Raw genomic sequence first — 67,867 nt, forward strand, 5'->3', positions numbered from 1 at the left:
TCTGACGAACTCAGTAAGGAATAGACAATTCTCATATATATGTCAATAGAATCCATGAATGCACATATGAAATGATATGGATGGTATGCAGAAATATGTATGCTACTAAGATCTAACTATGCAAGTCTCTATTAGCTGACATGCTTTAAGATATGCACCAGCACTCCTCTGGGTAGGTCTAGTCACTTTGATCCGGCAAGGACTGGTTACCTCTCTAGGGATCCTGGGCAAAGGGGTAAGTCCACACCTAGCTCTCAAACCATGGCTGGGGGTTAAGTCAACACTCTCTCACCACGACCATTGGCAATGAGTACTGGCGCATGTCGAGGTTTCTAATCCAATGCAAGTCATAATGGTAACATACTATATGAAGTCCAGATACTTCCCCTATGGCACCAACCACCTCGGTTCAGTATCCTTCGCAACCTAGGAGTGAGAACCCTCACGGACTGGCTACCGCTGTTGGACTCCACTCCTTAACCCTATGGTCATCCACATATTATTGGGGCGGATGCTCTCAAACTCCTCACGACACCCAGTCCATTCCTTGGACGTCCATGAGCCCAACCCTAACATATGAAACCCTACCATTGCATGACCAATAGTGGACCACTGAGTCTCCGGCACGGACTGGTTACCGCTGTAGAATGAAACAGAGTCACGTCACCATTGTCACCGGTCACTCGGCTTCAATTCCCCTATCGAAAGGGTAATAGCATGTGGGGTACCTAGCCATGCAATTATAGACTCTCCTAGGTATGTCATCCAGTAATCATGATAGTGCTAGAGGCATCAGTGAGCATGTGTCCCATACCACAACCCTCTGATATCTCCGGCCAAGATATCCCAATGGAATACCCCTTCCATCACAACTACACTACATCACTCTTTATCATACTATGAACAGTTGTGCAATATCATAAAAGATGAAGTACATCAAGGAACACCACAAACAATAAGTATACAATAAGATTCACATGCTTTATACAATTACAGCAAGTTACATGATCAAAGAATAGTAAATAGAACAGCTGAATCATCATCTATATGTAATTGCTATAAATAAGAATGCATGCCCTTACCTGTAATTTAGTAGAAGTCCTTTAAATTGCAAGCCAAACACAATTATGAAACTTTAAGTAGGAACAAAGGACACCTAGGCATAGGGTTACAAGAATGTATAAGAGTCAAGAGTCAAAACAAATCCAAAATCAAACCTACACTGTCACTGGAAACCAGCCGGTTGCTTGTGCCGGTCGCTTAGGTTAAGCAACCTCCACAAGCGACCGCTCCTATTTTAGACAGTTTCCAACTCTGAAAATTAGACTTTTGATCATCCAATTTCAATCCATTTTGGGATAATCTTAGTTCGAATTTCAAACTTAATAGGTCTATAACAAAGGGGGGAAACGAAACCAAATTAACAAAGATCAACCACCCAAAATCCTCCCCTTGATTAGATCCATTCATTAACAAATGTAGGGATTCGTTTCTAGACAGGATCTCATCAAGAACATTGGAAAGAGAGATACAACTGATCAAATGGGTAACCACTAACAAAAATGGGAATGGGTTCATATCAATTAAAGGTTAAAAAGAAGAGAATAGCAGATGGAGATTCATTACCTTATCCAGAATCACCAAGAATAGAAGGGAAAAGGTTCCAGATCACTAACAGCACTTCGCCCACCTTCCAGCACGTTTCCACTGCCGCCTAATCGCCTAAAATAGCAATCCCGAACATAATAATGCGTGAATAGGGCGAGGGATGCTATTTATAACGAACAGGGGGCAAAATAGGGCATTTTCCCGCAAGCAGAAACGGGCGGTCGCTTGGTTTAATCAACCACCACTAGCAACTGCCCCCAAGTATATTGCAATACAAGGGTTCTTTGCTCAGGGGGTTGAAACCCAAACACAACCTAGCCCTAATCAACACATGGGGAGGTCTTACCTTCATTCCGGACATCTCCAAACACCACTTGCCTTCTACCAGAGATCCAACTTCCCAGTAAGGCAGATTCTTCAACAAGAGAATCTAGATCCATGGGTTCTAGATATGGATCATGGACTTCTATCTGGACACTCCACAAAATTAATCCAACTAGACCTTCGGCGTCTCGAACCTGCAATACGGATTCCAGATTAGAAATACGGGGGTTGTTACAATAGTAGCCGGTCACATCCCTCCAGCCGGTACCCTATCTGGCATAGCCAGAGGTGTGATCCACAGCCCTGAAGATCAAGTTTAGGGCGATCATATCCCACATAGCACAATAATATAATCAAGAGCAAGAACAAATCATTGTCTTAAAGTGAATTAAGAAACAATCAAGTACTGGATCTCAGAAGGATCACAAAAGAATATCAAAGCGTGGAATAAAAGATACCAATCAAAGAAATAACTGTAGAGTATAGTGAAAAATAACTCTACAGACCAATGTGGAAGGTAGATCAAATCTAAGGTAATACAAGTAAATAAACTACGGAAAGTAAAGAAACAAAGAAGTCTAAGAGTCAAATCAAGTTTTCCATCGGTTCTTCTTCTTTGATCTTCGTCTTCTTCACCTTGGGCTTATGCACTTACAACTTTGGATCTTCATCTAACTCTTGATCCCAACGGTGAGCAAGATGGTGTCTACTACTATCAACAAGAGCCATCAAAGTTGTCCATACCGGTGTACGGGTCGTACCACTAGTCACTACCTTCTCCCACTGTGTCCACAACAGTATTACATAAGGAAGTGTCCTTCGTACTGGTGCACGGGATCTCTTCCAAACCTGCAAAATCATCTAAAAATATGTCCCCTGAAGGGTGAGCTCAGAAGAACTCAGCAAGCAGTTCAAACACAATTAATAATTGTGAACAATCACATTCTTAAGATCAAGAACAAAGCATGAATGCAAATGCTATAAAATAGTATGCAAGTATGCTTCTAACTCTATATATGTTGGTCTTTATTGGCAGACATGCTTTAAGATAGAACACCATACTCCTCTGGGTAGGTCTCAAACCACTTTCCCTCAACCATCTCGGTATCTTGGGTTCTCAGGTGGTAATTGGGTCCTGTATCCCTCTCGAACATTCCATGGTTGGGGTTTAGGTCAACACTCTCGCTCACCACCATTGGTCTGAGTATTGGCGCATGCTAGGTTTAACCTTAACCCAATGCAAGTCTTCTACTTAGTTATATCAACTTAGGGTCTGATACTTCCATTCCTCGCCTTTTGCCATCCTTTTCGATATCCTCCCCCTAGAATCATCGTATCCTATGGCTCCGACCAACTCGGACTACGGATTCATTAACCCTATTGGTCATCCTCAAAAAATAATAAACAAGAAGCTCTCATGTCCTCTCACGAGTTAGTTACCGGTCTTGAGCTCCCATAAGCCCAAGTCTATTAAATGGAACCCTACCAATGAATGGCCCCTCACAATGTGATTCATGTCCTCTCACGAGTTGGTTACCAGTCTTGAGCGCCCACAAATCCCCATTGTTGCCACGGGTCACTCGGTTTCAATTCCCTTCGGAATCGGGTCTGATATAACAGGGTATTCCTAGCCAATCACTTCTAGACATGCTCTAGGTATGTCAACTAGTAATCAGGGAAAGCACCAAGGGGCACCATAGGAATGCGTCCCATACCACCTCCACTGGTGTCCAATGACAAAAATGCCAAAAGGGCATTCCCCATTCCCCAATCACAACCTAGGAAATTGCATCTTGAATCCATACATATATCCAAACAAGATTCATTTACAAATCCAATCATTCTTCATTTAATAAATATGTAAAACACATCATGGATAGCATACTGTAATTACAAAATTAAAACACTATTAAGAAGAATCTAAAACAATAGCTGTCATATGCAAACTGAATCAAACAACATATAGAATGCAATATGTCAATTGTGAGTGAACGTACTCACCTTGAATTTGATCGTTATCCTTGAGAAATATATCAAAGGGCAAGTCCAAAATCACCAAAATAACCCTAAACATGAACATAAATAACAAACCCTAATGATCGGAGACGAAGCGGAAGCAAAATAGAGCAAATTTGTTGTCACTAACTTTGTTGGTCGCTCAGGGGTTGTCTCTCCAAGAGACCAAAGGTGAGCGACCAACACGTTGCAGTATGAATAGAAAACACTAAAATGGCCATAACTTCTTCGTTTGAAGTCCGATTACTCCAAAATTCAAAGCAGAGTTCCAAAAAAACATACTAAGACTATCTATGATAATCTAAGCATCAAACATGGTCAATGGACTAGAAATTCAATCGAATCATAAAATAGGGTTTTTACCGAAATCAGTCCGTGTATCTCACAGAAAGACTAGAGAGAAAGAGGTTTCACTCTAGGAAAGAAAGAACAGTAGTTCAAAATCAATAATTGGCATTGGGAAGGGTCTAAAATCAAATAGTAATCAAGGTCTTCAAATTTATACCCATTCTTGAAGGTTACCCTAGAATTTTCCCTCAAAATCAATCCACAGTAGATTCACAAAGTGATAGAGGGAAAAGGGATTCACCCTAAAATTATGGAGATATAAGGGAAGGTCAAGGTAATGGTATGAGACCTTAGCTAGATAGAAAACAATGAGAGATAAATCTAGAGAGAAACACATCAATTAATAACCTTGTAGAAGAAGATTTGACGGAGAAACTCTTACTGATGCTTGGGGATGTTCCTTGGCTTCGAAGAGGAGGTTCTAAGGTTCTTCCCACATTCTCTAGAGGCTTTAGAACGTTATGGGACGAATTAGAATGAAAAACACTTAAAATAGGGCTTCAAAAACCTTTCCAAGGAATTGACCAAACTGCCCCAGTCACCTTTGGTCGTTTGGAGCGACCAAGGCTGAGCAACCAAGCTTGCCATTAAAGTAAAAAACAAGTCTTTGATTCTTCGAAAGCCACAAACTCCATTGGGACCCACACCAACTTAAGAAATGGTCTTACTTGACTTTATAAGACCTTCCAAAGGTGTTAACACTGTATCTTGGTCCGCCTTTCAAGTCAAACTTCATTCTAATCACATCATCAACTAAATTCACTCGGGGTTTCCATACTTAGACCTTCATCATCAACTTCCAAGGGTTCTAGGTCAGACCTACTGGATTCAAATTTGGATGGCCCACAACTGTCTTCTTCCTTCACTTCAGGTCTTCAGATCTACACTATGGATTTTCAAGTTAGGGTTAGGTGGGATTTCACAGTAGCCTCATCATTTGGGTCTAAGGGATTTGTGGAGATCTCAAACTCCTCCCAAGGCTTAGGAACATGACATAGGTTGTTGGGTTGTCATATTTCTTAATCAACTTTCTTCCCATGGTATATGACATCGGAACTCCGAAGGGGATTTGATGAAACACGAAGGGAAGGCAAAACAAGGGAATGCTTATAGCAAGTGAATAGAGATGAGAGTTCTTTGCGCTTGAAACTTTAAGAGCAGAGAACCAACGTCAACAATACTTCAAGGTGAAAACAACTTTGCTCAATCTAAGCATTGTAGCTTGTTCTTTGTGCCAACATCACTGAAAGACGAGGGTGGTTCTCATGCATCCTATGATCTACACGTGCCAGACAAGGATATAAATGCCCCTAATTACTAAGAATCTAGCAACACTCATCAACTAAACTTATGTACCCAATAGTCTTTCTATTCCGGCATCTACTCCTCCCAATGAGGATTTGCGTTTTCCTTTTTTTGACTTGACCTTTAGAGACGGCTTGCTGACCACAAAGTCGACTCGCTCTCACCTGCTCCTTGTTGTAGGTCCTTGGTCCAACCTCTTGGAGAGGCATTGATTCATGGGTTAACCGGAGGTGGTAGAACAAGGAACAGTAGAAATAAAATTCAAAAGTAAATAAATAAAGGTAAAATGCAAATTAAGAGTAACTATTTTTCTATTGGTTTACATCTGGATCTCAGTTTTTAGTTTTGGAGAGAAAAGAAAGAGTTGGGTTAAACCATTGAGAGGACGAAGAAGAAGAAAGTTTTTTCTTTAATAGATGGAGTAAAAGAAGAAGAATTTTTTCTTCTTCTTTTTAAATAAGAGAAGAAGATGGTTTAGCACTATAGGTTTGAGGTTATTTTTTTCCTAATTATTAGGGGTAGTAGTGTAATTAAATATCAAGTGTAAATAAGTATAGAAACCTGGGTTATCTTTGGGATATGGGGGTTTGAATAAATCAAAGATGGCACATCATCGCTTAACTAAGGGAGCTTAACACCCATGATGGTATCCCAACTTAAAAGTTTTTTTTTTTTTTTTTTTTTGGTAAGACTTAAAAATCTCTTTTTGATAGATACTAGATAGTAGCCCGTCTCTTTTTGCTTAATATGTGCTTCACATGTTGAAGATGTTTCCCATGTTTTATTGCATTGTAAATTTGCTAAAGTATTGTGTTGGTGCACCTCGTCTTTAAGACTTGAGACTTCTAATTTTGTGGGAAACACCTTTCATGATTTACTAACTCTTTTTTTCAGATGCAAAGTTAAGTTCATCAAGTATGCTTGATCATGTATATTCGTTATCTAGTCTTCTATGTTGGATAATTTGGGTTTCTAGAAATAATTTCATCTTTGTTGGTCAGCAAGCTTTTCTGGATCGCTTCAAGCTCCATCATAAGAGCTGACAAGCCAAAACCAAAACAAGACTGCGCCAACACAAATCGACCTATAGGGCTCCATATCACACAGCTGCAAGCTGCATATTTTGAGGAGGGATCCAAGCTGCATTAGAGTTTCTCTGAAGCTAGTGCGAAGAGGAACGAACCCAAGAGTACCAACACTCTGGAAAAGGGAAGATGTCATGGAAGGCTCCAAATGATGAACACCTTCGCAAAAATCAGGTTGTTTTCTTTTCTGATTGCCTCTCTGCTATCAAGGTTTTAAATGGTCTGACCCTCAATCTCGATTGGTCAACTCATGGCTTACTTCACGAATTTTCAGGGTGTCTAGCTCGCGTTTTTATGTATCTTTTTCGTTACGTTAATAGGGGTTGTAATAGTCATGCAGACTTCTTAACTCGAGGTGCAAAGAAGTTTCAGTTTAATCGAGTTTGGAGGACCCTCAATCTCGATTGGTCAACCCCTTTGGCTTGCTTTGTAAATCTGACTTTGTATTCTCTGTTGTTTCTCTTCCTCTCCTAGTATAAGTTTCCATTTGTTCGAAGGAAAAAACAGAGCTTAACAGTTGGTGACTTTAGTACTTACAGCAAACTCTAAGGTTGAATTAGTAATTTCTAAAAGTATCAAGAATAAGGTAGTAATTATGCTATAATACAGAGAGGCAACAATAATTATCCATATATTTTAATATAAAATGACGAAAATATGAAGAAGAAGTGAACTCATTGAGGAACAAAAAGAAGATATAATTTATGATTCCATCTTACTAAGACAATATAAGGTGCACATATGGAATTGAAGTTGTATACAAATCATAGAAGAAGAAAAAAAGATGAAATTTAGGATTCTACCAAAGGCAGTATAACGGTGTCCATCTAGTACCAAAATTATATGCTAGAACCAACATCGACTGTATAAAATTTTACCATACCGAACTATTTCAAAAAATGGTATAATACATAGCTTTAAAAATAGTTTTTGATTTGCTACGGTTCGGCATGGTACTAGTTTTGGGTGCCAAATTGACAGTATATAGTTAAGTGTATCATAAAACGTTATTGTATCGAAACATAACAATTTTGATCGAAGCCGTACTATGACGTATTCGTTTAATTTTGTATTGTATTCATACCATTTACACATTGAAAACCATACGGTATTGTTTAATACCATATTTGTACAATTTTCCCTTTATGTTTACATACCTAAACTGACTTGGTATGCAAATGTGGACATGGAAGTAATACTGTACAATTTTGGTTTTGGGTACCAAGTTTCTATACCATATTGATATTGTAGATATTTGACCAAAAAAATAAAATAAATTGATATTGTAGATATCGTAATATTTTAAACCCTCAAGGCAAGATTATAAAGTCAGACTGAAGGGTAATGCAGGAGTCATGAAATTATGAAATTGAATTTGTTGCAATAGTGTACTAGAGTGTTAATTTAAGAAACATTTTGAAGGAAATCGTTACTAATTTTGCATAATGTTGAGAATTTGTTGCACTAGTATAATATTTTGTAAATTTAAGAGACATTTTATTGGAAAATTTATCTTTGCGGCGTCCCTCAAATTTACCTAGAAATTTGACAGAAAAAAATAACATTGTTTGTAAATTCTCTTCGAAATTCGCGCCAAATGAACGACCCAAGAGTCTCTAGTTTGGGCATTGAGCAAATCGCATTGAGCAAATCGCTTCTCTTGCAGCTGCAATGAAGAAAATGAAGAAAAAAAGAAGAGTTCCCGAAGTCCTGTGGAGGTTGTATCGAAATCGTGCTTGCACTTTAGCAGACACAATCTTATCTTTGCTGCCTCAAACCCCACCTTCAGTAGCCGGTTGCTGGTGTAAGGGCTGTGGCTGCCTTGTTTGCGGCGGCGATGGTCCCATGTCCGTCCTTCTTAGACCTGAAGACCCACCCGACTACCACAAGCTGTTGAACAGATGCTTTGTCGTCATGCCAGACGATCAGCCGCAGCGACGCACAGCCTTCTACCCCGAATGCCGATGGTCCCAACAAACGGTATCCTAGATCCTCATTTCACTCACATTTTGTTAAAATCGATTCATTGTTTTTTTTTATGGGGAGAGAATCGATGAATCGAAAACAATACCTCCTTACTCTTACTGACTCTACATAGTGGCTAGAATTGTTACATGTGGCATGTAATTATCCAATGAGCCATAATTAAAACCCAGTTTATTCGACCAAAAAAATAAATAAATTACAACCTAGTTTAGGAAAACAGTGATCTTCTTACAATTTCTCCCCCATTTTCTCTCCTCATTTCCACCGTTGCTATTTCCACGATCTCTTTTTTCCTCTTTCTTCAATTCATGATATTCTTATACATGTTCTTCGATTTCTTTCATTCTCCTTTTTCAATTCAGCCGTTAATAATGTAAATGACCTTGTGTTAACCTGTAAAATTGGAGTTTGTCATTAATAATGTGAATGATATTGTCGTAACCTGTACAGTTGGAGTCCAGTAAGAACAAAGGTTTCACGATGGATTCTCCTCTCTCAGTGTGTTTACCTGTGAAGAAAAAAAGTAAGGCTGCGTTTGTTTGCTGGAATAAAGGTGTGGGGTGGGAAAAAAGGGGTGGAAAATTCTTGAAAAAAGTGTAGATTTCTTACTTTTTCCTTTAAATCCCAAAATGGTAGATTGTTTGGTTGCTTGGGGTGGGAAAGTGGGAGACAAGTCTCCTTGACTTGTCTGCTGATGTGGCAACCCAACTTTCCCACCCCATGCCATTTTAAAATCCCACATATTTGGTGGTACTTTAGGGGAAAGTTGGGAAAAGTAAAAAGTGGGACCCACCCCTATCACTTTTCCACAAAACCCAACCCTTTCCTTTCCTTTCCTTCTCCCTCATCCCACTACACATGGGACCCACATGTTTTTTTCCCACCCCACCTTTGCAAACAAACACAGCCTAAAAGAATTTTGAATTTGAGGAATTTCTTAGATTTCGTTTTTAATTAGGAGAGAAAATGGGGGAGAAATTGTAAGAGAAGATCAATGTTGTCTTAATATTAGGTTTTAAATATGGTAGTTGGATTCTTTGATGCCACATGTCACAATCCTAGACCCTAATTGCATAGAATTGTAGAGGATGTGAATCTCATTTGTTACTCAGATATTTGGGGACCGCTGAGTGAACTCGGGATTGGGCTACCAGTCCGAAATGACCAATTTCTTCCCGCTTGGTGCCTAAAGGCTTACCCACAAGTAGAGTTTTTTTTTTTTTTTGTTGGGGGGGTGGTAATTTTCCTAAGCAGCGTTAGCCTAGTAATTTTTACTGACAGGTGCTTTGATGCCTTGACCTTAGGTTACAACTGTGGTCCACCTACCATTGGGCCAATGCCACCCCTTCTCCTTTACATATACTGAAGAAAATAAAGGGATTTCTTTGGCGGTGGAGGTGTTTATATTAGTTTTTCATTTCTGGTAGCATGGCTTGTGTTTGTCCTCATGAGTGTAAATTTTAATTCTAAAATTTCTGTTTTGAATTATTTCACAACTCTGCACTGCTTAAAATAATAATTGTACCCTTCCTAGCATGTAAAGGTGCCTACTAAGTGTTAGTGAAAAGTCCATTATAGTGGATGTGCTTCTGGCACAGTGTTGGCAGCCTCCAATTTAGAGTCAGTAAGATCAAGGAAGTCTTGTTTTTGAACATCTGTCCCTCCACACCGTCCCCCTTTCCATCCATTGGTCCTATGGGGCACCAGCCCTTGTGACTGGTTTGTTGATTACCGGAAAAGGGAAGAAAAGAAAAAGAAAAAGAAGAATAGAAAGTCCATTATAGCCTTCATAGGTCAGGCTGGAACTCTATGGAAGCATTCGTCATTCCGGTGTTGACTGCTTGCCCACAAGGCAAGCAAAGATGCTGTGCTCCAAGGCCTGAATTCATGATGATCACTGTATTGATGAAGTCCACAGTGTGTCCTTGACCATCGGTCGATATACCATCATCAAGAACCTGAAGGAGTGTGATGAAAACTGAAGTATGTGCCTTCACCTTATCAAATAGCCTCAGTTAGCTGCCCACTTTCTTCATGACCAACATATCTAATGGCCAGAGATCAAAAAGTGATCAAGAAACATAGGAAAGGATTAGTTAGTTGACTGCAGAGGTGGGAATCACCATGAGACTTCACTGGTTACTAGGCTCTTCCAATTGCCTTCGTTAGAGCAGTGCTTGCGGGACCGTCATCAGGGGCTGGGTGCTGGGAAGAGATTTTCTTCAATGCTTGCTTTAGAACATGCTGGAATGAATTTGCAAACTCTTCACCAATATCTGCATTGCAGATTGCTTGTTGGTGTATTCCACGTGTCTCCAATCAATGCCATGGCCTTGTGAATTTGGGTGATCTGCGGATGGCCATGTGAAGAGCCTCTCAACTTTTGTTTCCTTCACAAGTAAAAATGCCCAAGAGTTGTAAACCCTCAAATTTCTTCCTTTGTAGTGGAGGCGTGAATTTTTATTTATTTATTATTATTATTTTTTTAATGTTGGTTTGCCGTTGAATTAACTTCAGTATTGGTAACCCACTTGTTTGGAAACATTTGAGTCTGTTTCAAAAGATAGGTCCTTTTCCCAAATTGAAAATCTGACTGATGGTGTCGTGCTTCTGATTTAGTGATACCCAATTGGAGTAATTTTGATAGGAAATCTATTTCCTTGTTTTGTTTCAAGGACTATCATTTCCTTTCCAGAGACCATTTAAGTTTTGTACTCTCTACCGTGATCTGGGTGCTCAAATGATAATATTTCCTCTGTTTATCACAATTTATGTATCATAGATCGGTTTCTATGGTGACCTTCCATTGAGGTTACTTAAGTTACAGAACCCATTTATTCTTTCCTTTTCTGTTTTCAGATTTCAGGTTGGTGTTATTCTCTTCAAAGCCCATTGTGGTGTTTACTCTTTTTTTTTTGTAATTGTATTCTGATATAACTTATGTTTCTGTCATTTTGGCCTCAGTTTCTGCAGGATTTTCTTGGGGTTAAATTCTTACTACTTTGATCAAATAATGAATTTTGGGTCATACTCAAGGCTAGTTGGGCATTTACAAAAATGCCCAGATGCTTTGTCAGCAGTTAACAAATGCCTATTAGCGTTAGGGGTTAATAGTAAACCTAATGCAAACTACAAGAATCACTTAGTAAATTTAGAGAGTGCAGGGGTAAGCCTGTAATTCTAATATTTAAGGGAGAAACAGTAATTTCCCCAAAATTTATTGTATATGGTTTTCCAGTTGCTCAACTATTATGTTAGTCATTATTTTATTTTTGGGGGCACAAATGTTAATCCTTCTCATTGTTGTTGTTCTTAGATGGTTAGAAGAACTATTGAGATGATAATGTGTGAGTCGCACGGGTCTTCAAATGTGATATGCAATGGGTATAATAAGGTGAGTACATTCGGATGTAATTCTTATGATGAGAACAAAGCTTCATAGTTCATACTCTATAGGAAAAAGAAGGAAAAAAAGAAAAGACTGGAAAATCATGGCAGGCATGTTGTATATTATTTTTAGTCTCCATTGATTATTATTTTGGTTCATTTTTGTCAATCTGAAACTTATTAGGGACGGTAATGCTTAGAAAATAAATTTGCATTTGCATATTGTGGAGCTTCATTCAGTAGGATTGAATCATAAGATTTTCCTCACCAAAAATTTTGAAAGTGGTAAAAGTATCAGCAGAGAGAAAGGATCTTCCATTATTTTTTTCTGAGAAAATCTACATGCATTATTGAAGGTGTGAAGTAATAGCTCTGCCAAAGCATAAATGAAAATTGATGTGATCTTCTAATGTGTCCCTACTTATTTTATTAGTCTTACATATTCGTTTCATCATAATTTTGACATGAGTATTACCTCTCCCTTAGATAAGCCATATGGATGCTTGATATATGTAGTCTGGTCCCTCACTAGTATTTCTCTTAAAGGGTAACAGAAAGTTCAAAACCCAGAAAAGGTCAATTATTAGGTATATGTTATGAGGATATGTGCTTCTTCAGTGCAACTCTCTTGCCATGTTTTAGGCATGGCTTGATGAGAGTGACTACCATTTTATTGGGGACACTAAAACCATCTCATTTGTTAAGTTTACCCGAAAAAAAGAAAAGTAAAATGGCTAAATTGAGCTCAAAGTTTCAAAAGTTTATCAGATAGCCATTAGTCAGAGAGGGTTCTGGTGGCATTTTTGTTAGTCTCGTTATGGTCTCAGCTTTAAGCCATTTCCTGTACTTGTTTGAGGTGAAAATTCTCAAGGAGATGGGTCTGGGGTCCTCTATCACTTGGAGTCTTCAATTTTACTGCATGGAAAGAACTAATGGAAGCCAGAGTTAGTTGGCCCTTGTGATGTTTAGCATAACATCCCATTTGCTTCCTAGAAAAATTGAAGAAACACAGACAATTGATTGCTCTTTTAATAAACAAGAACATAGAATGCAAAAGTTTGATGGAAAACATGTGCAGTTAATTTCCAGTTTAAACATAAGAAGATAGTGTTGTCCTTTTAAAGTAACTCCACCATCAGAAACTTGGATTTGAGTGGTAAAACTAAAATATGTAAACAATACATGAACTCGTTCAAGGAATTTTATAAAATAGGAAATGAACATATCCAAAGCAGTTTGGTAGATTCTCTCATAGATTATAAGTTAAGGAATTTGCCCAAAAACCGTTAGCTTGCTTTGCAGTATACTTATTGATAGGCCAGTAGTAGGGTCTTTCCTAAGAAGCCGCATGCAACCTATGGTTCATTGTTCAATACCTTGCTGTTTGAGTTAAAATCTCAGTGGACAAACAGCTAATAGTTCACCCGAAGGTAGAGAGAGAGAGTGTGGGAGGTGGTGATCCTAAAAAGGTTTAGACTTTGGGTAAAAGGTTAGAGTATAAGGTTTTGATTGAATTAGGGTTTAGGTTTCTAGAGGAAGAAGATGAACTGCAGAAAATTCTAAACTAGTGTAATGATGGTCTATTAATGAAGATAGAAGTAGGGTTAGGACAGGGGAGGGGTGCGATCCTGTTAGTCGAGGGGAAAGGTGATACGGTAGGGAATTCTAGGGCTTCATGTGGCGAGGGGGCTGCTGCCGCAAGGAAGAAAGAGGTTGTGGGGGGTGTTTTAATGCAAGGGTTAGGAAAGGTGATGGGGTAGGAGAAGGGGCTGAGGTTTCACTTGATGAAGAAGACTTGAATTACAGATCACTTGAAAAATGAATGCTGTCACAGGCTTGAAGGTAGGGGAATGATGAAGAAACTGCAGAAATTTAGCTCAGACTAGTGGTATTCTTCTTAGGAGCACATGACTCCACTTTTCCTTCAAATCTGTATTTTTATTCAGTTAATCATGGCTGCCTTGTTACAGTGTGTGAGGGGGGGGGGGGCTATTTATAGCCTTACGTTTAAGGAAACTAACTAGGACTCAACACAAGAAACCTACTTGGACTGAACTTAGGAACCTTATTTGGATTAGAATTCCCTAGTACAATTAGACTCAACTTCTAAACTAGGAAAAGGACTCTTTGAGTAAAAGTTTCTGAACAATGACAAGTTGCAAGCTAAGAGATTTAACTTTTAAAAGGAACCCAACTTGAAATTGGATTCCAACTAGGACTCTTAAATACAGCATGACTCTAACCACTAACTCAATTGAGAAAAGAAGAATAGATTCTAACTCCTAACTCGGGGAAGGTAACTAATCCACTCTTGCCTCAAGGGGGGTGGAAAATTACCAAAATACCCCTTAGGAAATTTGGCAATCTCTTGGGGCCACATGATTTGTGGGCTGTTTTGGGCCAAATTATGAGTGGCCCTATACTTGCCAATCCCGGTAACATCAAGAGTTTAGCAGCCACCTGTTTGATTGGAGTGCTCAGCAGCCATTTACTTTCAGTAAGATGTATTGATTATACATCCCACTGAAAGGAAGAGTACTAGATACTTTCTTGCCTACATCATAAAGTAGGGGTAGGATTAGTAACAACTTAGCACAAATAATCCACTGTCAGGAACTAGAAGCAAAAGACAGAAGTTAGAAGTTTAGGCCCTAAACTTAGAGGGGTCACCGTCTCCTAGATTTATTGTTGATCAATATCCAGACACCCCACCCGAATCAGTAGATGAGGCACCATATACCCTACTATATGTCCCATATCCATATCCATAGCCAAGCCCATAAACCCCATATGGTGACCCCACATTCTTACCATTCAAGCTTATTGATCCTATTGAGTTTGCCAAGCTAGCCACATCCACGTCTGTTTGCCTTGGTGGGTGGAATTGGCTGTGAGGCCCTCTATAGTAACCCCTTAGTTCTAGAGGCCCTGGTAGTCTGACAAGTATGCCACCATGGTGCTCATCCTGGATTGCATGCGTGAACTTTGACTCCTCAATGAATTTGATGGGGCTTGCTGCTGTCTTCGGTAGTGGAACCACATAATATTTTGGAATTCCACCACCACCACCACCACCACCACCGTCATCATCGTCATAACCACCATTGTCATCATCATCACTAGCATCACGACCATCACCAACATCATCCTTGGATTCAGTCTTACTATAAGGCTGGGTCTCGTCTAGATCCTACACATATGTGGAAGGCACGATCTCATCGTTGCTCGAGTGCATAGATCAATAATCATCTGCAACAGTAGCAGCAGCTGCCTGCTGAGCTTGTACCCGACCATTGCCAGCCATGAACTCATTGACATCAACGCCTACCTGCCGAGCAATATGTCGGTCAGGCCTACCAATAGGCTGGCCAATAATGGCTCACCCCTATCCCTCACCCAATCGATGATGAGGTCATCATCTGATTCCCCCCCTAAACATATCGGCTAGATTGATTATATCTTGTTGCCTATTACCCTCTACTGTGTCTGTATGTACTGGAGCTTCAACCTCATGTTGTAATGGACGAATACAAGGTCATTTAGGTGCTTAGAGCCCAATCTGTTCTGCCTTTTTGATTGGATCCGGAAAAGGTGCTCTAGTTCTTATTACATCTAGAAGCGGAGTAAGCATGTGCAAAGACCTTGATTGCCACCTTCCTGAGGTTCTCTACACTCTTGCTGATGTGAACCCGATTTTAGGGGTAGGGTTTCTTGAGTAGATTCCCTAAAATTAGGGGTTCACTCAGGATAATCTTCTTTTGAACCAGCAAATAATAAATGGGAAAGAATAGGGGATTTAGGGAGGTTCTTGGGAATGATTTATGATAGATGTAATCTAAGGCTCCAAAGGATGCTTGAGATACCTAAAAATTACTAGGAAGCTAGAATTGGGTTCTGGATGGCAAAGAGAAGTATTGGGATATTTGTGGATCTCTAAAGAATTAATTTGGGGGGGGGGGTCTTGGAAAGGGTTAGGGTTTTAATAAAATTATTTGGGAAGTGGTTGTGTGATCAGTCTTTACCTAAAATTAATTGGGAAGGGAAGGGAAGTCTGTGATTGGGTATGAGGAGGTTTGGGTTGGTCATGGATAAGATTTGGTTTTACAAAACTAAATGGGTTGTGGAATTTGGTTAACAGAGAAATGTGGATGGGTTTAGGGTGTTAACAAAGTGGCATGCGATGATTAGGGGAAAGCTAGACTCAAGAAAAAGTGCCTAGGGAGGCACGATTAGATAAGAAAAGGGTTGGAAATGGTTTGGGTTAGTTATGGGATGAATTTTGGAGGAAAGATTGGTCTTGATAAGATGTTGGGCAATATCTTGACAAGATTCTGGGCAATCTTTGAAAGTCTTTCTTTTCTGTTTTTCTTTTCTTGTAATTCTGCTGCAAGAACCAGAAAAATAAAAGAAACAGAAAAACGGGGGAGGGTGCTGCAAGGAGGGGTGGGGGATCTTGGAACCGTTGCAGGGGTGGGAGCTTGTACAATAAGGTTGCTGGGTGGGGGTGGGTTCTTGATGGAGTTGCAGGGTGAGGAAGGGGTTTAGGGCTGCTGTGCTTGTTTGATTGGAAGAAAGTGCTGTGAATGCTTGTAGATGCTGGAGTTTGGAAGAAGAATGCTAATGTTAGGACCCTCATTAGCTTCTCCCCGAACCCTCCAGATGCAATTCCCACCCGAAAATACAGGCTCAGAATATTAAAGCAACAGCAATGACTGTTTTCATTAAATGCTGAACTATAAACAGAATAGAAAACTCCCAACTCCTCTAGTGATTCATTCACTAACAATCACCCGAATAAACATAGCAACATTCACAATGTCAAAACCCTAACCAAGAGAACTCCTCTCTCCTAGAAAGCTCAGCTTGTTCTCCACTTCCTGATTTCATGCATACCCCTCACCTCACTCATCCCCCTCTTACATAACAGAACATTCCTAACCTCTTACCCCTCACCCAATCCCCTCTTGCCAAGTGGACCATCATCTCTGCTTCTCTGCTAACAACAGGGTAGTGGCTGCTGTCCAACAAAAGTTGGCCACCTGTCCTTCTGTCTGTATGTATAATGTCTGGTTAAAATGGATAAAAGACCCAATTATCCATAAAGAGTCCTACTTAAAAGAAATACTCCTTATGACACAAGAACTCCACTACTAACTTAATCTAAGAATCTAAAACATAATTGGACTCAGAAAATAAAAACAAAAATTCTGAAACTAAAATAATCTACTTAGGGCTGGAAAAGGGCCAAAGTGCCCTCCCTGTCAATGGTTTGACCAGCCTTAGGTTCGCCATCATGGTTGGGCCTTGGGGCCCAAACCAGGCTTTTGGCAGGGGGGGGGGGTGACCCTTTTTCACAACAATACTCCCCCTCTTGAAAGCATTCATCTCCTCATGAATGAGCTGATCAAATGATCCTGGTTTGATTCTCTAGAGATGTTCAATGTGAACTCGTCCTCGCATCTTGCAATGGGGAGGAAGTAGTAGGTGTATTGCTGCTAGTACTGCTCCAAGACAGAACTCTGGTATAGTAGGATTGGTGGTGATGAAGTCTTCAATCATAGGGGCTTGCTTGTCAAAAGCCCAAGGAGAAAGATGAAGCCAGTAGGCTTGGACTTGAAGTTAATGGGCCTGCTCCTGGAATCTTTGCTTGTCATCACCTTGGAGGGTGTTTCGTCCTTACTTGTTGGTACTACAACAAGAATTTTGAGACCATGAGGTTCTTTTTTGCATGGAGCAGAGGCTGGTGTGTTCTTGATGTCTGTTGGCAGCAACACTCTACCCTTAATGTCAGGAGAGAGGGAACCTCTGGTGGAGTGTGTACCCCATCCATCACCTCTTCGCTTGGTGTTGCTGATTTGGCCATGTCTTTATGCTTTGTGGGGGCATTTTTGTCAGCTGTTATCTCCTTGTCATCAAGGACTTGAGTCTCCTTCTTGTCTTCTACTGTTGTTCAGCCTTAGGATCACTATCAAGCACTTCTAGCATGGCTGTAGTTGGTAACTTGGTATGAATAGCGGCTTTGTTCCTATTGTCATCTCACTAAGGTCTTGGCATTGGTCCAAATGTGCTACCTAGCCAATGGGATCTTCTAGGGCTGCCTCTAGAGGTGGAAAGGATTTTTTCTTCAAGAACTAGTGGCTGGATTTTAGAGACTGCATCTCCCCTTCTTTGAGGGCACTCACTGGCTAGGTGGTCCTTGTGTAATAGCTAGGGTTGCTGTAGCATGTTCCCTTGTGGTCTGTCATAAGAGGGTATGGAAAAGCTATGGAAGTATTGGTGAATGGTGGATCCCTCCTATGGACGGTAGTCTGATGGTGGTGTAACTCTTGATCATTATCATAAAAGTAGTAAGACCTAATGAGCTCTTCCAAAGTGGATGGGGAGTCATGATGGGACCTTTCAATATCTTCAAACAAGGGGTTCTCTCATACGTGAGTTTTCTGATATGATCATCCTTGTTTCTTTTTCCTCTGCACCAGTCCTCCTGGTTACTTCCATCAGATTTTGTGAACTTTTGGTGGTACCATTTTTGGGGAGAGTAGGTCTGTTGGTGTTGTCTAGCTTGATGTTCCTGGGTGGGAAAAATAGTTTGCTCAAAGCTTTTGACATCTCTTCCCACATGTTGGGTTCATTACCTTAATACCTCATTCGTCTCCTTGTGTGGTCCCTCTACACTAGCCTTATCTTACCAAACTCTAATAAATAGTGCCCGTCAAAATAATTGTCAAGATTATATAGCCACTCATAAAAAATTTGAAGGTCACTGACACCAGCATAAGTCTCTATCTTGTGAATCTCTGGAGGCCTTTGTGGTTGCCTTATCCCTCTACGCATATGATTTAGGTAGTTTCTTGTTGGCCCCTCCATGGGTTTGGCTACTATTGTTTCAAGAGTGTCCTGGTTCTATAGCTCTGATACCAAATGATGTGAAACAGATTTTAGGGTTAGGATTTGTTGAATAGATTTCCTAAAATTAAGGGTTTACCTAGGATAATCTTCTTCTGAACCAGAAAATAATAGATTCAGTGGGAAAGAATAGGGAATTTAGGGAGGTTTCTTGGGAATGATTTATGATAAATGTGTTTTAAGGCTCTAATGGGTGTAACTTGAGATACCTAAAAATTACTAGACGTTAGAATTCAGTTCTCGATGGCTAAGGGAAGGATTGGGATGTTTGTGGATCTCTAAAGAATTAATTTTTGTTGGGGGGGGGGTCTTGGAAAGGGTTAGGGTATTAATAAAATCATTTGCAAAGTGGTTGGGGGATCAGTCTTTACCTAAAATTAATTAGGAAGGGAAGGGAAGTCTGTGGCTGGGTATGGAAGGTTGGTTTGGTCTTGGATAAGATTTGGTTCAATAAAACTAAGTGGGTTGTAGAATTTGTTTAATTGAGAAATGTTGGATGGCTTTAGGGTTTTAACAAAGTGGCATGGTGGGTTGTAGAATTTGGTTAATTGAGAAATGTTGGATGGCTTTACGGTTTTAACAAAGTGGCATGGAATGATTATGGGAAACCTAATGTTGAAAGAATTGTGAAATTCTGACTTTTGTGTTTGAAGAACACAACAAGAGCTTTATTTACACTAATAACCTTAAAAAAAATAATAGAACAAATAAAATCTTCCTAGTGTGGGAATATCACAAGAAAAAATATAAGATTCCAAAAGAATTAACGAAGATCTTAGCAAATCTACCCCCAATCAGGAGGAACCCACTTTTAATATGGAAAATAAATCTACTAACTACTAAATTTGCTTTACAACACTCCCCCTTAAGTTGGAGCATAGATATTTATTATTTAGTATGCCCACAGCCCACTTGCCAATGATATGACTTAACATCCTGACTTTTAAGCTCTTTGTAAGCACATCAGCCCATTGATTATCTGAGATAACAAAAGGTGATATGAATTAGTCCATCTTCAATCTTTTCTTCAATGAAGTGCTTCTCGATCTCCGCATGTTTGGTCTTGTTTGTATTGGTTTATGATCTGATTGCTGATTTTCTGTCCAAGTACGGCTGTTTTATAGGTGTCTTTAAGTCTGTCCCAAGCTCTTGAAGCAGTCCCTTCAACCGCAGTACTTCACAAGTACCTTGAGCTAATGCCCAAAACTCTGCTTCTGCACTGGACCTTGCAACTGTTGCCTGCTTTTTTCTCCTTTAACCCACCAAGTTGCCTCCTACATATGTACAGTAGCCCTTGGAAGACATCCTATCAGTTGGACATCCTGCCTAGTCCGCATCTGTGTATGTCTCAACTCTAAGATGTCCATGAGCTGAAATTTGAATACCTTTCCCTAGAGTAGCCTTCAAATGTCGCAAGATTTGGTATACTACCTTCAGATGTGAGGACTAGGGATCAAGCATATATTGGTTGACAAGACTAACTGCAAATGTGATATTTGGTCTAGTATGTGTCAAATAAATCAACTTGCTGACCAACTTCTGATAGGTTGTCTTATCAGCTGGTTCGCCTTCTTTTGCCTTCAAGTGTAAATTAGGCTTAATAGGTGTCTTAACTGGCTTACATCCTAACGTCCTAGTTTCTTTTAGTAGATTGAAAGTATACTTTCTCTCAGAGAGAGACACACCATTGGAAGTTGATCACAATATCATCCACATACACTAGAAGTACAGTAGTGTGGGAACCGTCTCTTTTAATGAACAAGGTCTGGTTTACATACTTTGCTTGTAGCCATTAGAAATCATGGCTTTATGAAACCTTCCAAAGTCCAAACCATGCTCTCGGAGATTGATTCGGCCCATATAATGCCCTCTTCAACTTGCACACTTTCCCATGAGTCTTAGTAGTAGAATATTTAGGGGGCACATCCATATACACCTACTGTTGGAGTTCTCCATGTGGAAAAGCATTCTTGACATCTAATTGCTGTAGGTTCCACCCCTTATTCAATGCACATGAAAGGACAGCCCGTTGTATGTTCATTTTGGCAATAGAGGCAAATGTCTCTTGGTAGTCAATGCCATAAGTCTGAGTGAAGCCCTTGGCCACCAATCTTGCTTTGTACCTCTCCACGGTCCCATTTGCCTTGTGCTTGATAACAAACACCAATTTGCACCCAACATTCCTCTTTCCTAGAGGCAAAGACACCATCTGTTATTTCCTTCCAGTTTGATTGAGATAATGCTTCTTGCCAAGTTTTAGGAACAGAATTGGAGGACAAAGAGGAAACATAACTTTGAAATTTTGGGGATAGGGGCTAATATGAAACATAATTGGAAATAGGATGTTTGGTGCAGGTTCATGGCTGCTTTCCTTTAGCAGTTGGTAAGTCTAAAGTAGGATCAAAACAAAGGTTAGATATAAGGCTCACTTGGAGGAACTGGTTCTTTAGGACTAGGAGCTGAAGCTTCCAACTGGCTTGGCACTCTACGTGGTTCTTGCTGCTTTCTTTGACGAGTCTTCGGAGGTCTTTCCTCCCCCCTTCACATCATCCACTAGCTGCTCCTATCTAGTCACTCCATCTTCCAAAGAAGGATCATCAACAGAAATCCTAGGAGAAATATTTAAAGGAGGGATCAAGACCAGAGCCTCTTCGCTAAGACTCTCCCTTGAAGAGGTCTAGGGGAAAAAGAAGAGAACTTTTTCCTGGAACATCCATAGGAATGACAAGAACTAGGATGATAACACTTATAACCCTTCTGTGTAGGAAGATAACACAAGAAGATTTACTGTAACCTACGTGGATCCAACTAATCAAGAATGTGGTGGTTTCAGGCAAAGGCAACACAACCAAAAATCTTAGCTGGTACAGTTAAAGGCTGTTGTCCCTAAAATAATTTCAAAGGAGCGGTGCTGGTCCAAGACTTGGGAAGGCATTTGGTTAATCAAATAAGTTGTAGTAAGGACTGCATCAAACCAAAACCTAGGAGGCACATGTGTAGTTAAATTAGGGAACGTGTTACCTAAAAAAGATGTTTACTCTTAAATTCGGAAACCCCATTGTGAGGTGAAGTGTCGATGCAACTGGTTTAGTGGATGATGCCATGGTTAGCCAAATAAGATGGGAATGCACCACCCGTATGAAGGATTTTGATTGTGGCAAACTGTGTCCTAACCATCTTTTGAAAATTTTGGAAATATAAAAAAATATCACTTTTTTGGTGAAGTAGACCCATGTAGTCGTATTGCAACAATAATGAATGTGACAAACCATTTATGACCAGAAAGAGACATGGTCAGAGAAGAACCCCACACATTAGAGTGAATAACAAAAAAGGGAACAATACTAGGATGATTAGAAATTGGATAAACATGTCTAGTTTGTTTGTCTAAGATGCAAGCCTCCCAATGAAAATCATTCAAATTACATCTTTTAACTAAATTAGGAGACAACTTAGACAAAATAGGTAGAGGAATGTGGCCGAGACGTTGTCGTTGTAATAAGGTAAAAAAATGTAGGAGAAGTGGAACTAGAGGCCATAGAAAAAGCTGATGGAGACTCATCTAACAAGTAGAGTTGCTCTTTCTGTCTACCTGTCCTAATTGTCCACCCCATTTCTAGGTCCTGAAACACATAATAAGAAGAGAAAAACAATTATTTTGTAGTTCATGTCACAATTGAGGCTACTAATAGATAAAAGATGAGCCAAAAACTTAGGAACATGCAAAACAGATGATAGAGTAAGGAAAGACGAACAAATAATAAATCCCTTTCTAGAGATAGGAGAAATAGATCCATCGGCTATTTGAACAACCTAAGTCAAAGAAATAGATACTGTTGAAGTATATGTAAGTTTTGGGAGTTTTACTGTTCACGTTACTGTTCACGTGAACAATATTATGCTATTGTTTTTATTATATTTTCTATTTCTAATGTGGGAGTCTTGCTACATAAGTTTTGGGAGTTTTTAGAAAGTATAGTTTCTATTTTGGTGGTAGTTTCTATTTTCAGAACTTTCTATTTTAGGAGTTAGGAAGTTACTAAAGCTGTAATATTTTGTTTTCTTTTTCTAGAAGACAATTACTTGTCTCTCAAGTTGTATTAGATTTATTAGAAGCTATAAATAAAAGTGCTCTGTGATTCTAGACTTTTAAGCAAGAATCACAGCCTCTTTCCTCATCTCTCTTCTTCTTCTTCTTCTTCTTCTCTCTTTTCTTTGTTCAAGTTCAGCTGCTGTTTTGATTATTTAATGCTTGTTTTCTAACATGGTATCAGAGCAATAAATATCTGAGCCTATATTCGACTGCAATTTGAGTTTGAGAGTCCTCTTTAAGCCCTTCTTACCTACCACAGCTCTTGCTGCTCTGTGCTTGCTGCAGAACCAGATGGACAATAAAGTGAAATAGTTCATCTTCAAGAGGTCTAATTCCAACTATTTATGGCTTCAAGGTCTGGGCTTTCATGCATGGAATACTGCTGTTTCAAGCCTACTGTTTGTACTGGAATTTGCTACCTGATTGAAGGCCTTGAAGCCTACTTATACCTGTGATGATGTCTCTGATTTATGTTGATAAGTGCTCTCTGATATGGCTGATGACACCACTAGTTGAAGTTTTTTTTTCCCTCCTCCAAATTCTGCTGATGAGGTGTCACTGTTCTAAGCTACTCTACCTTAGTTATTTAGAGTTTGTTACTCTCTGCTACTGTGTTGCTTGGCTGTTTACAGTTTTTTTTCCTTTCCCCCATTCAGTTATCTACCCCTATAATTTGGTTGTCACAGCTGATTCTAAGGCATCTCCTGATATGTTGACCACATCTTGATTTCCCTACCTAAATCTGCATTGCTTTTCTTCTCAGACTGAGTTCTTCATCTGGTTCTAGGTCTCTTGTGGCTAAGTTCTCTGTTTCCGATTCCTATATGTTTTTGCTGCATTTGGAATTCACTTCCTTAATTTTCTGTTTCTGCAACTGAGAAAACAGTTGTTGAACCTTCGTAACCTGCCATCGTCATCTGAACCCCCTGATCCTTCTCCAGTACTTGCTGCATCTACTAATCTACCATGAGGAGAGTCTGAATACTATTTCTTTGGTTCCTACATGCTTGGAGATTGAAGATTATATCTACCATAAAGATCTCATTGAAAATTGTTGCTTGGGATCTTTTTATACTGGATAATTGGTTGTCATTAATTGTCCACGTGTAATGCTACACGTGAGGGGGAGAATGGTACCTTATTCTATATCTACTCAAGATGTGCTGATGGATATTATTAGTGAAGATCTTTGCCCTCAACTTATGGCATTCTACAACAATATCATTGCCTATTTTTACCTATATTGCCCTTTTCCCTACCTACTTGATCTGTAGTTACCCATACTACCTTACCTACTTGGTCTGCAGTAACCCATATTGTCCTTTACCTTACCTACTTGGTCCGTAGTAAGCTATACTATTTTCTACCTTACCTACTTGGTCCGCAGTAACCCATACTGTCCTTTACCTTACCTACTTGGTCTACACGTGAAGAACACCTTACTCTTTTCTACCTTACCTACTTGGTCCGGATAACCCATGGATCTTTTACCTTACCTACTTGGTCCACAGAATCTACACCCATCCCTTTACCTACCTCTTGGTCCGTGATATTGCCCTTTTCTACCTTACCTACTTGGTCCGCAGTAACCCATACTGTCTTTTACCTTACCTACTTGGTCCGTAGTAACCCATACTATTTTTTTTAACTTACCTACTTGGTTCCACAGTAATCAATATTGTCTTTTACCTACCCATACTTTACCTGTTACTTGCCTTCTTGTGAAGCATTTATATGGACATTGGAGTTGCAATTTTGAAGATTTAGTGTGGATATTTCTCCCTGCTACCGGCATTACGTGGATAATGCCTTTTGCCTACCTACTACTTGCGTTCTTGTGAATCATTTATATGGACTTTGGAGTTACAATTTTGAAGATTTAGTGTGGATATTTCTCCCTACTACCGGCATTATATGGATAGTGTCTTTGATCCTGCTATACTTATGGACTTTGTTCGACTTCAACATTGTCGATTGTTCTCAATATTGGATGGTTCTATTGCAATGAAGAATTTTTTTTTTTTTAAGTCGGTGTTGATTATCTCCTGGGTGAAGTTTTTCAGTGTTTATCGACATCTGCCATTGCTACACGATTCAAGATTGGTGCTACTTTTCAAGTTTATTCTTATTGTGCAAGCTGAAGTTTTCTTTGTGTAGACTCTAGCTTGAGGGGGAGTGTTGAAGTATATGTAAGTTTTGGGAGTTTTATCCCCGTTCACGTTCGCCGTCACGTGAACAGTATTATGCTATTGTTTTTATTATATTTTCTATTTCTAATGTGGGAGTCTTGCTACATAAGTTTTGGGAGTTTTTAGAAAGTATAGTTTCTATTTTGGTGGTAGTTTCTATTTTCAGAACTTTCTATTTTAGGAGTTAGGAAGTTACTAAAGCTGTAATATTTTGTTTCCTTTTTCTAGAAGACAATTACTTGTCTCTCAAGTTGTATTAGATTTATTAGAAGCTATAAATAAAAGTGCTCTGTGATTCTAGACTTTTAAGCAAGAATCACAGGCCTCTTTCCTCATCTCTCTTCTCTTCTTCTTCTTCTCTCTTTTCTTTGTTCAAGTTCAGCTGCTGTTTTGATTATTTAATGCTTGTTTTCTAACAGATCCATTAGCTGTACGAACAACCTAAGTCAAAGAAATAGAGGACTAAGTATGAAACAAGGAAGATGAACCAATCATGTGCTAGATTGCCCTAGAGTCGATTATCCAAGAGGGATAAGTCGAATTGACATTGTGACAACTGAAAGTACCTATAGAAGATTGTAGATTAGTAGGGGGAACAACAATAGAGGCTACACTCGTATTGGAAGTAGGTTCCGAAGAGGACATGTCAAGTTTGGACATCAATTGGCAAAGGTGCTCGAGCTTGTCAGAGGAAAGAGGTGGTGGAGTACTCAGGGTGTCAGAATTTGCTTGATGTGCAGATGCTTGCTTATTGCCTCTATTTCCATTCCTAACTCCTCCACGAGAATTTGTTGAACGTGTATGCAACTTCCAACACTTGTACTTTGTTTGACGCTCTTTTCCACTATTCTCACACTTCATTGGGGAGCGAGAATTGCTAGTAATAGACTTCTTATTGCCAAAACCAGTCACCAATGTAGACTAGTCAGACGTCTGAGTACGTACCATAGCTGTCCAATGACTCTGAGTACGTACCATAGCTGTCCAACGACTATCCTCAGTGTCAACCATTGCATAGGCTTGCTCTAGAGAAGGAGAAGGTTCTGGTAAAAGAATCTGTGCACAAATGTGATTATAGTCAATATTCAGCCATGCCATAAATGATACACTGAGCTTGTCTTCCTAATTCTGACAGGCAGCAACATTTGCATTACAAGATGGAGAGTAAAAGACGGCTATAGAAGTTAAGAGTCTGATAATAGCGTCAAAGAGTGTGGTAGGACTGAGACATGGTAAGGCCCTTTTTTTGTTGTAACTAATGAATTTCCTCCTAATTACAAAGCATTGAGCATCATTCTTAACCTTGGAATACGTTTCTTTAGCAACCTTCTATATTGTAGCAGCATCAGGAAGGAGAAGTTGACTGTCTGCATTACGTGGTTTAACTGAATTAAGGAGAAGTCCCATAACCAAGCATTCATCTGTCTCCCACTTATCTTGAACCACACCAGGAGAAGAGGGCTTAATAGAAGTTCCATGAAGATGCCAGTCAAACCACGAGCACCAACCTCAAGAGATACAAAATGAGATCAACAAAGATAATTGTTCCCATTAAGTTTAACAATGGTCATCTAAAGGGGAGAAAAATCAAGATCCCGAGAAATAGAAGATATGGGAGGATCGTTTATGCTAGATACATCAGAAGAAGCAGTAGATACTGTATTGACTATCACAAGAACAAAGAAAGGTTAAGGGACTAAGGAAAAATTGTTTGGGTAAGACAAACACCACCAAAAACAAGACACGAAAGAATTTTTAGGAGATAAATTTTTTAGAGGATCAAGGAAGGGAGGCTATGGCCCTAGTAATAATTGCAAGGCATGGTGATAGTCCTAGGACCAATTGCAACAAGGTACATGGATCCTAGGAGGATCACAAGATGTGGGCGATGCCTCCTAGGGGTTGCAACACTGCTGGGAAGGTTAGATAAAATCAGCAGGAAGAGTTGACTCCTCTAGAAGCTTGTGTAGGTTGCAAGATGGCCTCTAGAGGCACTAGGTTTAAGGATGACCAAGAAGGATTGCAGAAGGTAATCAATCCTTTTAGGACCAATCGTAGGATGGAAAAATTCAGGCAGTGATTCTGGATCTGTCGCAAGCCTGCTATGGTTATTGCAATAGAAGAAAAAAGGCCAAGCAAGGTTGCTGCGATAGTTTTAGTGCGGTTCGATGGTGGTTGGTGGTGATTGGGTGGTGTTGCGACAGCTAGAAGAGAAGAAGAGGTGGTGTCTGTGGCTGCTGGTTGTCCTGCAATGGTGGTGCAAGGGCTCTCAGATCAGAGGTGGCTCTGATATCATGTTGAAAGAATTGTGGAAATTCTGCCAAAGAAAAAGGGGCGTACCCAGTGCCGAAGCTCCCACACTGTGGGGTCTGGGGAAGGGACTTTCTAGGCAGCCTTACCCCTGCTTTTTGCAGAGAGACTTTCTAGAAATCCTGCCAAAGAAAGAACAATCTAAATCTTTCAGTGTGGGAATATTACATGAGAAATAAAAGATCCTAGCAAATACTTCCGGGAACAAGTTCCCTTCTATGGCTGCAAATCTACCCCCAATAAGGAAACCCCAATATGAAAAGTAAATGTACTAACTGCTAAATCTGCCTTACAACACCTAAACTCCAAAAAAAAGGGCTCAGGGAAGCCTATGTTAGGTAAGAAAAGGGTTGTAGATAGTTTGGATTAGTTATGGGATGAATCTTTGGAGGAAAGATTGGTTCTTGCTAAGATCTTGGGCAGTCTTTGAAATTCTTTCTTTTCTTTGTTTCCTTGTCTTTTGTTTTCTTTCTTTCTTATCTTCTCTTTCCTTTTCTTGTAATTCTGCCGCAAGAACCAGAAAAATAAAATAAACAGAAAAAAGAGGAGGGAGTGACTGCCACAAGAAAGAGGGAGGGGGAATCTTGGAGCTGTCGCAAGGGTGGGAGGGGGCTGGGGAGGCTTGCGCAAGAAGGTTGATGGGTGGGAGTGGGTTCTTGGTGGAGTTGCCAGGTAGGGAAGGGGTTTAGGGCTGCAGTACTTGTTTGATTGGAAGAAAGTGCTCGAATGCTTGTGGATGCTGGAGACTGGAAGAAGATGCTAGCAGGAATTTGAAGAAAAACTCTCAACTGACCTCAAGAAGGCCATGATCTTTGTGACTCAAAACTCAAATATTTATTCAATATTTGGACTTAGAACTTACAATTGAAGACTAGGCTATTTATAGCCTACACTAAAGACTTAGACTAATAAAGAAACCTAACTTGACTCAACTAGGGAATTAGAAACTAACTCAACTAGGGTTTCCTTTATAAGTTAGGAGACCATTTACAAGTAAATGACACGCACATGAATAAAAGAACTTGACTTAAAATAAAAAACCTAATTATCCATAAAAATTCCTATTTAAAAGAAAAACTCCCTATGACACAAGAACTCAACTACTAACTCATTCTAAAAATTCAAAACATAATTGGACTCAGAAAATAAAAACATAAATTCTGAATAATCATCTAATTAGGGCTTGAAAATGACGAAGTTGCCTCGACAACGGTTCAATCTGCCTTTGGTGTGCCATCTTGGTTGGGCCTTGGGGCCCAAACTAGGCTTTCAGTAGTGGGGGTGACCTTGTCAATATCACATGCCATAAAAACCCACCACTCAGTTGCATTACAAAAAAACATTATATTATTACTTAATAGGTAATTTACATTGTAAAATGTTATAATTCTATGGGAGTTATTGATTCAATCTGGATTTGGTGTCCCCGTCCCGACACAACACCATCTGAACCAAAGGACCCAAATCCGTCCCAGAAAACCTTGACTTACAATTTTTTGTAATAATGGGTAGCTAACTTTTTTTGAAAATTCAAATGCAAATCCTAAGTCCCTACTATCTCACCTCATTGTTACACAGGGATTGAAGTATTGATCCTGTTCCAACTTTGCAATGATGGTCATCACTACCTCAATAAGTTCATACCTAACCCCAAATGTTTGCTATATTGGTATTTGGGGTTAAGAAAGTAAGCTGTACATTTAAAAACTCAAAATTAGATATAGGCTATGAATTTAACATCAAATGAATTGATTACCAAGAATTTGCATATCTACTTATTAGCCTTATGAAGTGGGTGCATACGATGTGCAATCCATCTATCATTGATGATCTTTAGGAAGTTCCTGCAGGCTCTTGGATTTGATTGATATACGGCCTCCCTCATTGCAAAAATGGCTGTGTATAGATGGGGCATAGTTGGCACCTTCATAGAGGCGTCCACTAAATGTAGGACCTTCAAAATGGGTCTATCATCTTCAATACTATCCTCAACTGTCAAAAGTCTTTTGATGGTATCGTGTTATCACAGCCCGCACAAATATAGGCCCAGGGCCTAGTTTGATAGGTCCATATGGCCTAGTCCAAGAAATTTCCTATTTGAGTAAGATTAGCCCATTGTCAAGAAGACCCTACACTTAGAGGAGACAAGACTAGAAAGATCTTTTGTAAATATCTAGCTTTTAGAAATCTATCCTAGAAGTATCCAAGAATTGGAACGTTCTCCACCCTTGGATGGAGGGCACTCTTGCATGGATCCTAGCCATACATTATATATAAGAGTGCCTATAAATAGGGGAGTTCTCATTGTGCAGAGATACCAACCAAACAATTGAGTCTAAGAGCTTGTAAGTGAGTTCACTAGTAATAAAAGTTCTATTCTCTCAAACTCTCTTCCATAATCTTTAATTATCTCCTCCTCATTCTCTTAGTGGTGTTGTGGGTTGACTTAGTAGACTAGCAGGGTGCTAAGTGGTGGCACAGTTGGCTTAGTAGAATACTGAAGCCGTGACAATTTGGAATTAGAGCTTCGTTTGTGACGTGGTTAAGCTTGTGGGGATAAGCATCATGACTAGCGGATCCTAAGTTTAAGATGTGTTGTCAAGCGAGCATGTCTGTGAAAGGGAGACCAATACCCACAAGGAGAAGTGTAGGAGCAAGGACAAGTTGGTTGATGTTGGAAGTACCATAAAGCCACGTCTAGCTTAGGTGGAGTTGGCAATGTCTGAGTCTCTGAGACAAGGGATACGTCTTGATGTTGAGGAGCAAAGTAGCTAGAAGCTTAATAGATGAGTGGATGAACTTAGGGAATCCTTGTTGGGAGCTCATAATGCTATGGCATATAAACAACGACATACGCACATTGATTTCCTGCAATTTTTATATCTTATACCCTTTTATGGGTGAATTCCGTGTATTTTCTCTTCTAGAATTTTCGTAAATGTATATACAACATATATTACTGTCAAGAGTTAATTTCTTATTATTTAGATATTAGATATTTAGGTTAAAAAAATTAAGGATTAGAGGCTTGAACAAATTGATGCCTTACCAAGCTAAAGTGTTGGAAAGTGTGGCCTATTTGGAAGCTCACATCTAGGAGTTGAGTGAGGAATTGGCAACTTGTAGAAGAACAATGACTGAAGTAGCCACCATATGATGGAAGTCATCCAAGACTGAGGTGCCAAACCCCAAGCCTTTGAGGGAAAGAGAGATGCAAGGGAAGTTGACAACTTCCTATGGCCTATGGATATACTTCAAGGCAATGGCAATCGAGGATGAGCCAACAAAAGTAAGGACTGTTATGCTGTACCTCACCAACCACAACAACTCTATGGTAGTGCTTTACCTCACCAGCCACAACAACCCTATGGTAGACAAGGAGTTATGCTGACATGGCAAGAGTTATGTGCACCGTAGACATGGGATGATTTTAAGGAAGAACCTAAGAAGCAATTCTATCCAGAAAATGTAGCTTTCTTGGCTAGAAGAAGTATTAAAAAGCTGAACCACACGGGGTCTATCCAAGACATGTTAAAGAATTCTCTACACTTTGCTGGAGTTTTCGAATATGATCGAAGAAGAACTTCTTTTTGACTTCATGTATGGTCTCCAAAATTTGCAAGATTTACAATGCCAGGGTATACATAATCTTGCATTGGCTATAGTAGTGGAGGAGTCATTGGTGGATTTTAAAAGAGAAAAGCACTCGAAGGCCAAAATGGGGCATGTCGGCAAAGGCGGGGGGGGGGGGGGGGAGGATCCAAGACCAATCACTCCAAGGAGAGCATGAGCAAGGCCTCTTCAAGTCAGGAAGGCAAGCCTTAACAGAACAACAAAAACAAATTCACACCCAAGGACAAGTGCTTCCTTTTTGATGGTTGACATTGGGCTAGGGATTGCCCTTAGAGGAGGGCTCTCAATGCATTGCTTAAAGGGTGCAGATGAGGTGCACATGGGGTCCTTACAACAACTAGGTGCCATTAAGGCTATACCAATGGAGGTCAAGGCTGCTACCTCACAAAAGAGTCTAATGTATGTGGAAGTGTGTGTCCATGGCAAGACCATGGACTAAATTTTGGTTGAAGTGCCTACATTTTTTCACATCGAAACGAAACTTGAGATATTTTGTTGAAACCATACGTTTCGACCAAAATTTGCAGACTTAAACCATTTCATAGGTTTCAACCGCAATTTTGCAAGGTTCGACATCCAACTTGTTTTTTCCTGGGTTTTTGTTGATTTCTATCCCATTTTCATTTAATTTCCACGACTTCTTTGCTGTCAAAAACTTCTTTTGCTTAGCTTTTGCCTCCAAACATCTCTTAAGCCACGATAGCTACAAAGGAAACTTTGGCAGAAATATAATGTGAAGCATGAGCCATACCCAATAGCTCTTAACTTCCCATTTTTTTAATTTTTGTTTTGTTTATAGCTTTATGCCTTAAATTATCTTATATTGCCTTGAAATTAATATATGTTTAGTCTAGGACTATGATCTTTGATTGTGTGTCCTTAAGCTTTTATTTTTATTTTTATTATTTGTTACTTTTATTTTTATTTTTTGATTTTAATAAATATTTTTTAAATTATATATTTTGAAAAAATATTTATGTATATATGATATATGGGCTTCAACTTAATATATGTGAGACACCATCACTTGATCTAGTTGGTCATCTCATTTTGTTGACTTGTTGTATATGTAACTATTCTATCAAACAATTCATGTATGCTGATAATTATCTGCCTACATGCAATACAGTTTGTACTTGTTGGAATTAGTCATTTGTTAGTATACTTGAATGATAAATTTTCAATGGTTTTTTTAATAAAATACTAGTTCCATTGTGTTTATTATGCTTTAAATAGGTAGGAGGCAAGAAATTAGATGAAATAGAGGTCATATAAGGCCCAAAACCTAGGGTTGGAATTTCAAAAATAAGTAATTGGTTTCGACCGAAAATTTTGTTTGAAACTTGGAGATCTCGCATTTTCCCTGTGTCCAAATTCGTTCCTTGGGCAAGACAACTTGGGCTATGGTTGATAGAAGTGGTACACAACTTTTTCTTGATAGGGGGGCAAAGAGACTTGGACTAATAGCGTCCAAAGTAGGAGGACGACTTAAGGTGGTTAACTCACAAGCTTGACCCATTAATGGAGTTGCTCGAGTAGTTAAGCTGACCATTGGAGCATAGATGGGCATTGTAGACTTGTCAATGGTTCCTATGGACGATTTTCAATTGGTGTTGGCTATGGAGTTCCAAGGCGAGTCAAGGCGATACCAATGCCCTTCATTAGTACGGTATGCATCATGTAGGAAAGCCCACCATGCATGACATGGTTCAATGAACTAAGGAAGTCCTAAACTTCTTTCCGCTATGTAGGTGGAGAAAGGAGTAAAGAATGGGGAGATCTATTTAGTGGCACTACAGGAGGACAAGGAAGATGCTCCTACGAAGGTGTTGCCTAAGCAAATTAGAAGTCTCTTGAAGAATCCAAGGACATTATGCCATTGGAACTTCCCAAGAGCCTTCCACCTAAGAGGGAAGTGGACAATGAGTTTGAGCTGGAGCTTGGTGCCAAACCACCTGCTATGGCACCTTATCAGTTGTCCCCATAGGATTTGGAGGAGTGAAGAAAACAACTCAGAGATCTATTTGATGATGGCTTTATACGAACTTCTAAGGTTCCACATGCTTCATCAGTCTAGTTCCAAGGGAAGCATGATGGGCCACTATGGCTATGCATCGACTACAGGGCGTTGAACAAGGTAACCATGAGTACCTTGATGAACAAATCTTCCATCCCTGCCTTGACAAGTTGATGGTTGTATACTTAGATGACATTGTCATCTATGGTAATACTGTAGAGTAGCATGCTGAACATTTAAGGGGTGTTCTTCAAACACTAGAGAACAACAACCAACACTATGTCAAGAAGGAGAAGTGCTCGTTTTCTCAAGAAGAGGTGATATTTCTGCGTCACAAAGTAGGGGGTGGAACACTAAGGATAGACAAGAGGAAGGTATGAGCCATTGAAGAATGGGAAGCACCTACCAAGATTTATGAATTGAGGTTTTGGACCTGGTCGAAACCGACCTCAAAACCTAGATTCCGATCCTTGGATGCAGGTGCTGCACAACCAGAAGTTACCGATCACACGACAGTAATGTGAACAGTAATTTGGCAGATAATTTTTCATATTTGGTGAGCCCCTAGTCCAGCTTGCAAGAAGATAAAATAAGAGAAGCTGTTCTGCATGGGAATTTTAGAGATAATTTAGGGTTTGTTATTCGTTTATCGGGATAGCTATCCTTGACCGTCGTTGAGCCAATGAAGATGATGGGTAGTAACTTGGTTGTCTTTGAAGTGTAAACCCTAGTTCTTGGACTTTGTTCCTTCACATCTCCCACTTACGGGGCCCATTTCCCATTACTACAGCACTTTCCCTTCTGTCCCAACCATTTTCTGGGCTATCTAGACCGTGGTGGGTCACTAGAGGACTGATTGTTTGGTCCTAGTCATCTTGTTGGGTAAAAATGGTCTAGATTTACTGGAAGTGTAGGCTCTGGCTTTTACAATGTCTTTAAAGTTGTTATGGACTTGGGAAATGTGAAGTATGAGGATTTAAGCTTGTTTCACATCTTCCTTATTGGTTATAAATAGTTTAAACTCTGCTTGAAACCCTTTGTTTGATTGTTTTGGCTTGGGAAGAGAGAAAAATCTTCGAGAAGAAGTAGAAGGAGAAGAAGCTATGAGATGGAGCCTTATACACTAGGAATTGCATCAGACCTCTTGTTTCCATTAAGTATATGTTTCTTCCCTTTCAATCACTTTAAATTTATCATGATATGTGGATCTTGTTGTGGGGATAAAACTTAATGGATTTAACCTGACCTAACCTATCTTTTTTCCGTCTCCTCTTGGAGGAAATAATGGTTTGGATCCATCATATTAGTCATGGTTTTTATCGCTTAACCCCAGATAGGGTCAGTTCCCTAGACCATCCCCCCGTGGACAAAGCCTTGTTAGTGGCAGATTTGGCACCATGTGTGGGTGTGGCTTGACTTGACCTGACCCTGTAAGACTTTATTTTGATGTTATGTAGGTAGGTTAGCTTATTATATGATTGTTTAGGTCAAAAGATGTTTATGAGAATATACCATGGATTTTAATTCTTAATTACTTTAATCATCACTACGAGTGTGTCGCTGTAGTTAAGGTTTTTGGGGTTTGCTGTTTATGCATCATACATCATTATTCTTCTTTTATGATCATATTGCATTGGGTATGCGTAGATGTGGATAACGATGATCATGAGATATCGTGAACAGTTGTGGGAATGTGATATATTGATTCGCTGCTTCACTTATTAAGTAAAGTGCACATGGTATGGGACACGTTGGATTAATGTAATAGGTCATGACATCATTTGAGCCCTGAAAAAAAGAATGACATACATGTGAGATTTTGTGTGCATGTGGTTGAGAGAATGAAGCCAGTACTAACGTTTTCCAATAAGGTTTTAGTTGTTAGATAATCCTTAAAAGTACTAGCAATGACTGAGGTATGTGAGATATGACCAAGATCTCAGTGAGATTTGTTAATTGTTTCTCACCACTTGTCTCATTCACTTAGATGAAAATCGAGGTACCTCCCAAAATCTCACGATTCTCACCCAGGTTTTCAAACCATAATATGATCATGAACACCACTACAAACAGCCACTGTTTGCAGACTTAATAGCAATATAGGAATAATATATCACAGTGGATAGCAATAGTTAAAAGTAATCATCACAATCCTTAGCAGCACCTAGCAAAGAAGTTGATTTCCCCAGCCCAAAGGAAACAAAAAAGAAGAAGCAACAAATAAGCCTGTCACAAGACAGGTTTGGGGTTAAAAAAGATTGAGGATGAACTGCACTTCAAGAAACACTTCAACAGTGACATGTAGAGGAAGTTGATAATGGTATTGCTATTGAAGGACAGCCTTGGGGATTGAACAGCCTTCAAACTCTGAGGCCAATCTGATGGCTTAGTCCTGAGAGATGTCAAATTTTCAACTAGGGTTCCTATAAGTAGATTTCTGGAATCCTACAAACCAGATCTTAGGAGAGGGTCAAAGCCCAACTGAGTGGATATATCCCTTTTGAGGATATTTATCTTCATGTATTTGAGGCTTTGAGCAGGGGGACACATATTTATGTGCCTCTAAATTAAAAAAGAAATCTGAAGTTCTAGAACTCTACTTTCTCAAACCTGATAAGACAAACAAAAACTTCAAAAAACAAAGCTGCCTTCATTGCTTCACCCATAGTGGGCTGACAAATTTTTTGTTTCTTTTTTATGAACAGAAGGAGTAAATTACATTAGATTAGAAAATGTTTATACATACTGATCTTGGGAGACAACAAGACTGGAGACCTATTGTTCATCCAAGATCATCTTAGAGGCTAGGAAACAAACAAGTAGGCTGATAAAGTTAATGACTTTAAGTTTTCTTTACTCCATGTGGAGTTATAGAACCATCATTGGACTCTAAATTTGTTCCAGTTTCACTTAAACCCTGTTGAAAGAAATGTGAATACCCTACCCCAACACACACACACACACACACACACACACACACACAAAAAAAAAAAAAAAAAAAAAAAAAAAAAAAGACAAAATGGTCATTAATATCTGTGTTTTGCTTAGATTGATATCCTTAAGGCCTATGCCTTTCCCTCTGTGTTTTTCTCATGCTCTTAATACGATCTTTCTTGTTATCTCTGAATTTCTGACCTCTTAAGGCTGCTGACGTGCTATTAGTCCACAGTTGCACTTTGTATCGTGGTGCATTTGGATCTTTGGTTTAACCATGTAGCTATCAAGTTTGTAATTTCTTTTTCCTTTACAATATACTTTTCCATCATCATTAAAAGCATGTTCTGATTGTTTTTACTGTATCCTACTGGCATAATGAAAATGCTCATCTGTTTCTGGCAGTGGAAGCGTGCAAGCTCTATTCTGGATCTTCTTACTACTTCATCCTGGTGTCTTCTACAAAAAAGGGTACTTGCCAGGTTCTATAATTCATTTGCTTGAAAATTCTCTAAACCAGCAGGCATAGATGGTATCTTTACTCTTACATTGAGATATTTGCTGCTGGAGAGGTCTAACAACATGTGTAACCAGTAAATGGTGTGAATTGGCCACACGTCAAATTTCAGACTCCCTTCAATCATATGAAACCTCCCTGCTGATTGTATCCTCTAGTGGATGTTCAGATGCCCACTCCCCACATTTGGAGTTCAAAGCTTTTGCTTGGGTTGAAATTTGACATGTGAACAGAATACAAAATTCCAGTCTTATCTGTTGTGCTTCTCCTTCATGTGCTTATTTTTATATCTTTCGTGTTCCACTGTTCTCTCTCTCTCTCTGTCTCTCTCTAAAACAAGTTAGTTATTGAAGCTGAAATTGTAAAACTTGCAGATAGGGGATGATATAATGTTTCGCATTTTGAAGTATGCATCTATATTCTTGCCACAATCTCGTGCCAATTACTGCCAGGTGGCGGGTACTCCAATCATTGATTTTGTAATGAAGACGTCAAAACATAAATCAGGTTTAGTTATCAAACATTCATCATCTGATCTCTTTGGCATACTTAATTACGTCGGATGAAATTATTTTTCATGCCTTCTCTTGGATTGGTGGTATATGGTTATATGCACATAATTCTTTCTATGGTGGTATATGGTTGATTACCAAAAAAAAATAAGTTGCTTACTAATTTTTTCTGTGTTTTGTTGGAGAAAGTATTGTTGTTAGGGCCTTGGGATCATGACACATAGAGGATGGAGAAGGACTTGCCTGACCAGCTATTGGTTGGTGGATTATAAATAGAGAAGAATTATGAGGAAAGGACATTGAATATTTTGTGAGTGGTTTAGGGCAGCCATTGGCTGAGGGCACCATATGCTGTGGGGTGACTAGCACCATTTGCAATCAGATTCATCTTGCTTATTATTCTTGTTTATTATTCCAATAATTGAATGTTAGTATTTCTCGTATTCGATGAGCGGGGGTCTTAATAAATTGGCATCAAAGTGTGTCTTGCTCCAAAGGAAGAGACGTGGAGACTGAATTATCCACGCTTTCTGGTAATGGGAGAGCACATGAATGGGTTATAGGAGACATATTCTTCAGTTGGGCAGAGCAGATCAAGTATGATGATTGATTGTGTGTCACTCTCCAAAACTTGGAAGGAGACACATTGGATTAGGTTTACCGGAGAAGTTGGCTGGAGTTCGATTGATAAGTGATGTAGGAGAAACCTAGAAACTAGGGGACCTACAAAGTGGGCTACTAGACTCTTAGAATTAAACACCTATTCATGACGGATAGTAAAGAAAGGAATTTGCAGCAGTTGAATTCTAATTAATCATGCATGTAAGACAGCTAAAGTAAGAAATAAACACAATAAGTCCTATTGATAAGCACAACTAAACAAGAATCAATAGGGAAACAAGGGGACGGGGATCTTGGCACCATAACACTAAATTCAATGCAAGGGTATTAAGAAACTTAAAGAAAATAGAGATGTCCTAATCAATATCAGATTTCTAACAAGGAATTTAACAATTAACAATGTAAAGGGAGTCTTAGGAAGTTTTTGTTTTAAAACAAAACTACTGCCAAAGAATAAATGAAAAATATTTAGGGAGAGATAATGTTACCTGCTGATCCTGGCTGCAAAACAGGGGTTAGAAAGCATTTAGGAACAGAAATTAGAGGAAGAAAAAATATTTTGAAGTAGTGGTGAATCCTAGGAAAGGAGAAAAAATATTTTGAAGTAATGCTGTATCCTAGGAAGGAGAGTAGGGTTAGAATGGAGAGCCACAGCAAAACTGCTGTACTAGAGGTGATAAAAGAGAAGGAAAGAAAGAAACGAAATAACAGAAGGGAAGGGAGACTAACAAAAGAAAAACCCTAGACTGCTGTAGGGTAGGAAAATAAAAGGAAATAAGGGAAAAAGGGAAGAAAAAAAAGAACAAAATTTTTTTTCTGCAAGAAAAACAGAATAACCGTGGGGTTTGGGGAAGAAGAAAAAAGATTTCCAGGAAAGAAACTAGTTCTTTTTCAAGGAAAAAAACAGTAGGTCTTTGTAGAGGAGAGCAAGGGGAATTTTTCTAATGGGAAACAAGGGTGAAAGGAGGAAAGAGAGCTTACCTGGAGAGAGGGGGAAGAGCTAGTTCCGCCAGGGAGCAGCGTGAGCTTCTATTCTAATTCTTTCATTCATTCATTCATTCATTCAGTCATTGCCAAAAACGAATTCCATACAAGGTTTAAATAAAAAAATTGATCCCTCACAACCCTACATGTTTAATTCCTAAAATAACCCCAACTTAAGTTGTACATATAACCCAAACTCAAAATAATTCAAAATTGGGCCAAAATAGACTCTAGGCCCAGCCCATAAAGACTTAAACATGAAATTAAAATATTTCAATAGTAAACTACTACCCAACCCACTAAGACTAAGGAAAATAACATGACTAACTGCCTATGAGCAGTGTTTCTCATCGAACCATAGGATCTTAGCAATCCAATAACCTCCGAACTCATCATCCATCCACATAGATGCTGTCATGGGATGATCTCTACGTCAGCGTCGTTGGTAAACTCGGAACTGCTCACTGATGTCTTCATCAATAAGCTTCAAGGAGGCTCTGCAACTTGACTTTGGTGAGGGGAAGATAGTTGGAAGAGGCACTGGATTTCTAAAACCAGAAGTGGTTATAAAGCAATGAGAGTTGGTCATAGGATTTGGGGTGATATATGAGGATTTGACCGCTGCTGTAGACCTCGCTAATGAAGGGAGGTTATAGAAAGATCCTGCTGTAGGTCTGGCCGATGAGGTCCAAGTGGAGATTGGACAATATGTATCTTAAAATGGGGAGTTGCCAAAGAAGATATAGAGGGGAGAAGAACAACAGGAGAGATGCAAAGGAGTCGTTGGACCATAGGGAAGGAGAGGTGGTGAGGTAAGCACAGGATTTCCCCCTAGCTGAAACCCTAATTTGGGCCCAATGCCCAACCCAAGTGTGCCAGCCCTAGGGGCAATTTGGTCATTTCTCATCATATATAGTCAATCATTTTTATTCCAGTTATTTTATTTCTTTTTAAGAGTCCAAATCTGTTTTTAATTCCTTGTTTGAGTTGGTCAAGTGATTCCTAGTTAGACTTGGAATGCCACTAGGTATCTATTTTAAATTAAGATTCCTTATGGATAGTTTGGTAAATTTATGCATATTAAATTCTTTATTTGTGGTTGTTATTTACTTAGTTGTAAGAGGGATCCTAGTCTATAAAGGATTCCCCAGTTGAGTCAGTCTTCAATTCCCAGTTAAAGGCCAAGTCTTTTCCATGGTGGGAGATCTCACTCTCGAGCGAGATCTTGCCACTTAAAAAAGTTGAGATCTCAGTTGAGATCTCGCCATCTTGGTCGAGATATACCAATTTTATGGCGTAAACTCAGTGGCCCATCTCAATGGGTTTTAGGGCCCTGGTTGGGCTGAAACTTGTATTTAGCCTATTTAAGGCCTTTTTAACACACTGGTGGCCTTGGATTTGTGAGAAAATAACCCTGAATATGTCTTCTAAGTCGACCCTATGTGTAAAACCGAAATGCTGTGAAATGCAAGGTTAGACAACATGTAATGTAGAGTTATCAAGTAATTCAAGGTATCAACTATCAAATATCAAATACATTACACATCAAACTTACAAAGAACTTAAATGTCTTCAAAATTTTACAACCTTAAGAAGTTTTTATTAGTTATAAATCATAATCCATAAGTTCACGAGATTGCAAGAGTATCACTCAACATTCTCCCACCTAGGTTTCTCATTTTCACCTAGTCGAAACTTGCACAAAAAAGTCCTAAGTTTCCTCAAAATTTCCCAATTTCCCACCTAGGTTTCTCATTTTCACCTAGTCGAAACTTGAGTTTCCCTTGACCTTTTTTCTAGGATTGATGTGAGAGCCTTTTTGTCTGTAATGGATCTTCTTGCAACTTTGGAATCAGGGAGTGCATTTTTTTCACTACTTTGCTTAAACAGTATGCAAGGGAATATGTAGAATGGCCTGCATTTAGTTGGGGCTAAACTAATAAATTATATGACAAGATTCTTCTTGGTTGGTATTTTGGGAGCTCCTAGCAGGCATGAACAATTAGTAGAAATCCTAAGAAAATTTTTATTACAGGGAATGAGGATCGGCCCATAGAATCTAATGCTGAGGTCATAGATGCAGTCCGCTTCCTATGCACCTTTGAAGAACATAAAGGCATCGTTTGCAATATTTAACGGGAAATGGTTGCCAAGCTGCCAATTTGCTGGAAGTCCTTGGGTCCTATATTGATGCAAAACTCAGTGCAGTAGGTGTCATGTTCTACATGGATCCTTATGTTATTGGTTTTCAGCTGAACCCAATTCCCATGGTTATTCCTGGTGTGTTTATTCCATCAGCCAAAGATAGGTTTTCCTTTATATGGGCTGCTAGGAATTATGTGGGTACCACATATGTTGGATACCAAGGAGGCTTGTTCATAAAGATGTTGAACTAGCATGGTTGTGTGGCAAACATAGTCCAAATTTCAGTCAAAACCACCAAAATTTTGACAGGAATTTCAGATTTTTCGCCAACTAAGACGAAACTTGTGGGGTGAAATATTCTTCCTAGGTTTCAACCCATCTCGGTCGAAATTTCGACCAAATTTTGACTATTTTGACCATTTTGGTCATCTCTTTTGTTTAAATTACCTATACATATCTCGTCTCAGTATTATCCCTCCAATTTTGCAAATTTTGACCTAAGATCCAACTTTTTGGCTTCAAATCCCTACACTCCTTTAGTCCTTTGTCAGTATACATCCACTTTGTTAGATAGTTGGAAAACCTTGAAGTTAGGTACGTGTATTTAATCCAAAATTTTGATTTCTTGATAGTCGATGTATCCAGGTAGAAGATCTCGCTCCCGAGTGAGATCTTGCCACTTGAAAAACCGAGATCTTGACCATCTTGGCGAGATCTCGGTTGAGATATACAACTTTTTGGCTTCAACTCGGTGGCCCATCTCGGTGGGTTTTAGGGTCCTAATTGGGTTGAAACTTGGTATTTAGCCTATTTAAGGCCTTTTGAACACATTGGTGGCCTTGGATTTGTTAGAAAACAACCATAAGTATGATTTTTAAGTCTACTCATAGTGTGAAATTGAAATGTTGTAGGATTAGGAAATGCAAGGTTATACAACATGTCATATAACCTTTAAGGCATATAAATGAAAAGCAAGTGTATCAAATGCATCAAGTAACCTAAAATGTTATCAAAATTCCATCCATATGAGTATCACATCTCAATTTTTAAGAATAAAATAATAAGATTATAACCATTAGAAGTTCTATATAAGTCATTAAATCATAAGTTCATATTACAAGCAGAGAATGATTGATCTTCCTTCGATGTTGTAGATGTGCTAAGAGTAGTTGCAAGTGAAAATCTAGCGGAAATCTGCAAAAAAAGGCAAAAATTGAGAGTTCCAGCGAGGTCTAGGGCGAGATATGGCGAGATCTCGAGCGAGATAAGATATCCCAACTCTCTGCTCTCGACCTGCATCTCGTCTCGCGTACTTGAAAAAGCGAGATATCTCAAGAGATCTCCCACCATGGATCTATCTAGTAATGCTTGTTTCTTTTCAATTCAGTATATGTTTAGTTTAGAAGCATGGCTTGTGAATTTATGTTGTTAAACTATCTTTTTGGTGGAGTGCTAGTATTTTTTAAAAAAAGAAGTTTTATTTGGTTTAAAAAAATTAATTTCCATATAATATTTTTTGAGAAAATAAATAATATTTATACATGATAGATGACATTGAATCCAATATATGTGAGACACCATCAGTAGATCTGCGTTCTGTCCAATTTATTTTTCTGTAATTAGTTATTTACTTAAATTATTTGAATGTTATTAAATATTTTCTTTAATTATTTAAAGCTGATAAACAACACCAATTATTTTCCTTTTCATACTTAAAAAGAGTGGGATATTAGTACAGATATATATGTGTTTATTGGTGCGGTTTATAATGGTTATGTTTATGCTTTTTAATTAAGTACTATTGTTGCAATTTACAACTCTTTGTATTTGTCGGAATGGACACACATCTCTCAACTAGTAGGATACTTTTTTTTTTAATGCAAAATACCTCTTCCATTGTGTTGTTTACTTGTTTATGCTTTTAAATAGGGTGTATGCAAAACCCAAGTTAAAAACCCATCTCCAAAATCACCCATTGAGATGTCTTGGGAAAATTCCGAGGTTTCCACCGAGTTGGTCGAAAAACGAAACTTCAAACCTTGGTGACAAGCATGTGAAGAAGACTAAGGCTGTCTTTGGCATAGTTTATATGTATGTTTATGACCTATTTGTGAATAATCAATTATGTTAATAGGTTATGAATGATAAACAATTTTCCTTTGGTTACTACTAGACATAATACATTATATAACAAGAAATAGGTTTGATACCAATGGTTGAATAATATATTATGTATCATCTGTTATATTTTCGGTTTATCTTGTAAAATATATATAATTATATTCTAACTTTAGTTTTTGTTTTGGCTCACTTCTATTGGTTTCGGCTAGTTTTGGTATTCCAAAAATGTTGTTAAAGTGGAGATGGGAGTAATGTGGAGTAGATAGTGAGAAAAACAAGGTTTTATTCTAATTTTTTGAAATTTTACCTTCTTACCCCTACTTAAGTAGTAACTCTGCAAATGTTCATTAATGGTACCCACATAAATAAAAACTAACAGTTTTGGTGATAAATCATAAACAACCCATTGATCTATTTATGAATTTATGTTTAATAAGAAACATCCATCTAATTATGTTTATATGTCAAAATAATCATAAATTTAAACTATACCAAGAGAGCCTAAGTTTCTAATCTTCCTTCTCCTTGAGGATAGGGTGAATGTCAAGGGGCTGGTAGTGTTAGGACCCTGGTGGGATCACAACACATCGAGGAGAGAGGAGTTGCTGTAACCAACTACTGGTTGTCGGGTGATAAATAGGGGGGAATTGTGAGGGAAGGACATTGAATATTTTGTGAGTGGTTTGGTCAGCCTATTTTGTGGGTGTGACTGGCACCATTGTAACCATATTTATCTTGCTTATTATTCTTGTTTATTATTCCAGAATTGAATCTTAAGTTTCTCATATTTAATTAGAGAGGTCTTAACAATTATTGTTCCTTCTTAGCTAAGGAAAATTACATAGTCAATGTTTTTTACATTTGGAAGAATTTCAAAGAAATTCGTTGGGAAATAAGGGGCATGATGTGTCTCAAAATTTTGGAAGGTTAATATCCTTTCTCAAAGTGTGGTGTTGACTGTAGACTGTACTTTAGAAAGGACTTACGTTGGATTTCTTTGGTGCCTAGTTAGTGGGTTCACTGCAATTTATTGATCTCATATGGAAATAACTGGGTGAAGAACGACGAGAAGCTCAAGTATTTTTGAGGAGTTCATATCGAAGATGGAATTGATTGATCTTCCTTTGAAATATGCCAGATTCTCATGCTCCAACCTTCAAACTGATCATATTTGTGCTAGGATTGATAGGCTTTTGTTATAAGTTTATTACTTTTATTCATAGGCCCCAATGAGGCATTTATACATGGATGGATCAGTCATGTGACCTGTAGCCTCAATAATAATACAGGTTTGGACACAGTCGAAGCACAAAAGGATACGACAGAAGTACCTGAGTGGTCCTTATGATTACTTGAAGTAGCAAAGGCAGTTGTAGAAGTAGTAGTGGTAGTGGGGGCAGCTTGTAGTAACTGATCGAGAGCTTGGAGTCTGTGTCAGTAGAAGGTGCAAAATCAGCTTTAGTTTGGTTAGCTTGAGTCTTCCCCTGATTCTTTTAATGACCAGCCTTTCTCTTAGCTTCAATGTATGTGGGCTTCCTGTGCAGTTTCTGACATTTTTCTTTTTTATGCTATGGTTTATCGTACTGTCACATTTGATATCTTCTTTTGGTACTTATGTACTGTTTCCAGTCTGAGTTTGGACGACTGACCTGTTAGGTGTAGAGGAAGGAAGCATTGCAACTTGATGACAATCTTCTGTGTTTACAAAGGTGTTTGATTCCTCTAAAATGGGAAAGGGATCTAGGCTGAGAATTGAAGCCGAATAGGATCATACCCAACATTAAGTTCAGTTAGGAAATCATATACCCGGGTCTAATCATGGTGTTTTTGGTAGACTATAATATCATCAGCATAGTTCAGCTGGAAGGTGTTATAATGGTCAATCTTCCACCACAGTGCACTAAGGGTGTTCTAGTTTTGCGAGAGTGACATCTCCTTTTGTTTATCTCATGAACTTGTTTATAGAGTTTATAGACTTGGGCCCTATCTAACTTTAGCATAGGTCTTCTGACTTCTGAGCAGCAGTGTCCAACAGTAAAAAATTCTAGTGTTAATTCTGGTTTCTTAGATCTAATTAGGAATTCTGTTACCAGAGAGTCATGTGCAAGCCATCGATCATGTGCTGTTTCAGGGTTTTTTGGTCATATAGCAGTGTCAGTAGTATGTCCTAGAAGTCCTTGGAAGCTTGGCCAGTGATAGTGATGTAGGCAGATCTTGACCACATCAGGTAGTTTGATCCATTTTGGATTGTAAGAGGAGAACTAAAGGTCTGGTAGTCATTATTGTCAATATTTTCTGCCACAGAAGTTATAGGTTCTGCTATTGTAGTAGATTGGTGTAGACATCTTCTAGTTTTAGGGTTTCAGAATCAGACCAATGGTATATGGGTAACAATTAGGAAAAAATTACAACCAGTTTTTTAGGGTACCTACCAGGTCAACGAAAAGGAAAAATTACAACCCTTGAAAATCTGAACTGTTTTTAATAATGGCAGTCCAGGTACTGCCCAAAACAGATTGTTAAAAAGTGAAAATTACAATCCAAGAAAATTCTGAACTGATACTTACAGTCCTAACAATAGATTGTAAAGAGGGGATAAAACTGCTAAATAAACAGCCGGAAAAAAAAAATAAAAATTCATAACTGCCACAACTTTAGACCTCCAAAAAGGAAGATTTTGCAATAAAAAATTTCAGCTATAAGAGAGAACAGGTTCAGACTTCACAGAGAACTAATTAGGTTCTTTAATTTTTAGGTTATGGAAAGAAGGAAGATAGATAGAGAGAGAGAGAGAGAGCAGCAGTTAGGTTCATCGAATTCCTTTGCTGCTCTCCTCAAAGTTAGGCAAATGAAGGCAGTGGCTAGGGTTCTATATCCAACCAACACCCCCCACCCAAAAAAAAAAAAGAAAAAAAAAAACTCTAATTGACTTACTTGGTTAACCGACTAGCATAGGAATTTCTGCTCTTTGAGAATGGTGGCAGCAGCTGTAAGGAGAATAGATCCAGACTTACAATGAAGATTTTGGAGCAAAAACTTGCTGCGATTCAGATTTGTAGAACTCCTTCAGGTGTGAATTGAGCAGAATTTTTGAGCTTTAAGCTTTGATACCATGTTGTAACTATAGAGAGTTCATTATTCACAGAATTGTGTTTCATCCATAGGCCCCAATGGGGTATTTATGGTTTACAATCTAATTAAGTCCTACTCTGAGTAGGAAAAGAAAAACAAAAACAAGTAGGAAAAGAAAAAGAAAAACAAGTAGGAATAGAAATACTAATCCTAGATTGATTTCAAAACTAGTCTAACATAGAATAGAAGCAAACAATAGAAAAGGTAAGAAAACAAAACCATAATTAAACTTGGAGTTTTAAGAGTAGTCCTACTTCAATTAAGAAACCTCTCGATCTAGTGCTAGCACTAACGAGATTCAAATTGAGAGGGATATTTTCGGAAATGCAGGGAAAAGAAGAATTGTAAGAGGTGGTTGTGGGGTTGGGGGAACAAGAGTGTTCACATTCACACCCCAGCCACACACTCTCTGACAAACATATACTCATTTATATTTTCCAATTTATCTTTATGAGGATGACTTCATGTATAAAGGAAATTAAAAGACTTCTAAAATGAGGCTAACTCTGCATTCCAGCCTTCTCCTTTCAGGGCCTATCCGAAAGCGAATCTAGTCCCTCTTGGTCATGAATAGGACAAATTGGCCCCCGTGGATTAAAAACAGTTCTGTTTATAAAAAGAATAATGCTTATTCCAATTCCAACAGCTCGGACTCGGATCGTGGCTAACTAGGATTCTAATTCAAATAAGGAAACTAAAAGGTACACTGACGAGAAGCTTTGCTTTGTCGCTACTGTTTTCTTGTCTTATGTGAATGATAAGAAGGGCTAGGTCCTTGCCATGTGTGCTAAAAACCTATGGTCTATAACCTTGTTGTTTGACTGTTAAACCCTAGTGCTGAAGGTGCTTTGCTGTGAAGCTCAATCCATTTATCATTGGCTCCTTTTCTCTTGTTCAAAATCTGCTTTTATTGTTCCTATGTTGCTGCTGCTGCTGCCGAGACTGTCAAGCTTAGGTTATTTCACTCCTAAGCTACTGATATAGCTGTCCATTCTTCTCCCCTCCATCACCTGAAATTCCTCCATAAACCCCTTGGTTACTATTCCTCCAACACTCTTCAATTTTACTCTTCAAACAACACATGTTTCAACCATAGCGTATTACTGTTCTAGCCAAAGCATCCAACCAATGATCAGAAGCCCCTCCACAATTATTCCTCGCATAAAACAAGATTTAATATTTAGGGTGCCCAAGGCAATGGCTTGCTCTTGTGTATGAAAAAGAATGTATGCTTTGCATGTCTAGAGGATGTCAAGGCAATGCCATGTGCACTATTTGATGCCTTATGGCTCACTTTTTTTGACATTTTGCATTTGGATTTTCTTTTCTTTTTTAATCATCAAAATTAATTCCACAAGAAGACTTTTTATTGGCAGTTCACCTTGTTATCATAAAAGAGAAGCATGAGATCATTCTAAGATGAGTTTTTTCTTTGTCTCCCACTTAGGTGGGGGTGAAAGTGAAACTCTTGACTGCCCACTTAAGTGGGAAAAATTACTGGTTGCTCACTTTTTACAAAAGCTAAAATTTCCTGTTACCCACATTTAGTTTTAAAGTCATTTTTTGTTAAGTTTGAATCCAAAATGACAGATTTACCCTTATGTGTGATAAATTGACATTATTTTTCCATCCCTCACACTGTCCCTCTCCCACCCAATCAATAGGTGATTGAATTTTGATAATTTAAAAATCCCTCTCCCAACAAATAGAATCTAAATCATTCCCCGGGGGGGGGGATCAATGTCTAAGGAATGCAAAAACCATGAACTGGAACAGAAGAAAAAGCATAGATCTTAGAAGGCTTACCTTAAATGATAGAAATCCTTTGATTCGATCTAAGGATTTCCGATATCAAATAATAATTTCACTCTTCTTAGAAGAAGAGAGATGAAGATAATGTGATTAAGAGAAAAGGAGACGATAGATACGCCCAAAGCTTTTGTAGCACTTAGGGTTTCCATCTCGGAACAGTTTAATCTCTGCGAATTCTTGAGTGGCCTTCTGAAGTGGCTCTCAGGAATTGGGGCACTAGTAGGGAATTATGGGATTTGTGGCTGTTGAGTTACCTTTGATATTTCAGCCTCTAATTGTTCCTTCCCCGCAGAGGATTGCAATCAATGTTAGCTATTTCTTCTTTTAGGTGGGTGATTTCCGGCAGGGGGGAAGTTGGGGGTGGTGGTCCTGGGTGGGGAGGGGGTGGGCAGTTTTTGGCAAGATATAAGAAGAAGATGGGTAGGGAGAATCCGTTCACCCCCTTAATGGTTGGGTCGGAGAGAGTCACTGTGAGCGAGAGGGAAGGGCAAATAATGTCAATTTACCACACATAAGGGCAAATCCGTCATTTCGGATTCAAACTTAACAGAAACTGGCTTTAAAACTGACTGTGGGTAATGGGTAATTTTAGCCTTTGTTAAAAGTAGGCAACCAATAATTTTTCCCACTTAAGTGGGCAGTCAAGATTTAGTCTAGATCTCCACCCACATGGAGAGGAATTAATTCCAATCCATGTGGGTGGATGCATGACTAGTGTCTTTTTTTAAAATTAGGATCTAGTTTTTTAGGAAATTAACAAAAATGGATTAAAACCCCATTAACAAAAATGGATGCTTGACTACGTTGGTTAATGAGGTTACAATTCATTTTTGTTAATTTCCTACAAAATAGGATCATATTTAAAAAAAAAAGAAAAAGAAAACACTTTGTCAAGCATCCACCCATGTGGATTGGAATTAATTCCTCTCCATGTGGGTGGAGGATCCGGACTCATCAAGAGTTTCACCCCCAACTTAAGTGGACAGCAAGTGAAAAACTTTTTTATGATTAAAAAAACATAGTCAATTGAAGGCTGAGGCCATTTGTAGAATGACTGTAGGGCCTAGGCACAAGGCACTTATTTGACATCGCGCAGAGGTACAATTATTACTTTCCTATTTATATAAATCATAATCAGTATGGTATTATGCTATAATGCTATTGCATTATGGTGAGATGAACTTGTGTTTGCTTTTTCTTGCGTAAATATGGTCCATTTATACCTGTTTAGCTTAGAAATACAATTATGTAATTTTTATGTGCTGTAGTGTCACATAAAAAAAAATGTACACTACACTGCTTTGTTCTCCAAGGCGAAGCCATGCAGTTGCCTAATCACCATGGCACTTATGAGAGCCCTCAAATTCCATGGTTGCTTTGCTGCCTTATAACTATGACCCACATAATCACATATCAGTCATGTTCATGATTTCAAATCACCATATACTGGCATACTTCAACGACAAGAAGCAAAGCGAGTAGAGCTTGAAACAACAATTCCACATAATCTGTCATATACCCATTATACTCCACTTCGATCTGCAAAATATTTCTGCAAGCACCAAAATATACTCACAACCTGCAACAATACTTCCCTTGTTAACCACCTAGTCAAACACTATAGTCTAGTTCTTTTCTCTGAAAAGTCAACAAACTCAACCTTTTTTAATGGAGGTGAATTTCTAGGAATCAATCCTTCTTGACCATTACCGACCCTGATGAAGAAAATCAGTTGAGTCTAGAAGCACATTGAACAATTCAGTTTCGGGAAAGAATTCTCATATGCTAGTAAATCCAGGATCAGCTTAAATCTGTAAGTTAAATGCTTCCCAAAATTCATACAGAAACTTCCCTATGGCAGGTCTACCATCCAGAAAAGTATAAACTAAAACCGGGAGTTAAAAGAAAATTTATATGAGAAATACAGTCTGGAATCACAATCTTGTGAACCAAAATTCTGCCCCGGGCTGAAAACCCCCAAGGCCACTCCAAAGTGGTGCTCCTAGGGCTAGCCTAACCCTCTTGGAGGGGTATTTTGGTGCTGTTTCTAATTTTCAGAATTTTATTTTTATTTTTCATAAGAGTCTTAGTCAGTTAGGAGTCCAATTTAAGTCAAAGATGAGTGTTCTTAAGTCCGTGGGAAGCTTCTTTAAGATAAGACTCTTATCAGTCTTTATTTACAAGAAGATTTCCTTTAGTATTTAAGTCTTAGAGGGAATCTATTTTCGAGAGATTCCGTTAGATCTTTTATTATTTAATTTGATGGTTGAGATTAATTGTAAGTGAATCCTAATCTATAAAGGAACCCTGATTAGGTTTAGAGTATTTTAGTGGCCTATAAATAGTCTATTCTTTCTTTGTAATTCTTAAGTCTGATTATTTGAATAAGAATATTGAGGACTGTGGCTCATGTTTGAGGGGGCGATGGCGGATTTACAGCGAGCTTCTTCTTCAAGGATCAGCAAAGCACTCTGTTTAGCAGTCTTCTTCGAGTACTCTGTCTTCTTCCAGAAATTCCAGCAAGTCTCTGAGAATTTTCCTAGTAAAAGCAACCCTAGCCCCTTCCCCTACTCCCCTACCATCACAGGCTCTCCCCACCTCTTTTCCTTCAATCACAGCAACCCCCACCCAGTCCCTCACCTTCCCCAGCCCCCACAAGGCCCTTCCCCTCCCTCCCCTGTTCTGCAGAAGAACCTCAGTCCGTTCCCCTTGCTGCCGCACCTTGGCAGCAGCCTTCCAAGCCCCCACAACACCCCTAATCCCTTCCCCTACCCCGTATGACTTCCCCAGCCCCTCGTTCACCCTTCTTCTACCCTACAGCACTTCCGTCCCCTCTCTTACCCTCTCAGCCATCCTTCTCTTTCTCTTCTTCCTTGCAGTCAATCCCAAAAAGAAGAAGAAGAAAGAAATAGAGGTGATCTTTTCCCTTAGATCCAACCCATATCCATCATAAGATCCCTTCTCAAACTCAATTCTATTTTGAAACCCTAATTCTTCCCTTTCCCCAAAAATTATCCCATTCCATTTGAATTGTGGAAAGGGAGCCTCCCCATATAATTCTAGATTCATTATTGATCCTTTTCTTCCATATTAATTTTAGATATCTCAGACCATCCCTTGGGAGCTTGTAAACAACCCATATCAATCCTAATTTATCTCTAGGATCTTTCCATAGATTCCTTAGAAATCCACCTACATCCAAACCTTCCCATAATATTTAGGCTTATTTGCTGTAACTTGGAAGATTCTGGGCAAACGTCTCTTTTAGGGAAATCATTCTAGAAACCGTAACCCTAAAATCGGGTTTTTCCATCACATGACTTTACAGATTCTGGAGATTTGATTTAGCATGAGATTATATTGGAGCTCCCACTTCATCTGATATGTACTTACCTAAAGTGGGGATAGTAGGGGAAAAAAATTCAAAAAGCATTGAGCCTAAACTACTCTCGTCTATACTGGGACTCATGCAGTCCCAACTCCCAACTAACAAAACCAATGCCTGTTAGTAAGTAGACAGCAAGATTGAGTGTGACTCCCCACTCTTATTCTTGGGTGGGCAGTGTGGGTGTTAAAGCTCTGTTTTTCCTCATTGATTCTGAAACTCGAATAGTTTTATAATAACTTTTCGATTCTAAAAAAGATCGTGGGATTTGAGCCTTATCTTATGAGCACGGTACAAGTTTCGGTCGAAACCACCAAAATTTTGGTTTTTGGGGTTGCCCTTTAGTTTCGAGTCTTTCGACCCCAAACCAATTTTTTGCTGGATTTTGTGATTTCAGCCGTTGGTTCCCCCTAAATCAATAAATCTTTTGTCAAAACTTGTTGAAACTTTGGGGACAAGTTCTAGGGTTTGACCCTATCTTGGTTTCTTGGCTAGTCAAAACTGGCCCCGAAACTAAGATTGTGATCCTTGACCTTCAGTAAAATTGAATGGTGGAACAGGATTGGTGAAGGTGGAAAGGTTCTGCAGCATTGAGGAGTTTTTTTTAACCTTTGACTTCACATGCTGTGGTGTAAAATGTAAAATTTCTTGAATAGGATCGTTAAATAGATGAAAATCTACCAAGTTCTGGAGGGCATTAATGTAGATTTGTCACTGGTTCTGTTTTTCCAAATCTACTTAAAGTTTCTATGTTTAAAGAGAAAAATATTGTTTGTAAGGCAGATGCATGAAGTAAATTGTTTGGATTTAATGATTTAGTTGATGGATAACAAAGATATGCGCTAGCCAACTAATGTGCTCTAGCGAGCATAAAACCCTATGCCTCAAATTTCAGAAGCCAATGCTTGTCAATTGAAAGTCTGGTTGTCATAATTTTAGTTCACGAAGATATATTGATGATTCTGTTCGCAAATTTGGTGCATTCCACTATCTAAGAAGATATGTGGATCGTGGATGTAGTTATCCGTTACATGTTTTTTCTTTCAAGTCTTTTGCATTTCTTTATCCTATTTATTCTAATTTTCTTTACTATATTAGAATGGATTCTTCACTGTATAATCTGATTTGCAAGCCTATGTTTGTGAGCAGTTCACTTTTATGTTTTAAAGCTATTCCATATAAAAACATTAATAAGCATTTTTATTTTCTAGTCTTGTTGTTAGTTATATTTGCTGTGTCAAAAGAAGAAAGGAATTTTGGGGCTTCCCTGACCAATGCTGTGAGAAAAGATGCAATTGTTTTTTAGCCACAGCAACGAGTTGATTCCTCTACTACATCCCATATTTGGCCAGATGATCCTACTTTTCACTCTGGATAAGCAGTCCAAGTGAGAGATCACTCAAATATAGCAGTATTTCCATGAAAGCCCAAAACTGAAGCATATTGCAGCTCTGTTACCCTCATTCCTATCTCATTTTCTGGTGGAATCCTACATGCAAATTGTTCACAATTTACTTAGAACACTATAATTTGTACACTTTAACTGAGAAAATTTGATAGTTCTGACTGAATTGCTACATTTCGCCAGGGTCCTGTAAGAAGCGGAAGAGAGTCAATGATGAGGACAATTGTATGTCTGATGACATTAAGCATTCAGAGCAACCCATTGAATCAAATGTAGAATATCAAGCATGCGACAAGAATATTAAAACAATGAAGAGAGAGCATTTAAGGTTGTTTCTTTGGCGACATCGTACAGAGAAGTTTGAGAGAGTTCAAGATGAAAACACGTAGGAATCTGATAGCATTAATTCTTTCTAGCATTCCAATAGTTCCACTGTTACTTGCTGCTTGGGTTCAGCTACCTTTTACTAATTTTTGTAATCATAGGAACTGTTTTAAATCTTTTGGAAGAAGATGTTGGAGAAAGCAGAGCTCTCTGAATTACCCTGAATCACATGGGATGAACAGTAAAGCTTTGGAAAATGATATTGTGAAGTCAAACAAGGAACTTAATGTATCAAAGAGCGTTACTGCAAAGATAAGGAAACGTTCAAGGCCATTTAGTTGGCAGCGTCGTAGAAATCACAAGCAATTTACTTCTCCAAAGGACTATATGTTGACTTCTGAATTGATCATTCATCATGAGAGAGACTGCCTCTTTGAGATTCTTCCACAGAGCTCTTACGCCAGTTCTAGTCATCAAACTGAAAAGGTGGCTTCATCTCAAGAGCTGGAGGATCTAGATGCACTTCAGGTTTCATCTACAAGAAGTCAATAATAAGATTGCTATTTTCTGTTATGGTGCAGAAGCAAAATAATTGTTTGTGTATTTCATGCCTAGAGAATTGCTGCCAGATATGAGCTTTCCTCACCCTTAATATGCATTTGACTGTTAAGTTGCAGTGAGTGATTTTGCAATCATTTAGTTGGTCATAAGTTCATAACTGATGTACCCTCAATAGGATATGTTGGTTCACTACATGGGAGATAGCATGATATTCAGATTCATCATTCTACAAGGAGAAATAATAGAATCTTACCTGAATATGCTAATCCCAAATAGTAATGCAGCAGAAATAGAAAATGGATCCATGTAGGTGTTCCTCCACACAATTCGTCACTGAAAAATTCTTAATCTAGAGGATAGAGAATACAATCCACAACCCAAATACCGTTGTGGATCAATGGTCAAAAAACAAGATTGAGTGAGAGCAGAAAAAAACTTTTGTTCGTTCTTCCGTTCTTGCACTTCTTGAAGAAAGAGAGAGAGTCCAACAAATATAGTGTTCAATATGAGAGTGGTATGGTGGTTACCAATATATTCTCATACATTGTAACTACCTAATACGTGAACTTCCATAATTGCCTTTAGGCATATTCAAAATTCCCAACAGCTCCCACTTGCACAAGGGCAAGTATTGATCTCTCCATCACAGTATGTCTCAGACACATATTTATATCCTAGATATACACATTTCGATCTCTCCATTATGTATCCTAGATACATAGACCACTTGCGTCCCAGACACCAACATCCACAAATCATACTGGTAAATGGGTCGTGTGATCGGTGATATACTTGCACTCGTGAGCCCCAAACTAGAAACCTTCCAAGAAGGCCAGGATAGCAGCATCACTCAAAGAAACACATCAAAATAAACATCAGTATACCATAGTGTCCTAGGTTTATTCAAACTCACCAGACAAAAGGTATCTGGGATCAAAATGATCAAGATCACCTTCTTATCCTTAAATGTTTGTTACTATAGCTAATATAGATAGTGCCAACAAACACTTTTAGGGTGCAGTTGAATCAAACCTTCCTTTTGCCTCAGATCACCACTTCACTTGGGATTGACTCCTTTCCCGATAATGCCCCTTTAGATCGAATCAATCATAACCATAGGTAACATCCCAAAGTAGCAACATCAACCCCTCATTTCATGATGTTGTCAAGAGTCACTAAAGACACTAATGGACCATAATGCCTAGGATTCACACAATGACAGGAGTAGGGATCCATCCTCTCATTTCCAGTAGTCGCTAAGCACACATAGTATGATATACATGCTATGGTGTAGAATTCTATACAAAATAGAACGTATGTCTCTCCGAACACCATACAGGTTTTAGTCTAGTCACACCACTTGTACCTAACTAGAGTTTCTTTATTGTCGCTACCCCAGCGCCACATAAAGTACTTACACTTGGCTTCTATAGGCAACATGAATGGTGGGAACATTTATGTCGGTTCTCTCTCATTATAGAGAATCTCATCTTGATTCCAAAATCAAGGCGAGAACATGATTATGAATCAACCTACATAATATCAGTCACAATCTGTCTTATCTCTGCTCGCTACCAAAGTGCTAGAGGCAAATGCTTGTGGGAGTGAGCCATTCTTATGCCTATTGGCATATTACGTTTTATTTTAGAAGAACACGAATCACAAAGAAAGTGGCAAAAAAGGCTGGAATGAACTCATATTACTTAATAATAAGAAAACTTCAGTACATAAATAAGTCATAATCTTCGCAAGCCCAAGGACTTTACATGAGAAGTAAAAAAATCCTTAGCTATAGGTTTGGTAAAAGGGTCAGCTATCATCTGACTTGTAGATATGTGCTTAAGTATAACTTTCTTCCTTGCTATAATGTCTCTAACAAAATGATATCTCACTTGTCTATGTTTGGTCTTCTTATGATACTTGGGGTCCTTAACATAACTAAGAGCTGTTGGACTATCACAAAAGATAAAGGTAGGCTCTTTGGATGTTAACACAAACCCAGTATGTCGTAGGATCCTTCTCAACCAAACAGCCTCCTGCACCACAACTGAGCATGCCACATACTTTGCTTCCATGGTCTAGAGTGCTATACAAGTTTGCTTCTTGCTACACCACAAAATGGCCCTGCCATTCTGCAAGAAAATATGTCCAGATGTTGATTTTCTCTCATCAATGTTTCCAGCCTAATCGGCATCGCTATAGCCAACCAATTGCAAATCTAATCATTGGTAACACAACATGTAGTTATTCGTTCCTCCGAGATATCTCAATATCCTCTCCACTACTTTCTTGTGCTCTATGCTTGGGTTTGATTAATACCGACTAATCAAAACCATTGTATAACAAATATCTGGCCTAGTACACGCTATAGCATACATAAAGCTACTCACAACACTGGAATATGGAACTCTTTCCATTTTGGTTTTCTCCTCTGGAGCCTTTTCCACTAGAGTATCTATTTGTTTGCAGTCGTGCATTTGGTATCTCTTTAAGGCATTCTCAATATTGGTCTCTTGAGATTAACCCAATAATCTCTTTTGCCAATTTTTGACAATCTTGACACTAAGCACGTAGGCTTGCTTCACCCATGTCCTTCATATCAAAGATGAACGAGTTTCCAATAGCTCTTTGCTATTGCTAGCCATGAGTATGTCATTTACATACAATGTCAGAATGACAAAATTACCATCAGATCTGTTGGTGTAAACACAGTGGTTTTCCTCAAGCATGGAAAAACCATTTTTCATCACAGTTTGGTGGAAGCGCACATTCCACTGTCTAGATACTTGCTTTAAGCCATATATCGACTTTTTGAGCCTGCACACTCTGTGCTCTAGTCCCTTAGTTTCAAAGCCTTAAGGTTGATCTATATATATCTCTTCCTTAAGTTCTCCATTGAGAAAAGCAGTTTTTACTTTCATCTAGTAAAGCTCTAAGTCCATCTGTGCAACAATGGCTAATATGAGGCGGATGGAGGCAAACCTAACCACAGGGGGAAAAGGTTTAATCATAATCAACGCCCTCTCTTTTGGTGTAGCCCTTAGCTACCAAACGTGCCTTGAATCTTTTAATAGATCCATCCGCCTTTCTCTTGAACTTGAGAACCCATTTGATCCCAATTGCCTTTTGGCCTAATGGTAAGTCAACCAAGTATGGTTGAAGATCTCGCTCTCTCTCTCGATCTTGCTAACTTAGAAAACCAAGATCTCGACCATCTTGACGAGATCTCAATATGCTATTTTTTTTGAGTCAACTTGGTGGCCCATCTCGGTGGGTTTTAGGGTCCTAATTGAGCTGAAACTTGGTATTTTGCCTATTTAAGGCCTTTTGAACATATTGGTGGCCTTGGATTTGTCAAAAAACAACCTTAAGTATGATTTTTAAGTCTACCCATAGTGTGAAACCAAAATGTTGTAGGATTAGGGAATGCAAGGTTATACAACATGTAATATAAAACCTTTAAAGTATATAAATGAAAAACAAGTGTATCAAATGCATCAAATAACCTAAATGTTATCAAAATTCCATCCATATGAGTATCACAATCTTAATTTTCAAGAATAAAATAATAAAATTATACAACCATTAGAATTTCTATATAAGTCATTAAATCATAAGTTCAAGACAAATAGAGAATGATTGATCTTCCTTCGATGTTGTAGATGTGCTAAGAGGACTTACAAGTGAAAATCCAGCCGAAATCCGTAAAAAAAGGATGAAAATTGAGAGTTGCAGCGAGATATGGCGAGATATAACGAGATCTCGAGCGAGATATCCCAACTCTCTACTTTCTATCTCCATCTCGTCTTGCTTTGAAAAAGTGAGATATCTCGCAACATCTCCCACCATACAACCAAGTCCTTATTCTCATTGACTCTACCTCTTCCTCTATAGCTTTTAGCCATTTCTTTTGAGCTCGTTCTTGCAAGAGCTTCTTGTTCGCACTTCGGTTTTGCTTATCGACTAGAGTCATCTTAGTTGCCTCACAGTTAGTCTCTTCAGGAGCTATTGTGTAGGCTTCATCCTCTATGTTGAAATGTGAACGGGGAACTAGCCCGCGCTCACTACTGAGCAAGTGAATGTTAGATTGCTCACTCTTTGAGGGACCTATCACATTTGCACTCCCACTCGCACTAGGATCTTCTGGATGAACCCCAAGTTCATTGTCCAGAATCTATGTCCCTAGAGTGACAATATCAATATCTTGTATGTCAAAAAATTCCAATTATTCTTTGTTAACTCCTACAAGAGATGGAGAATCATTTTCCAAGAATGTCGCGTCCTTAGACTCGAGTTCCATTCTCGTCTCACACTCATCCAACCCAATAAAGACATAACCCTTTAAGTGTTCAAAATATCTCACAAAGATGCACTTTTTCCCTCTGGGTCCAAGCTTCCCATATTGGTGAGAGGTAGAGTGAACATATAGTGCACAACCCCATGTGCGCATGTGACTCAAATCCGGCTTTTTTTTGGTCCACGACTCATATGGTGTGGAAGAAGCCGATTTAGTTGGAACTCTATTGAGGGTATAGGCTGCAGTCAGCAGTGCATCTCCCCAAAAAGAGATGGGTAGATTTTCTTACGCCATCATGGATCTCACTATGTCTAGCATTGTTCTATTCCTTCTCTCAGCAACCCTATTTTGCTATGGAGTCCCTGGAGTAGTAAGTTGGCTAGATATCCCCTTTTAATCATATAACTCTTTGAACATATCGGAGAGTACTCTCGACTTCTATTTGTTCTAAGATTTTAATTCTTTTATCCAACTGATTCTCAACTAAGCTCATGAATTTTTTAAAGCATTTTAGAGCTTTTCTGAGTTGTGAGAAATTAGATAAATATGACCATACCGCGTATAATCATCTATAAATGTGATGAAATATGTTTGTCCTTTCCTAGTATGCACATTCATGGGTCCACAAATATCTGCTTGGGGCCGTTCTTGTTTCTTCTTACCCTTATTACCTTGCTTGGAACGTTGAGGTTGAGCTTTATCCTTCTTGCACTTAATGCTTGCACCATTACTGGTGCTGCCTTAGCAGCAAATACCTCAGTAGGAGGGGCATCATCCATCATCCGGTCCTCCTTCAGCTCAAGGGGCTTGGCATCTTGATTTAATGTATTGACATCGTTAGCATGAGTCAAGAAGATCTTATTGTGCTCCTAAGACTTGGGCAGTGACCTGATAACTATGGAGACTTGCTCCTCATCAGTCTTTTGGTGCCCATATGCGTTCAACTCGCTTATCATGTTGGACATGGTGATTATGTGCTGCCTCATGGTATGATCTTGGTGCATCTTATAACCATCAAAGGTTAGTCCGAGCTGGTAGCCTCTATTGGTGGAAGTCCCTCCAAACTGGAACTTCGCTGCCTCCCAAAAAGACTTTGCAGTCGGGGGTGCTTCTCAAATCGAAGCATCAGGTTATCCCTCATAGAGCTTAAGATGGTAATTCGAGCGGACCCTATCTTTCCTCTTTAAAGCATTGTAGGTCTCAAGGTCCCTACGATGATGTACAGTAGTACCTTCCTCAAGTGGGATCATGGCTTGGTTTATGGTTTCCAACATATCCTACTCTTCAAGGAGATATTGCACCTTTCGGTGCCAGAAGTCAGTTCCTCTCATTCAACTTATCTCCCTTGGTGAGGTCAGCGACAATGCTCTTAGTTGTAACTATATCAACTAGAGACAATGCAAGCAAGGATGAGTACAAATTTTTTTAGCATAAAAACACAAGCAACAACAAATTCATACTAATATGATCAACCTATTAAATAAGCACTTGAACCAAAAGAAATGCTAACAAACATCTAATCAAATTCTCGTGCAAATCTACATAGAATTTCTATACTAGTCATTCTGTGCTAGAAGCATGATTTAATAACTAAATGACCCAAATAAAACTACTTTACAACTTACAGAAAAGAAAAACACAAAGTCATGCTCGTGCTAGAGCTTATATGGTGGCTCACACAGAATACTTCTACCCTTATAGCTCCCACTTAGTCTATTAGGCTTTTAATGCGTAGACATCACTTAGAGTGTCAGGTTCTAGGTGTCCAGAGAAATGGATCACCTTCTGCACCATACGGATTTTAAGACTAATTGCTGTCTGGGATCTGTCTGCCCAAACAGACATCCGTCTCACTAGACGGAAATTTTCGTCTGATCTCTATGACCAGACAAATGTCTGTCTCATACGAGATGGCACTCCATCTGGATGGAAAACCTTCACTCTGAAATGAATAAAAAAAAGTCCACACAGAACTGGATTACGGATCTCATCATCCCATACATTAAAATGCATGAAAAAATTCCACGACAAAATTCCAAGAAATTTTTTTAAGAGTATTATTTTTATGGATTAAGGTAAAGGAGGAGGGTTGGTGCATCAGGTCGGTAGCCGGCACCGGAAAAAATCTAGCCAAACCTTTTTTCCATGGATTCGACCTTATATGATGGAAGCTATGCTAGGGCATTCCCCGACAAAAGAAGCGACGCGCTACACTATGTCCTGGGTGTAGTGATAAGTGGGCAAGGGTTAGCTAGGGCGTCCCCTGTAAGCGACGCGTCACATCGGCCCCCGGATGCGGTGATAAGTAGGCAAGGGTTCCCTCACCGTGGATGAGTGCGGGTAAAGAAGCTAGTCCATAAACGTAGAATTAGATTGGCATCTTGGAACATAGGATCTTTAACTGGTAAGAGCTTAGAATTGATAGATGTTATGAGGAGAAGAAGGATTAATGTAGGTTGCATTCAAGAGACTAGATGGAAGGGTAAAAAAGCCAAAGAGTTGGATGACTTTAAACTTTGGTATACTGGGGACAAAACAAATAAAAATGGAGGGGGTATAATAGTGGATAAAGATTTAAAAAATGATAAAGTGGATGTTAAAATAGCGGGTGATAGGATTATTGCTAGCAAGCTTGTAATGGAGAAAGAGTTCGTAAATATAATTTGTGCATATGCACCTCAAGTAGAATTAGATGAAAGTCTAAAGCTAGAATTTTGGGAAAATATGGATGGATTAATGCAAGGAATTTGTCAAGGAGAAAAGATTATCATAGGAGGTGATTTAAATGGACGTATTAGAAAAGATCAAAGAGGATATGAGAGTGTACATGGAGGATATGGTTTTGGAGAAAGGAATGAGGAGGGGATTTCAATTTTAGATTTTGCTACTGCTTTTGATCTATCTATTATAAATACTTACTTCAAAAAGAGAGATGAGTATCTAATTACCTTCAAAACTGGACAGCATAGAAGCCAAATAGATTTCTTCCTAACTAGAAGGACTGATAGATTGTTGTGCAAGGATTGCAAGGTGATATTGAGGGAAAGCTTAACTGCACAACATAGACTTGTGGTCTTGGATATGTGCTTAGTCCCAAGAACACATAAAAGGTCCAAGGTAAACTATCCCAGAATAAGATGGTGGAATTTGAAAGGAGAGTGCTTGAAATCCTTCAATAATGAAGTAGTCAAACAAGAAAAATGGGATTTTAAAGGGGATGCCAATGCAATGTAGAATGAGATGGCTATGTGTATTAAGAAGGCGGCTAAAGATGTCCTAGGTGAATCAAAAGGAAAGCTCTATTCTTATAGAGTGACGTGGTGGTGGGATTGTGAGGTTCAAGCTACCATTAAGAATAAAAAAGCTAGTTTTAAGACATGGCAAAGAACTAAGGATGTTGAGGATCTTCAAAGGTATAGGTTGGATAGAATGAAGCTAAGAAAATTGCGGGAAAAGCAAAGGAAAAGAAGTATGAGGAGTTATACAATAAGTTGGGCACGAAGGAAGGGGAAAAATCTATTTATAAGATAGCTAAGATGAGGGATAGGAAGAGTAGAGATCTTGACCATGTTAGATGTATTAAAAATGGAGATGGTAAGGTTTTAGTTTGTGAGGAGGACATTAAGAAAAGATGGGAAACCTATTTCTCTAGTTTACTAAATGAGCATTCTTCAAGCACTTATGATTCGGATGATTACACCTTTCACCAAGGCACCAATGTCCGAACTTATATTCGTAGAATTTCGATGTCCGAAGTAAAAGAAGCTTTAAGGAGGATGAAACTTGGCAAGACACAAGGTCCTAATGAAATCCCAGTTGAAGTATGGAAGAGCTTAGGAACCTATGGACTAGTTTGGTTGACTAAGTTGTTTAATAAGATTATGAGCACAGGGAAAATGCCAGATGAATGGAGGAGAAGCGTTGTGGTTCCAATTTACAAAAATAAAGGAGATATTCAAAGTTGTAATAACTATAGGGGCATTAAATTGATGAGCCATACGATGAAATTATGGGAGAGAATAATTGAAACCCATTTGAGACACTTAACTACAATTATGAAGAACCAATTTGGGTTTTTGCCTGGAAGATCTACAACGGAGGCTATTTACCTAGTTAGGAGACTTATGGAAAGGTATAGAGAATGTAGGAAAGACCTTCATATGGTATTTATTGACCTAGAAAAAGCTTATGATAGAGTCCCTCGAGCGTTAATTTGGCAAGTACTAGAGAAAAGAATTGTTGCAAGTAAATAGTAGATATAGTTAAGGATATGTATGATGGTTCACTGACTAGTATTAGAATAGTGAGGGGACAAAGTAATGAATTCCCGATAACAATTGGGCTACATCAAGGGTCCACTTTAAGCCCATATCTATTTGCACTAGTAATGGATGAATTAACCAAAGACATTCAAGATGAGGTCCCCTGGTGTATGCTTGTTGCAAATGATATTGTGTTGATTGATGAGACCTAAGTGAGGATTAATACGAAATTAGAATCATGGAGAGTAGCTTTGGAATCAAAAGGCTTTAAACTTAGTAGATTGAAGACAGAATATCTAGTTTATAACTTTAGTCATGATTGGGCAAATGATGAGGTGGTGATACTTGACGATAAAGAGATTCTTCAGAGTGATTGTTTTAGGTACCTAGGTTCAATCATAAGTAAAAGAGGTGATTTAGAGGATGAGGTTTCTCAAAGAATTAAAATAGGGTGGATGAAGTGGAGAGGTGCGTCCGGGGTCTTATGTGATCGGCGTTTCCCATTAAAACTTAAAGGAAAATTTTATAGAACCGTTGTTCGACCAGCTATGATGTACCGTGCAGAGTTTTGGGTTGTTAAAAAGAATCATATAGATAAACTCAATGTAGCAGAAATGAGGATGCTAAAATGGATGAGTGGCAAAATTAGGATGGATAAGATAAGAAATGATCATAGTAGAGTTGGTCCGGGAGTTGCTCCCATAAGTGATAAGCTTCGAGAAAATCGTTTGAAGTGGCACAACCACATTCAACGGAGACCTATAAATGCCCCTGTACGGAGAAGTGATATAATCCATATTGAAGGAACTAGAAGAGCTAAGGGTAGACCTAAGATAACATTAGGAGAAGTGGTGAGAAATGATATGTATAGCTTAGGTCTTGTATCTAGGATGGCCTTGAACAGGACTGATTGAAGGGCAAGAATCCATGTAGCCGACCCCATTTAGTTGGGACAATGCTTATTGTTGTTGCTGTTGTTGTACTATTTTTATGGATTAGCAAATTCATGCAAATTTTACAACCCTACTAGTCTTTAGATTACGATGGTTTCATTTGAATCCAGAAAAAACAAAAGGAAAAACAGCCAGGATCCTTCCACTTGGATCATTCAAACAAATATATCTAGCTATCCATCTAGGGTTCCAATAAAACCTTGGATCTTTCCACATTGGATCCATGGATTAACAACCATATTAGGGGGAAACAAAAAAATGTAGGAACCTAGGGCTCTAATGCCAATGTTGGTTCATTACATGGGAGATAGCATGATATTCAGATTCATCATTCCACAAGGAGAAGAATAGAATCGTACTTGGATACGCTAATCCCAAATAGTAATGCAGCAGAAATAAAAAACGGATCCATGTAGTTGTTCCTCCACACAATTCGTCATCGAAGAATTCTCAATTTCGAGGATAGTGAATACAATCCACAACCAAGTACTGTTGTGGATCAGTGGTAAAAAAATAAGATCGAGTGAGAGCAGCAAAAAACCTTCGTTCCTTCTTCTGTTCTTGAGAGAGAGAGAGAGAGAGAAGAGAGAGAGATCCAATTTTCAATATGAGAGTGTGACAGTGGTCACCAACATATTCTCATATATTGTAACCGCTTAATATGTGAACTTCCATAATTGCCCTTGGGCATATTCAAAATTCCCAACAGGATAGAAGGCCAATAGCCAAGATTTGTATAAGAACCAACTTGAGAAGGGTGGAAAATGGGTAGTTTTAGATTAGGGATCTCTCTCTCTCTCTCTCTCTCTTTGTTCCTGTGTAGTTGATATTGACATCTTTTATTGGGTTTTAGGTGGTCAGATCACCCAAGAATTGTGGGGTCTATGCATGAAGGGGCATTACGGAAGTTGTTGGTTGGTTCGGTTCTTTTAGTGGGTTTGGTTTATTTATTCAGATTGTTATTTCTTGTTGCCCAAGTAAAGGTATTTGTGTAATATTGTACTTTCCCACTTTATTATAAATGAATGGTCTTGGGATCACATTAATTTAACAAGCCATTCTACCACAATCAACTTTGTCAATATGGTATCAGAACTAAAACTTGATTAAGAAAAAGGGGGAAAAAAGAGAGGAAGGAAAGATCACGCTCGATTCAACAAACTCTCTCGCTTCTGTAAACCCATTGTCACTCTCTCGATTCTGCAAACTCTCTCTATTGCTTACGCAAACCCATTACTGCTACTCTTTCTCTCTCTCGATTCTACAAACCAACTCTGCTACTACACTCCTTGCTATTACACCACCTGCAAACCCATCGCCTTTAACCTACAACTCTTCTCAGACCTAAACCTAACCTAATACCACCATCTTCTTCAATCTGCAACTCCTTTTAGATTTTGCTGACCTGAAACCATCATCGCCTTCCACTTAAAACTTCTTTCAGACCTTCTCTTAAATCTGTACCTCTCCTCTTAGCCATTATGCCGGCACCCATCAATCTATTTTGCCCTTTTCTGAACTATAAGAAGCTTGTGACATGAAAGTCAAAAAAAAAAAAAAAAAGAGAGAGAGGGAGAGAATAGTGAAACTATATTCCCTTCAAAGTTTAAACCCAGCAACACTAATTATTAAAAAAAAAAAAAAATTGATGTTGTTTCTTATCTTATGAATCTTATAAATCCCTAAATTTATTTGGGTGGTCACGCTATTCACTTTTGCGATGTTTTGGTTGGTTTAAAAGGGTGAAAACTGAAGAACAATGGAAAGTTTTTTGAAAACATGGCAACCACCGACGGTACTATTGCTCCCATTGGCTCCGAACATTATCCGATTCTTCCTCCGCTTTCGGTAAACTTTGATGGAATGAATTATTTGATCTGGTCTCAATCTGCATTCCTAACTATTTTCGGAAGAAGATTTGTTGGACATATTACAGACACCATTGTCAAGCCTACAACTGTAAGTGCTTCTTAGGATAAAAGGATCTCGAATGACTATCTTATCATGTCATTCCTTTTGAATTCCATGAATCAAACATTGCCCATGGATACCTATCGCTTAATATTGCGGCCTAGATCTAGAAAGCTTCTACAGAAACATATGAACAATAGGGGAATGATGCACATGTGTATGAGCTATGAAAGGGACTTCATGATACTTCCTAGAAGAAACTAACTGTAGCTCAATACTATGCTGAATTAAGCTCTCTTTGGCAGGAGTTAGATCAGTATGGAGACTACCATCCCACGAATCTTGATGATGTGGTTGCCTATTTGAAGCATGTAGATAAGATTCGCGTATATGACATCTTGGCTGGTTTGGATGTGGATTATAATTAGATTAGGGTACAAGTATTGAGTAGTTCTCTCTTTCCTACACTAGAATAGTCTTATGCCCTTGTTTAACATGAGGAAAGCCATCATTTGTGATGCTTCATGCTCCTATTATGGAGAAATCAGCCTTATAATCTGTTAGCACCAAATTTGGTTTAATCAAGGAGATTGTCAAGCGTAAGCACTGTCATAAGCCATATCATACCAAGGACAACTGTTGGAAGCTCCATGGAATGCCTGCTAATTTTGAGTTAAAAGAGGGCACTTAGGAGGGGCAAACTGAAGGCCAATCTTTTTGAGATTTTTTCCACACTTTCTACTATAGAAATTGGTTTTTCCCATAAGAACCAGAAAGAGTTAGCCTTTTTACGACATATTCTGCAATCTTCTACTAGTGGTGCAACCTCTACTATTGCCGCTTGCACGATCCATGCCAACTCCTATTTTGCTACATCCGGCAAATCTTTTACTAGCTTATATGTTTCTTCGGTTTCTGCTCCATGGATCATTGATATAGGAGCCATAGATCATTTGACTGGTTCATCTTCTTTTTTCTTACGTTATTCTTCAACTTAAGGAAAGATAAAGTTCGAAATTGTTGATGGCTTTTAGTCTTCTATTGCTGGAAAAAGGGACCATTCAACATTCTCCATCACTTTCTTTGTCCAAAGTTTTGCATGTTCCTTCTTTCTCTACAAACTTGCTTTCTATTAGTAGTCTTACATACGACTTAAATAGTTAAGTGACTTTTCTTCCATCCTACTATGTCTTCTAAGATCTGGTAACGAGGAAGGAGATTAGATGTGGTAAACTAGACAATGGACTCTATTTGCTGGAGCCAATTGGAGGATCTACTTTTGTTTTGGCTCGATCTTCTCATCAAGTCCATTCGGTTATGTCAAACCTCCATCAGTGAAATCGTAGGCTAGGTCACCTGCTTTTAAGAACTCTTTAAAAGTATTTCTTAATTTAGTTCTTCTTGTAATGAGGATGATTTTTTATTGTGAAGCCTGCATTTTTGCGAAGCAGACTCGTTCTACTTATTTACCTTCTCTTTATAATAGAAAATTTATTCCTAGTGTTAATTCATACTGATATATGGGGCCCTTGCCAACATGTGTTTATTACTAGCAATAGATACTTTGTTACTTTCATTGATTGTCACTCTCGTTCTACTTGGATTTATCTTTTAAAACAGAAAAATGAGGTTTTTTAATGTTTTGAGATCTCGATAATATGATTAAAACTCTATTCGATGCCACTTTGAAGATCCTTCGTAGTGATAATGGCATAATAGAGAATGTAGATGGTGAATTTGAGAGATATCTCTCTCTGACATAATACACCTGACCAATTGTGTTGATACGGTTGCTTATAATAGGGTTTATGAAAGAACGAACCGGCATTTATTAGAGATGGCCCGTTCTATTATAATTGCTATGAATGTTCTTGACCACTACTGGAGTGATGCTATATTCATCACCTTTATCTTATGAATAGGATGCCCAATAGGATACTTGGTTTTAAGTGTCCTAATGAGATTCTCCAGGAGGACTCTTCATTTGTTATTCTCTTAAAGGTTTTTGGATATGTGTGTTATGCCAGAATCACAAACGCTCTAGAGTAAACTGGCTCCCCTCGACTTGTGTTGCATATTCTTGGGGTATTTACTACTTATAAAGGGTACAAATGCTATCATCCTCCTTCTAGGAGAACCATTGTGTCCGTGGATGTCATTTTTAATAAATTTTGTCCATGTTTTACACCTCTCTAAGGGGAGAGTCCAAGAGGTGAGGTGTTTTTTCCAACCCTGGACTATCCTACATACATATAGACTCTCACACACGACTTAGAATTTCAGGAAGAAGTTCTTGACCCGGGGAGAATTCATCCAGCACACCCGAGGGCTCCAATTCTCCTTCTAGCTCTTTGAGCCTTGTGAGGATCCTAGTCAAGGGGAGACCACTCCTGTGAGACAAACTATTGAGGTCTTTCAAAACTAAATTAATTAGAACAAGGAGGTGTAGACTTATCTAAGGAAGTATCCTAATTGGCCCAAGCAGGTTGAGAAAGTTGGCATGCCACCACTTCTAGTCTACTCCAGCATCAGATCCTACTGTTATCCCTGAGGTATCTTCTTCTAATCTTCATAGTGCTATTAGAAATGGAGTTAGATCTTATACTAAGGCATGCCATAGCTAAGTATATTTCTTACGATTCCTTGTTTGACTCCTATTGTGCTTTCATATCCTCTTTGTCATCTGTTTCTATTCCTAAGAGTTGGCAGGAAGCCTTTGTTGATAAAAAATGGAAGGTAACTATGGTAGAGTAAATGCAGGTGATGAAGAAGAATGATACTTAG

At 38.7% G+C, this 67,867-nt stretch overlaps 1 protein-coding gene across 3 annotated transcripts; it reads left to right on the forward strand.

Annotated features, from left to right (window-relative positions):
* The first annotated feature begins 8,150 nt into the window (after positions 1 to 8,150).
* On the forward strand, positions 8,151 to 58,371 carry LOC149002350 (uncharacterized). Of its 3 annotated transcripts, none has more exons than XM_089137463.1 (6): positions 8,151 to 8,666; positions 11,989 to 12,066; positions 36,547 to 36,612; positions 37,033 to 37,165; positions 52,959 to 53,160; positions 53,285 to 58,371. In XM_089137463.1, the coding sequence occupies exons 1-6, from the start codon at positions 8,358 to 8,360 to the stop codon at positions 53,649 to 53,651; spliced, it is 1,155 nt and encodes a 384-aa protein (XP_088993589.1). In that variant the 5' UTR covers positions 8,151 to 8,357; the 3' UTR covers positions 53,652 to 58,371. The 3 variants fall into 3 exon arrangements, with proteins under 3 accessions (XP_088993589.1, XP_088993590.1, XP_088993588.1); XM_089137464.1 differs by having other exon boundaries at positions 53,288 to 58,371; XM_089137462.1 differs by having other exon boundaries at positions 8,153 to 8,666; positions 53,261 to 58,371.
* The last annotated feature ends 9,496 nt before the right edge of the window (positions 58,372 to 67,867 follow it).

This window comes from Hakea prostrata, chromosome 10, assembly GCF_041222555.1.
Source record: "Hakea prostrata isolate BN-2017 chromosome 10, UWA_Hpros_2, whole genome shotgun sequence".
NCBI lineage: Eukaryota > Viridiplantae > Streptophyta > Magnoliopsida > Proteales > Proteaceae > Hakea > Hakea prostrata.

What these genes read in the sequence shown, in the direction of transcription:
- LOC149002350 (XM_089137462.1), top strand. Translation starts at nt 8,358, where the DNA reads ATGAAGAAAATGAAGAAAAAAAGAAGAGTTCCCGAAGTCCTGTGGAGG. An exon ending in GGTGTCTTCTACAAAAAAGG is followed by an intron (nt 36,613 to 37,032) that starts GTACTTGCCAGG and finishes TAAAACTTGCAG; the next exon opens with ATAGGGGATGATATAATGTT. An exon ending in GACGTCAAAACATAAATCAG is followed by an intron (nt 37,166 to 52,958) that starts GTTTAGTTATCA and finishes ACATTTCGCCAG; the next exon opens with GGTCCTGTAAGAAGCGGAAG.